The 72089-nt window shown below is 38.4% G+C and overlaps 1 protein-coding gene, 3 long non-coding RNA genes and 1 pseudogene across 4 annotated transcripts; 1 reads left to right on the plus strand and 4 right to left on the minus strand.

Annotated features, from left to right (window-relative positions):
- Positions 1–13160: 13160 nt before the first annotated feature.
- Positions 13161–19631, minus strand: LOC143878855 (uncharacterized). The gene is made up of 3 exons (XR_013251093.1): positions 18850–19631; positions 15991–16032; positions 13161–14157 (listed from the first exon to the last, which is right to left on the minus strand). It is a non-coding gene; the product is annotated as an uncharacterized LOC143878855 (long non-coding RNA).
- Positions 19632–23429: 3798 nt separating this feature from the next.
- On the minus strand, positions 23430–28252 carry LOC143886931 (uncharacterized). Its single transcript, XR_013253949.1, has 3 exons — positions 27844–28252; positions 27209–27266; positions 23430–24014 (listed from the first exon to the last, which is right to left on the minus strand). It is a non-coding gene; the product is annotated as an uncharacterized LOC143886931 (long non-coding RNA).
- Positions 28253–30731: 2479 nt separating this feature from the next.
- Positions 30732–37696, minus strand: LOC143878860 (uncharacterized). Its single transcript, XR_013251094.1, has 3 exons — positions 36903–37696; positions 34053–34094; positions 30732–31726 (listed from the first exon to the last, which is right to left on the minus strand). It is a non-coding gene; the product is annotated as an uncharacterized LOC143878860 (long non-coding RNA).
- A 15378-nt stretch (positions 37697–53074) lies between these two features.
- On the plus strand, positions 53075–55250 carry LOC143886937 (pentatricopeptide repeat-containing protein At3g29230 pseudogene; annotated as a pseudogene).
- A 3863-nt stretch (positions 55251–59113) lies between these two features.
- On the minus strand, positions 59114–69527 carry LOC143878865 (phragmoplastin DRP1E-like). The gene is made up of 15 exons (XM_077381081.1): positions 69232–69527; positions 69092–69155; positions 68875–68982; positions 66752–66853; positions 65449–65499; positions 65302–65363; positions 61916–62006; positions 61760–61824; positions 61298–61492; positions 61088–61207; positions 60915–60985; positions 60464–60689; positions 60212–60262; positions 59636–60004; positions 59114–59552 (listed from the first exon to the last, which is right to left on the minus strand). The coding sequence occupies exons 1-15, from the start codon at positions 69367–69369 to the stop codon at positions 59424–59426; spliced, it is 1842 nt and encodes a 613-aa protein (XP_077237196.1). The 5' UTR covers positions 69370–69527; the 3' UTR covers positions 59114–59423.
- Between the last annotated feature and the right edge of the window lie 2562 nt (positions 69528–72089).

Below are 72089 nucleotides of genomic sequence, written 5' to 3' on the forward strand. Positions count from 1 at the left end.
TAATATTTCATCTAAGATTCTATATGATTCTTATCCAAATGCAAGTTGTTCCTTAGACTAATGCAGGTTAGCCTACATCCTAGTTTGCTAGGCTTGTCCTAGGGAAAGATTGGGTGACTAGTGTAACTAGACCTATGGCACGGTTGCTATACATAGCAAGCGTCCGTGATGAGGCTGGACTCCTAACTCTAGGACTCCCTAAAACCTAAGACTCCCTAAAACTTAGGACACGACACGACACGACACCAGTGTTCCTAAATTGGGCTCTAATGGTTCTTACGACGGAAACCATAATCCAATGGTTCCGAGAGACACGAGATGAATAGATTTCAGTTCTTGAAGTTAATTAATTTCAGATTTCAAGGATTTTCGGTTTCTGTACATTCAAGGATTACCAATGGTTCTAGGGTTCACCAATTTCGGCCCAGGATAACATCCAAGGAAGGGAATCGTGCGCTCTTTTCTTGCGCAATTTAATACTTAGGTTATAGCACCTTATTGCCTGGCATATCTCAGGATTTCCGTGGACAGTAACCTCGGAGCCAACAACGTGCTATAGCTTAAATATTCAAATTGTCAGAGATCGAGTGCAATAAGGATACGATTATGGATGCGCTGGCCGTTTTTCCAGGGAAATCTAAAGATCCTAAGATTTCTGTTTCAATGGATTAAGGAGTTAATATGTGACAGAGATTTAAGGTTCTTTAGAGATTTTCAGATGATTTTCGATTGATTTCGAATTTTCAATGAATTTTATCAATTTTAAACATATGAGTGATTTTACAAGTGAAACTGTTGCGAACGAATTCAAAATGAGTTGAAACTTCTACAGCAACAAGATATGATGAAATATAGCTTACTGAAAGACTTTTACAGATTTTTACATTAAGCTCATATTTAATTTTGATTTATCAATTAATTGATCAGATTGCCAAAATAACACAGAAACCACTAGAAATAGAAATCTCAATTCAATGAAATTTCTACAGAAATAAGATATGAGTAAATATAGCATGTTGTGAGATTTTCATGAATTTTAGAAACCATTTACTGTCAATTTCGGATTTTTCAATTTTCAGCCTAGATTATGAATTAACACTACATCCCATATGAAAAAAGATCTAAAGCACTTGAAACTTTTACAGTAACTAGAAATATGGAATATAAGGCTAATGTAAAACTTTTGGAAATTTTATCTGTGATCTGATATCAGTAAAAATTCTCCCAAAATCTGATAATTTTCAAAGAAAGCATAAAATAATATACCAAACAGATTCAATAAATTCTCAAAAATTCATGGTAGAATGTACCAGTATCATATTATTTTTCCCACGAAATTTCATTAATTTTCGAATCTTTTTAGTATATAATCTATTTTTCTTCGTCAAAAAGATATTTTTGAAGAGTTTTCTATTTTTTAAAACACGATTCTCGAGAAAATTACGACTCGGGAAAATGTCCTCCAACCTTGTTCTGATGTGATGAACACAAGAAAAATTTAAAATTCCAAAAAATAGATCATCCTGAGATGGCTATTTTTTCGAATTTCGTAATTACTCGACCCATATTTTAAATAAAATTCTACTCTTCACTCAAATTCTAAAAAACCGTTGATTCAATGTCCGATCCGATCCGATAGTTATTTTACTCTATTCAAGTAGAACATCGTATTAAATTTTGGGACGAAACGGATTTGAAACGCTCATGCAGATCATGATTTTAAGCACACACATTTAATATTCAATTAAATTCAATTAAATGTTTAAAAATCATGCAAAAATCTAGAAAAATACCAAATCATCCGAGAAAAATCTGAGAATAGTGTACTAACCTGCGATGGAGATCCTCGCCGAATCCGAGAGCCGAAAACTCTGAAAATCACGCCGACGGGCAATCCACTCGCTTTCTTTCTTTCTCTTTTTTTTTCTTTTTTCTTTCTGCTGTGGATGGGGTGGATGAGAGAGAGGCCGAGAGAGAGCAAGAGAGGCCGAGAGAGAGAGTAAGATAAAGAGTTGAGAGAGAGTTCGAGAGAGAGGGTTACAGAGAGACCGAGGGATAGAGATATATCAAGAGAGAGAGTTACAGAGAGACCGAGGGATAGAGTGAGAGATGGTGAGGAGAGATCGTGAAACAGAGGGTGGCGAGAGGTTGAGGGAGAGAACCGAGTGGGAGAGTGAGGGAGAGGTGATGGAGAGAGAGAGAGAGAGAGAGAGAGAGAGAGAGAGAGAGAGAGAGAGAGAGAGAGAGAGAGAGAGAGAGAGAGAGAGGGTGGTGTGGAAAATGAAAACCAATGGGGAGAGGTTACTCTGTTTTTTACGTACGTAGTTTTTGTCTTAACAAAGTTCTCGTTTGGACATTGTAGAGGAGATGGGAGGTGGTGGGAATATGGGAAACACAGAGGGAGGGATTGAAAGATGACCGTGAGATGAGAAACAGAGGGAGGGATGCTCTGTTTTTGTTCTTTTTTGAGCTAGGGAGAGACGAGATGGCCGTTAAACGCGAAAGAGTGGGGAGAGAGAGCAGAGAGAGCATGAGAAAGAGAGTGTGAGAAAGAAAGGAACAGAGAGACAGAGAATACCCGAATCAAGATTTTTCTCCACCTCCAATAGAGACCCGAGCTTCTTTTTTTCTTTTACGACATAGCTGCCATTTCTCAAAAAAACAGAGCCACGTTTTATTTTTTCATATTACAGAGAAACCAGAGAGAGAGAAAAAAAATTCTCCTTTTGCGTCGAGAATCCCCAGTGATTCAGATGAGAGATCGGGATCCTTTTCAAAAACAGAGAGAGGTTCCCCTTCAAAGAGTCGAAAACCCAGTTACCTCTCCTCTCTCCTTTCTTTTTTTTTTTTTTTTTTATAACAAGCCTCTCTAGAGGAAAAGTTGCCGAGAGATCTTTCCTTCTTTCTACACACTATACATCTCTTGCCTTAAAACAGATTCCCTTCCCCTCCTTTGTTTCCTTTTTTTTTCTTTTATTCCTTATGTCGCCTCCTCCCCAAAAGGAAATCTCGAGAATTACCTCACGTAAATTTTCCACTTATGGTCTTTCTTAAAGAAGAAGATAGACAAAAAAAAGCTTATAAAATATATACGCTTTCCTTTCATGCCCTCAAGATTTAATGGGAATTTATTTCCTCGGATTCGGCATCAACCCCAAGTGGGTCCCCTGTTGTATGGCTAATTTCTACATCTTGCCTTGTTATTACTATCATTTTAAGAACATGATGGGGCCCACTCCATAGGATAATCTGAACCACCCGATTAACAAGTCATTAATGGGATATGCTCAATAAATCATTTCTTATAGATCATTCATAGGATGATCCAAACCATCCATTTCAATGGGCTACCGTATAAATGATTCACTCTTCTAATTCATTGTCGCAAGCTGATCTTGGCCGTCCAATTGATAGGCTGCAATGTGGATCGGTTACACCACCTCTTAAATCACTCCATATTATTTAATTGGTGGCCCACAAATCTTTTCCGTTAGATTTCAATACGGACCCCGAAGAATAAGATTGAATTACCTTGGGTGGGCCCCACGCATATTTAGTGGGCCACTCCATTTTAAATCCCTCAACCAAATGCTAGGCCTATTCCTTGGCCGAATTTTTCATGAGATCCATTCATCGAAATTTTAGGCGGGTCCGCTTGCTTCAACTTAGTGAACTCCACTCCATGCTGGGCACACTTATTCTTATAAAATTTGATCGTTTGACATCCATGATAAACTTTACAGATAACTTGAATATTTCTTATATGGGCCCACTTTCTCGATCCAAATTTAATCCAAATGCTCAATGCGGGCCCACCAAACGGGTCCCAATTCTCTCTGGTTTGGATTTTTCCGAATAACTCTTCTCGACACTTGACGGAAAAATGCGAAACATGGTAGAAACAATTGAAAAGATCGAGAAACTATAGGAGACGGGCACAGGGATGGAAAACACCGAAGAACCGATAGAAAAACACTAACTTCTTCGCTGATTAAAGCGGAGCAAAATGGGGGTGTCTACAATACCAATCAAATCCAGGATTTGAGCATTGGAGGGGAATCCAATGGGCTCTTAGGTATCTCAAGAGAACCAAACACAGCACATTGACCTATTAGTCTGATCATTTAGATCTTGTAGGATATTCCGATTCAGATTACCAAGGTTGTCCCGACACTTCCAAATCTACTTCTGGTTTCATATTTGTTCTATGTAACGGAGCTATATCATGGAAGAGTAAGAAGCATGACTGTGTGGCACAGTCAACCATGGAAGCTGAGTATGTTGCAGTGAATTCGGCCGCTAAGGAAGCTGTTTATCTGAAGCAGTTTCTTAGTCAGTTAGCCGTTGTGGATTGCGTTGAGAGACCGATTAAGGTACCGTGTGATAATAATGCGGCCATCTCTATTTCTCTGAACCCTAAATCATTTTCTAAAGCTAAGCACATTGAGGGGAGATTCAACTACATTCGAGATGTGATCCAGAAGAAGTTTGTTGAAGTTAATTGGGTTCCTACAAAAGAGAATCTGGCTGATCCATTCACTAAGGCACTACCTGCTGGAGTATTTTATACTCACATGAACAACTTGGGACTGAGACTCATATAATGTAAGGCCAGGTGGGAGATTGTAAGATTTGGTGGCCTTACTTGCTCTTATTAATAAAATAATATTTTGGCAATTTAATTTTTGTGGCATTTAAAGAACATGTTCTAACCAAGCATGAAAATGCTTGATGACAATATAGCCATTGGTAGCAAGTGTGTATGCTACTTACCCTTGGACCACCTACCACACTAGGATAGAGATCCTAGGGCAAAGTGTGGACACACTAGGCGTGGTCCTAAATAAGCTCAGGCCTATGGGAATGATAGGGTTAACTCCCTTAGTGGATAGTGACAGGTCAGTGCAGCCTGTGTGTGAATCAGGATGCTCTCATGCTTCTGATGCACCCCTGTGCACGCTATGAGCAAGACATGATGAAGAACTTTGGGATAGGACCTGACAAGCTTGAAAAGTCCCGGGACCATGGTTATGAAAGTCGTATTTTTGAACAAATATTTGATTTTAAAAATGTTTATTTTATCCTAAGGTTGCCCTCATATAAAAGATTTTATATATATATATATATATATATATATATATATATATATATTAAGTATATAAGATTAGAACCATGGTATATATAATTATAATATTCTTAAAGTCAAACATGCTTGAATTTGTTAAAAATTAATGAAGAGGGCAAACTTGGGAATTGGAATCAAGAGAAGGTGCATAAATGACAAAAGTCAAGGGTGATAAGGTAAATGGTTGATGGTATTTATTTTGGGAGTATTGTGCACATGTGAACCACGGAATGCATTTCATGTTCAATGTATACACTTATTGCATACATGAATATGTAATGCACATGTTGGATTTTTGGTTCAACGTATGCTCTTATTGCATACATGAACAATGTGCATGGTTGATTCTCTCATTAATAAACCCACATTAAGCCATGTTAACTTAACTCATCCTTAACTAAAAAATTCAAAGTTCCTTAATAACCAAGGCACCTTTAGAACTCTATAAATAACACACCCTCAAGCCTCATTTGGCATTCTCTTATGTGCTCTCGTGGGTTCTCTTTCAAAGTTCTATTGAATGATTCCAATTAAAGTTTTTCAAAAAGGTTTCTTTTAGTTTTCTCAAGCAAGTCAGGTCCCTTGTCCATTAGAGCTTCGTAGGCAGACTTGGTGTTCAAGCTTTGGAGAGACACCTAAGTGCTGTGAAGTTGAGGATTGCATAAGACTTCTCGGCTCTGCAAGGGTTGGTCAGAATCACGTGACTTGATGAGAGGTTGGATAGAATCCTAGCCCCTATGATGATAAGACTGACTCCTAAACTGAAGGACTAACTCCTATGCTATAGACTGGCTCTTTAACTAAGGACTGACTCCAATGCTAAAGAACTGACTCCTAGACTAGTAACTCTAAGAGAGGGGTGCTAATGAGACTGGGCAAGTCTCCTAGAAGAAAGAGAGACAAACAAAGGTGCTAGCGAGACAATGCAAGTCCCCTAGACACAGAAAATGGCTCAAAGTAACCTTATCATTGCCCTAAATGGGGGTTAGGCGACTAAGAGACTAAGTTAGTCTTCTACTAGTAGGGGAGACAACTTGTTGTGAGACTTGGATAGTCTCATATGGAAGTGAATCTCTATGAGACAAAACATGTCTCTCTAAAGGGTGTGACTTTCTATGAGACAAAGCATGTATCTCTAAAGGGTGTGATATTTTTACATAAGACATAGCTTGTTTCCTAAAAGGGGTTTGATTTTTCTGTTGAGACATATCTTATCTCTCTAAATGGGGGCTCTAAATGGCTCTTTTCATTGCCCATGCTATGAATGATAAGATCAAAATATCTAAGATACATGTCTAAAAGACTTAGAGAGTCTTCTAAAGGAAAGAGAGAAATGCTATCAAGACTAGGTAAGTCTCCTAAGGATGGACTTGGGCTAACGCCTTCATCGCCCTTGCAATGATAAGGGCAATGATTGATACTTAAATGACTAAAAAAAGGTCTCTAAAGAGAGAGGAAAATGCTATTGAGACTAACTAAGTCTCCCTAAAGGATGGGCTTGGGCTAACACCTTCATCGTCCACTAGGCTAAGCATGAATCAAGCATCAAAAGCACATATTTGCATTCTGTATGGAAGCTGAACATTTGAATTTAACATTACACTATTCAAATGGCAAAACTAGCAAAAGTGATACACATAACAGTTGTAGGGGACACATCAAGACAAATTGTATCAGTCATGCACTTCAGCCGGTTCTCGCCGGAAGGGGCCGGAAAATGACCATCTCCGGGAAACTTTCATATTTCAATTCTGCAGTTTTGTTTTCAGAAGTTCTGATTTGATTTTGCAAAACAGAGTATCAAACATACATTTTCAAGAAAAGTGTTCAACTATAAAGTTGTAGAAAATTTATCAAATAAAATTTTCTCCGTTGACAATTTTGGCTGGATCTTGCCGGAAGTGTCCGGAAAACGATCATCTTTGGGCTGCTTTCATATTTCATTTATGCAGTTTTACTTTTCAAAAGTTCTGATTTGGTTTTACAAAACAAAGGATCAAACATACATTTTCAAGAAAAGTGTTCAACTGAAAATTTTTCGTAAATTGATCTGATAAACTTTTCTCTGTTGACAATTTCGTCTGGATCTTGCCGGAAGTGGCCGGAAAATGGCCATTTCTGATCAAGTCCAAATCTGGAAATGTAGGGTTTTTGGCTGATATCTTAAAAGTACAATAACTTTTTCATTTTTCATCTTTACTTGGCCCGAAAGCTGTTAAATCGAAGATCTCGGAAAAATATACAACTTCTGTGTGTATTACTTTTGCTAGATCTAACCGTATTTTAGTAAAAATTTAAAAATAAAATCTGGATATGATGTAATTCAACACAATTTCATGACATTTCACATCAAAACTTCATTCAAACATAAGATCTATGGGAATTTGACACAAATATATGATAATTCATGCTGATTAGGCTTAAATCTGACCATGTTAGTTTCAGTTTTGAAGATCTTTTAGGAATTTTCACAACAACACACATAGATTCACCATTTTGCGCCGAATTTGAGCTGAAATCTTAAAACGGCCATAACTTCTTCGTTTCTTTGCTAATTTTGGGCCTTTATACGCCAAATCGAAGATCTCAACGATTACTACACATTTCGAGTGGGAAATTACCACTAAATCCAACCAAAAATTGATAAAAGAATAGCAAAAAAGAACCTGGACAGCACTTTATTTTGTCATTTTCACATCGAAATTCAACTAGAACTCAAAATCCAAGGTGAATTGCTTTAGATTTTTCATATGAGACATGTTTTTAAACATATTTTGGTAGATTTTAGCTCTAGGTTGCTAGATCTAACAATTTTTAAGCATTTTCTACTTTGATTTCCCATTTTATGCTAGATTTTCAAAGAAAACTCAAAATCTACTAACATTGTGCTCTTATCTTGGATCTCTCATTGAAAGCTTATCTTTCTCTAGATCTCTTTTTTTTTTCTTTAGATCTATCTCCTCTCTTTCTAGATCTCCTTATTTCTCTCTCTAGAAAGCTCTCTCTCTCCCTCTCTTTAAAATTAGATTAAGAGCCCTAATTTTTTCAAATGAGAGCTCAAATGCTCTATTTATAGAGTTTTTCCTTAATTTTTGTCCCCCATTAGTTTATAGGACAACCATTTTAAAAAAAATTGCTTTGATCTTGGTTGCAAAAAGGTGGCCATTTGGAAAAAAATTTAATAAAAAATTAACTAAAAGAAATTTTTCGCCCCTTAAGTTACCTTGGACAACCCCTTATTCATGTATATGTTATATTTTAACTAAATGAGGGGTATTTTCAAATAAAACTCTTCATGGGCGACATTACAGGGATAACGCACCCCCCTTTCTGCTCTAGTGTAAAAACTGGCTGCCTTACAGGATATTTCACTCCCCTTTCGCACTACAATTCTAATTCGGCTCGTCTTATTACGCATTTTTGCTCGGATTTTGATGAAATTTTGCAAGGATATAGTTGGGACCCTAACCTATCATAGGGTGAAATTTGGGGCCCTAATTCCTTGATTTGAAGGGTTTTCTATTTACACAAAGAGGTTTAAGGCACGGTCAAAATGCGGTGTCTACAGGCCCAACTGTATTTTAAGCTAGTGTGTAGATAAGCTATCTACACCATGGTGTAGAAAATCTTTTCTCATACTCTCTCTCTCTTCTCTCTCTCTCTATATATATATATATAATGGGAAAACTGTTTCTGGTCGATCAACCAGATAAGTTATCTGGTTACTCAACCAGAAATAGAGTGGAGTACACGTTGTTTGGGTGAGGCAACCTTTCATTTGATGGGCCCTAGCATAGATAAGGTGTGCCCAAAAAATCAGCTCTAGTGGATCATCCTAACCCTTCGATTTGCGGAGGTTAAATGGACGGGAATATCCATTTAACCTCCACAAATTGAAGGGCTAGGATGATCTTATGGAGCTGATTTTTTGAGCTTACGCTATCTGTGTCAGGGCACATCAAATGAATGATTTGGATCACCCAAACAATGTGGCCCCACTGTGTTTCTGGCTGACAGACCCGATAAATAAAGTATATATATTGGATTTGGAGGCAATTTCGCCGAAAGCCATTTGGCAGCTGACTTTTGCAAGAGAGAAAAGCCTCCTCAGATTAATAAGTCAACCTGCTGAAAATTGAGCATGTGTGGCAGTTTTTTATGCATATGTCAGCCACGAAATGGCTTTCCACGAAATGGCATAGCAAATCCCCCCCCCCCCCCCCCCCCCACACACACACACAAGCACGTCCATATTTTGATATTTGCACAAACCCAGCCGTCGTCGTTTCTTTTTTAATTGGCTTGTGAGAGCCTTTTGGGGAATGTAATAACCTTTTAGCAGCCCTTTAAATACTAGAAGACAAGATGAGTTCATGAAAATATCAAAATATGGTTGTGCTGATATCATTTACCTATAGAGAGAGAGAGATTGCTGAAGGTTACAATAATCATTAACAAACATAAGAGAAGAGAAGCTGACATACCTTTTAAAGAAAAATAAGAAATGTGGAAAAGATCTTGATGTTTTAAACTGTCGAAATAACATGAAAATATTAATGAGAAAAAGATTCGACAAAAGTTACTAAAAGGTTGAAAGATCATTTACCGAGCAAGAACTTCGAAGCCCAATCAAGCAATTGTGCAAGGCAAAAGATCTAAAAATGACATTGAAACGTTTGTGGGTAAAAGATTCATGGATTCAAGAAAAAACGGCTTTTAGAGAAAAAGCAAGAACATGAACTTACATTAACAGAGAAAAGTATTCATGAAAATGATGGATTCAAAAAAAAAGATTGAATTAGCTCCAAATAGATCTCTATGTTGAACTGTCAAAATAACTTGAAAACTGAGTAAAAGATTAAAGAAGAAAGGTTTTAAGAGAAAGAGCAACAAAAATGTTAGATTCAAGGAGGTTTTAAGAAATGGAAAGAATCACCGAACATAGAAATGCATTCAAGCGATTTCAATTAATCTCAACGCGAATCTATAGTACACAGAGAGAGATTCTCATACTCACCAAGAACAACGCGTAAGAAATATGCCTTAACCACAAACGATCCATGGACAAACCTAGTTCATTCATTAACATCAAAACAACAAACATTATAAACGACTAAGTCGCAGATTAGGAAATATGCCTTAATCACAGTAACCAGAAAACCCTTAAACTAAATAGAAAAAAAAAAGATTCTAAAAAGAATGGAGAATGGAGAAAATGGACGGAGAAAAAAAAAAGAATCATACTTGAATTAGAGTAAATGAAGGGACAGTCAGGAGAGCTGAAATTTAGGTTTTCTTGGGAGAGGTTTTACAAATCGAAGGGAAACTATACACGGAAGGAAGAGAGAGGTGGGAGATAGTTTTGTTTCCTTTCTTTTAAAACTAAGGCCCTATACTATTTATTTACATGGCGAAAAAAATATTTTTGGAGGACAAAAATTTTCTTGGGAAATTTTTTTCTTTCCATAATTTAAAGGGAAATGACATGATTATGGCTAATTAACAGGGATATTATCGTGAATTGAATGCCCTTTTATATAAAAATTTATATTGGTTGGTTCGAGTAATCTTTTCCATGTCTAAAAAAAGTAGGAAATTTTAGAAATATCTTTCCAAGCTTTCCAACAAAATTTTTGGAATACAAACCCTACCCAAGTTAAATGTAATAAAAAAAGGGATTTTTTTTAAAAAATTGCAAACATTTGGTGATGTTGTCAATCAAGGGTACCTTTTGAAATTTTGTAAAAGAGGGGCGGTCAGGTACATTTAGAAAGTGCTTAGGACAAGAATACCCTCATTCCTCCTTTTCCTCCACCTTTTTAGCTCTAATCCCCATGCACTTTTCACCTACCTTTTCGCATTTTCCCTCTACCTTTTACTTTCTTCTTCCCCAAGCCTTCCCAAACGTGAGAAACTCCATGAAACTCCATGGAAGCTTGCCATTGCCACACGTTCTAAGCTCCATTTCCATTGCCTTATGGAAAAAAAACTCCACTAGTTCTCTTGAGTTTTCTTTGGGTGCTCTGGTATGTCTACTCTCCTCCACTTGCTTAGGTTCTACATGTTGTTTTCATGTTTTTTAGTGATTTGGTTTATTTTCATCATCTCTATAGTGGTGTCTTTGTTTGGTTGCATGTATGTTTTGACCTCTCTCTCTCAATGGTTGAATGGTTCTAAAGTTCTAAATGGTTTAATGGTTGTAAACATTATCAAACCCATTTGGTTACTCTATTTAGACACTAAGAACAACCCATTTATACAGTTGGAACCATTATGTAGACCTCGGACCACAATTTAGTGGTTCCAATTGATTAAATAGTGGTTTCAAGAGTGTAAATTATGGTTCTAAGATTGTAAATAGGGGCTCATAATTGTAAAAGTAATCATGAGTGTATTAATAGTGGTTTAGGTACTCATAATCAGTATGTATACACTGGGAACCATTATGTAGACATCGGAACCATAATTTAGTGGTTCCAAGAGTGTAAATAGGAGTTCATACATTGTAAAAGTGATCATGAGTGTATTGATAGTGGTTTAGGTACTCATACTCAGTATGTATACAATCAGAACCATTATCGGAATCACAATTTAGTGGTTTGGAAGGTTGCAAAAGTGATCATAAGCGTATTAATAGTGGCTTAGGTACTCATAATCAGTATGTATACAATCGGAACCATTATATAGACCTCGGAACCACAATTTAGTGGTTCTAAGAGTGTAAATTTTGGTTCCAAGAGTGTAAATAGGGGTTCATACATTGTAAAAGTGATCATGAGTGTATTAATAGTGGCTTAGGTGCTCATAATCAGTATGTATACAATCAGAACCATTATGTAGACCTCGGAACCACAATTTAACGATTCCAAGAGTGTAAATAGTGGTTCCAAGAGTGTAAATTATAGTTCTAAGAGTGTAAATAGGGGTTCATACATTGTAAAAGTGATCATGAGTGTATTGATAGTGGTTTAGGTACTCATACTCAGTATGTATACAATCAGAACCATTATCGGAACCACAATTTAATGGTTTGGCATGTTGCAAAAGTGATCATGAGTGTATTAATAGTGGCTTAGGTACTCATATGTAAACAATCGGAACAATTGTGTAGACGTGGTTCCGAGAGTATAAATAGTGGTTCCAAGAGTGTAAATTATGGTTCCAAGATTGTAAATAGGGGTTCATACGTTGTAAAAGTGATCATTAGTGTATTGATAGTGGATTAGGTACCCTAAAATAAAAGTTTAGGGTAACCATTTGCATGACCCTAATACAGTCTCTCTGAATAATTATGGCATTCAAAGAAGCAAATGAAGAAGGTCCAGAGCAACATCAACCTTCTGCAAGAGAAGATAAATGTGTAATAACTAGATCACCCATGCAAGAAAGCTCCATTAGCAAAGCTGCATTCAATAAAGTCTCCAATTTACTGGAAGATAGAAGGATAGAAAATTGACATACTGCATTACTATTGCAGGGAACCAAATCCAATATGTTAAAAATTTCCATCACCGGACATCTCTGCTCATCTGAGCCGATAAGCCAGTGGGCATATCAAGATAATGTCAAAACTAAGATCGGCCGACGATGACGCAGATAGATTAGCTTAGGCAGGGATGGGCAGAGAAACTCTAGAGATATTTGATTCTATGTTAATTTGATACTATGGTAGATGAGATCCATGAGCAATTTGCAAACTCTCGTGTTCGTTTTCATCACGTGCTAAGATGACGCGGATATATTAGCTTGGGCGGGTAGAGAAACTCGACAGATCTTTGATCCCCCTGGGCCTTTATTGTTTTTTGTTTGTATTCATTCCCTGGCCTTTATTGTTTTTGTTTGTTTTTCTGACCTTTTGTTCTCCTTCTGTTTAGACCTCCTCAGTCGCGACCTCCTATCTTTATTTTAATAAAGTTCTTCTCACCATTAAAAAAAAGGACCATGAAGGACCATAGTAAGAAATCGCATACATAACAGTAAGAACAAATGTTAGTTAAGCAAATTATCATGGCATTGCAAAAAAAAATGATGAGGCTGATGCAAAAGACAGATTTGAACCATTTAGTAACCAACATAGAAGTCACAGATATTTCTACAAAACTCAAAATTGTAGCAAAGCAAAAATGCTTGGAAGCACAACTATGATGGAAAAGAATGCAAGAAGCTGTAGTATGAAAAGAATTGTGAGGCTACAAGGAAATTTCTAATACTCTGGTTTAGTATCCATTTTCAGTTTAGGTGTCTCATTATTTGAATTACAACGACCACCCCAAAATCTTTTACTGTGTAAGGAATCAAAAGAATGAGTCAATAGAGAGAGAAAAAGGTCAACTATATTCAACGCCAAAATCAATTCCAAATGCTGCCACCAATCCTCAATCGGTTGTTGTACTGTTTCGAGTCTAAGAATTATGGCGGTATACTCCCATCCATAACACCAGGTCCTAACAGATGCCCGATATCTCCAAAATCAGCAGGTCCTAACAGATTCAAGATATCTCCAAAATCATCTTCCGCATCTTGTTGCCCTAGATCATTCTGATGGATTAGATGCTGAAAAGTTTGCGTGCCCTCATTTAACTCCTCAGCACCTACCACTTCAGGCTGACTGATTAGTTGCTGATAAGTTTGTGCGTACTCAGTTAACTCCTCAGTACCTACCACTTCAGGCTGACGATTTCCCATAAGTTCTTTGTCAGTCAACCTCAGAACTTGTCTTTGCAAGTCATGAATTTGTTGTCTCAAACCCCGATTCTCTTCTTCCAATTCCAGAATCCTCCCACAGCTGCCCCTTATTGGATCATCCATTCTTTGTTGAGCTTGTTGTTTCAAGTTATCAAAAAACTGTTGAGTTTGTTGAGGATTTGTCCCAACTACATAATCCATCTGCTTATTTATGCTGGCCAATCCATAAATTTCATGGATCGACCAAAAATCATTTCTTTTAAATGCTGAAAAAAACAAATAAAATCTACAACCCTCGCAGTGCTTCCTTTTAAGAACCTTGCAAGCTCCACAATTGGCAGCCATACCTGCAGAAAATAATAAAAACATTTAGATAAGGATGTTGTTGACCAAACTATCAATAAAAATCCATGCTAAATGTGGTATTAAAAATTTCGTATATTGTTAATATACAAAACTGGAAACAAATACAGGTATTTGAATTGTTAACCGAGCCGGTGTGGGCTGTTTAGCACTTAAACAAACAACACAATTGACAATGGTATCATTCCAAAAGATCTTATATTCTTTTATTGTGATTTAAAAAGTAACCGCAAGTGCACGGATCGCGTGTAGTTACGGGTCGAACTCAGGGAAGAGAATGTAGACTTTCTATTTTTATATTATTTAGAAATAAAAGTATAATAAGTTATTGCCTGGCATGGGTCTCAGGATTTCCGTGGATTTACCTCGGAGCCAACAACTTACTATAAATTTAATCCTTAAACAAAACAAAGATCGAAACTAACTTTAATCTGATTATTACTTTATTTCCTATATCTAGGCAAAGTGAACCAAAGATTTAATGATTCTATTAAGTACATACTAAATAAGAAAGATCGGTTCTAATTAATGAAATAAATCAGTTCTAATTAACAAACAAATTAAAACTATTATAATTAGAAAATCAAAAACTAAAATATGAATTTTAGAATCTGGAATTAAAAATACTGTTTACTAAAACAGTCATATCTTACTCATCTGAACTCGGAGATGCTTATGAATTTTGTTGCTTGCAGCTTGTTTATACCATTATTCATCAAAATCAACTATGATTATAGAAGATGTTTCATCATTTTTAAGGCACTTATGAACTTCACATGCCTCTACAATATTTATTTTGGATAGACAGTTGAGTGTAGTGAAGGATGGTAAATTCTATGTTGCATGGATTCTTTACCCCACTATGCCGAATCCGTGTCGACACGTCTCCACATGCAAATTGGACATGGATTCTCGTGAGACACATCCGGATTCTTATCGTAGCCGTGTCCCGCACGAATCCTGTTTTTTTCCGGGGCCGATTCATCGTTGTCTCTTTTCCATAAGAATCCTGTTTTTCGGGAGAATCCGATTCATTGTTTTCTCTTTTAAAATGCGAATCATGTATATTTTCCCTTTAAATGCGTTTTCTTAACTTTTTTTTTATACGAAAGCACAACGCGCACTCTTTCAATAAAAACTCCAGAGCACAACCCCTTCCTCTTTTGACTCTCTTAATACAAAACTCGCAACAACCCTCTACCCTCAAATTTTTCATGAATATATATTATATATATATATATATATATATATATATATATATATATATATATATATATATATATATATATGCACACACACACACACATATTCATATTTAAATTTTTAATTTTGAAAATTTTATTTTATTTAAAAAATACTGAATCCGAATCCTACTTTTTGGGGCTTGCCGAATCCATGCAACATAGGGTGAATTAGATCACAAAAATTCAACTCCAAAAAACAAGAAAGAAAAAGTATCTTTATTTCATTTAATTTGGTGTTTAAGTGGCTATAATATGGGAACAAGGAGGTGTAAGCGATGTCTTTATTGTCTTGGAATAAATTGTCAGTCTATTTATGTATAAATTGAAGTTACAGCCATAATCATGCCTATTGGAAGGGCGTGCATTTTGTTTTGGTTTTGATCATAGCATAGATCTGCAACATAGATTCAGCTCTGTCTCATACTTGTACATATGTTTTAATTTTTTTTTGTATGGAGCTGATTTTTTTTATATACCCTGCTTGTTATCCTTCATTGGCTGTTTCAATTCCCAAATGTGACAAGGCATTAACATTCAAAGAGGAAAAAGAAATGAAGTAAAGTATGCACATACCTTTTTTTTTCCTATATCACCTGATCCTTATAGCTAGTTAGCCTGCAACCAATAAAAAAATGTGGTTATAAGAAGGGAGATGGTATTTTAGAGATTTTATATGGTGTGAGCCCACATAGTCCGGTATTTTCCAAAAAGTATTGTACATCATACACCATTGGATGATCTAAACCGTCTATTTGATGTGCCACAATGTAAATACATTGTGCCCCCAAAATCATTTCTATAGGATGATCCCAACCCTCTGTGGGACCCTCGAAGGAAACGGCGAGATGAAACCCCGCGGCCTCTCGATCTCCACAAGAGTTGGAGGGCTCCGTGCGGCTCTTTAAATGTTGCTGCTCTCGCAATCTAAGAATAATGGCGTGCGATACCACTGGATTTGGGATCAAATGACCCGAAATCAAGTCGTACCTAAATTAATGTCCCCCATACAGATCCAAGGAATCCGATGGGAATAAAGATAAGAGTCGCCATCTAGGATTAAGGCCTAGAACCCATAAACTCTGTACTGAATGAAGGCATGTCGACGTTTCCAAAGTGAAGGGTTCGAGCCTGGTTACGAATGGGGAAGGTGTTAGGCACCCCATTCGCCCGAGAAACTCGGTCTCTAATGCCATTTTTATTAGTTTTAAGGAATTTTAGGCGAAAAGGCGTAAAATGGTAACAACCATCTCCAAACGAACGATTTATCTACAAAAAAAGTGGTCCCATTTTGATCAACTCGCGTGCAACCCCAACGTTGCATGACCCTAATACCTGTCTCCAACTACGGCTAAACAAGTATAATGCTAGGAAAGTAGTAACCAAACACATGCTGATAAAGATAAACATGCAATCAAGCAAGAGATAGTTCTGAGCAATAAGCAATCAGAGCAGTAAAGTAAGCACTCAAGCATGCATCACTAAGTAGGAGATAAGACTAAGCAGCAAATAATCAAAGAAAGTAAACACACTAACATGCACCTAACTACGCAGAAGATAATGCAAAGCAGTAAACAACCAAAGCAGTAGAATAAACACCCTAGCATGCGAGCCTATGCAAAAGATAACAGTAACCAATCACATGCTGGAAAGTAAGCAAGCTGAGAGTAAACACACAAGAAACTAAAAACAAACACACAATAAGTCAAAAGATGCAAGAAAGAAAAGAAATTGGGAAATAGACTGTGTGCAAGGACCAGAAATGCCAGGGAAAAGAAAAGGGGACATACGATAGGCTCAGGGGGCGATTCTAAAATAATCAAGCCCAGTGATTCTTATCCTCTAAAGATGGAAAAAATCTCAGTCTCGCGATCGTTATAGCCTATCATTGGGCTCAACGAGGACAATCCCTGCGAAGGGGCCACGCTACGTCATCCCCTAAGGGCTCACGAGGACAATCCCTAGGAGGGGATCACGCTACGTCATCGCTCGTCCCAAAACCAGATAAAACATCGGAAAACCGATGCAAGACGGAAACCGCGATAAAAATCGGAAATGGAATGAAAATAGGGCTCTGAGTGACCTTGCAATCACCATCCTTGGCCCATTTTTTTTGTTTTTGTATTTTTCGTGTTTTTCTTGTTTTTGTTATTTTTATTGTTTTTGTTGTTTTTGGAAAAAGGGAATCGACGCGACATGAAAGGGGATTCAACCAAAAAAAGGGGACTGCTACTTTTCTATATGCCTAAGACAGACACGCTATTCTAAAAACTCGCAAACTCAACTATCAAGTCCAAGGGGAGTGTCGATAAGCAGGGTTGTCCCATAAGTTTGTGATCAAAATGCCTATGTGTGATCATTCCGAAAGATATTGGTACCGAAAGATATTGGTAAGGTTAACCTTACCAAGAAACTCCGATAAAGTGGGTCATATAAGCCATGCAAGCCCCGAGGAACTTACAAGTGAAATTATATCATCCCCTGATATAGGCCTTTCTACCACAAACGAACGGAAAGGACCTAATCACAACGCCCTCCCAAACTCAATAATTGCTTTACAAACCAAGGAGTCTTTTCATTAAGGCAGACACTACCCTCTTCTGAAATTGCCCATCAAAATGAGGCTAATCCAGATACCTTGCAAGAGGAGGTTGTTTTCATAAACAAAACAGCTATGTGATTAACCTAAAACAGAAAGATATACTATACTACCACCATTGATCACTGTCTAGACCTATAAACACCATTTCTCAAGGAAGGTAAATGGATGGCAGAGATAGCAGAAATCAAAAGTACAAGGAAAAAGTGCAACTCAAATAAGCTACTAATGTGTACATGGTACCATGTTTTTACACTGGCCTGAATTAAGCTAGTCTTCTCTTCCCTAATCAGCTATTGAGCTTTCTCAAAATTGCAATAGCCTTTGACAGCTTGCCGTATAGAGAGAAGACGAGCGGATTTACTCCATTATTAAAACATGGTGGTAAAGATACCGACCTTCTGAGAATGGAACTGAGTCTTCCAAGACTACATTAAACCCTCTGGTCTCTTATTGCCGAGATGGCCTTCCCAAAATTATTAACAGTTCCAAGAAGAACCTTAATAATCTGGTCATAAAAAGAGACATAATGGCCTAGTGTAATTATGATGACTGGGCAATGTTGATATTGGAAATCAATAGGAAAATCAACCTAAATGGGTAAGGTAAACTAAGATTAGGCCTCCCATAGGAACCAAAAAAGAAAAAAATAAATAAAGTTTAGATCCTCGGTGGAGCAACCAGAGATGGGAGTAAAATGGCGAATTAAAAATCAAACTCTCAGAGAGAGAAATAAATCAAAAGCTTGCAGATGTGATCACAAACAAAATGAGGAAAAAGGAACAGCACATCACATTTTGGAGGTAATAAAAAGTAATAGAGAGAAGTTGATGTACCTAGCTTTTGTTGCGACAAGAACTGACCGTGAGATTGGCCAGAATTGATAGGGAATTTGCGGCCGCGCTCTCTTTTCGACAACATCCGGGTGACCCGCAAGCTTCCGTTTCTTCTCAAATTAACCACAACGAGGATAGGGACTTTGAAATGGTAGGGCTTCAGCAGAAATAAGATAGAGGTGTTGAAGGCAAGGTTTGTAAGAAATTGGTAAATAGATCTTGGGTTTTGGAGATGAATGTTGGGGAAGACGATGGCTGAAATTAATGGAGATTTGGATGGAGAAACAGGGTCATGGCTAAGGATCCAGGGCCAAAGCAAAAGGGGTTTGGTTTCAATGGAATTGGAGAAGAGGGTCTGATGAGGTAATGAGGGTGATAGAGGAGGAAGTGGGTTTGATGGTGATGAAAATGGGAGGGGTAGAGATGATGGAGATTGGTGGTCTCTTCCCGGATTCCGGCTAGGTCGGCCGGAGAAGATGACTGAAATGGGTTAATGGAAATGGAAAAGGGGTGAGTGAAGAGGTGGTGGCTGTTGAGGGGGGTCGGATTTGCAGAGGTGGTGATGGAAGGGGTAGGTTGGCCAGAGAAAATGGAGCCTTCGGCCTCCTCCCTCCCTCTCTCTCTCTCTCTCTCTCTCTGGCTGTTGAGGTGGGTCGGATTTGCAGAGGTGTGATGGAAGGGGTAGGTTGGCCAGAGAAAATGGAGCCTTCGGCCTCCTCCCTCTCCCTCTCTCTCTCTCTCTCTCTCTCTCTCTCTCTCTCTCTCTGTATATCTTTTAGAAAATGAGAGCCCCCTCTCCCTTTTTCTCTATTCGGCTCTCTGTTGCGGCTTAGCAAACCCTAGTTCGGTTTCTTTTATGGCGTGAGGGGGATTGTGCTGATATTAGCACCCCTAAGCTTTGATAATTACACACACCCATTCATTTCATCCTTTCCCCTTTGGTTAGATGTGCATGATAATTGGTATGACCACACCCATGATTTGATAAACCACCCTTCTTTTATATGGGAAATGATATATTTCGCCCATTCTATTCCATGGACAGCCCCTATGGTGCATTTATGACTACTCTTTTAACCTATAGGGGGGTTCAAGTAAAAGGCAGGGAAGTGAACAAAAGATAATGATATATTTGCCTCCTCTTTCTTCCTTGGACAGCCCTCTTTAGCGTATTTTCTACAGGGTGGTCTAAGCAAGAAAAGGGGAAGAGTGAATTACTTTTCCCTTATATCTTTTCGTAGGGAAATGAAACTGGCACATCCATATTTTGATAATTACACTCTCTCTGCTTATCTTTTCTCATTTGTGGAGTGCTTTGGGAAAATGTAAAAGCTATTTGATAATTCTTTAAATCCCAAGACAAATTGGGTTAGTGAAAATATCAAAATAGGACCGTATCGATATACATTGGGGCCCCGGGGGATCGAATAGAGGAGTGCCAATACCAAAAACTCAGGAGTACTTTGTCATTTTTGCAAATTTTGGAAACATGAGAGAGAGATTTGAGGCGATTAAATGAAGGGTCCTTCAGAGAACCTGGGGGATCATTTGAGCTTCCAAAGACTTCAACAATAATCAGCAAATGAGGATTTTTCGGGTTCTTCTACATTTTGGGATCGGTTCTTCGATTTTTAAAGTTAGGGCTCGGTTTTAGGACATTAGGGAATTGGTTTTCGGATCCAGGGGTTCGGGAACTTTACTCGATTTTGGGATCTTTATTCGACTTTGAGAAATTGAGTCGGGTCAAAATGGGGTGTCTACAACCTCTGATCTACATAGCTTCTAAATATGCAATTCCTCTATAGATCATAGAGCTAGGATCATCCTATGGATATCATACAGCTAGGATCATCCTATGAAAATGGTTTACTGAGTCAAATCGGCAATGAAAATATTAGAAGCAAAATGACGTGGATCCAAGGGTCGTGTCACTGATGTCTGCAAGGGCGCTTGTGAGTTTAGCATCCCTCTTAAAAAAGATTTTTTTTGTAAAAAAAATTGGAAAAGAAAGAGAGATGCTCCCCCATTGACTGCAGAGAAATCTTTTTACATTTTCTGGTTTGTCGAAATTTCTGATGATTTTATAGTACGTGGAACTGTTTTTGACTTTTTTCCACGGAAGTTTTTTGGAATTACTTATTTTTACACTGTTTTATTACACTTGAAACCACGTCACTTCAATTTTTATTTAGAGTTATATTCAATTTAACATAAAATGTTAGCCCTTTAAGGAGCTGTTCGTTTGAGACTGGCAACAAATAATTGTGAGCCCCAGACCAATTATTGGACTCAAAATTAGTTTCAATTTTGGGTCCAATAATTTGGATTGGGCCTGATAATTGGTTACTAAAATCTAAAACGAACACGGCATAAGTCTGCCTGAACCAGCCAATCTGACTGCCAAGTCCAAAGGCTAAAGCCCGCCGAGGCCCTCACGACCCTCGGCCAGCAAGGAGCACTTATTAGGCTTTGTTTGGATGCCAATTGCAAGGAATCCTTAAACAATCCCAAGCAAAAAAAAAGCACTTTTTCCTCTCCGTTGAAACGACTGAGAAACAACCAGTTGCTCTAAAAGCTTAAGTTGTTGTAGAAGGTGTTATTTAATCTTTTATACTTTAACACTTCCCCTCACGTGTGGCTTTGGCCTGCACATGGCACATGTGGCCCTTCTTTTTTGGGCTGACCATTTCATGTGCACTTTTTAATAAGCTTGACCGGTTAGAGAAAGCGTTATTTAATCTTTTATACATTAACATTCTCTCCCGTCTCTTAGTTAGCAAAACTCCGTTTTAAAAATCGTTCTCTGTTTTTTTCTTTTCTCTCTTTTTTTTTTTTTTGAGGTTGTCCGTTTAAAACTTTTACAGTGAAAGAAAAGAAAAAACTCCATTTTTTTCTTTTTGAGGAAAACGTTCTAAACACGTTTAAAACACATTTTAGACGTATTAAACACATTTTTTGGCCAATTTTCCAGCTTTACGCTCGCTATATTTTGTTAATGACAAAAGTTTAAAGGCATTTATTTATGTTTCCGTTTTCTTGAACAAATACCGTATAAAACTCGAATTTTTCCCTTCCCTTTTTCTGCCGAATCACATTTTGCTGACTATGTCCCGTCTACGTGGTATATGATGACTGTTTTTACTATAGTTAAGAAGTTCATCTTGATAGATCAGTTCTGAAGCAGTCTATAGATCTTATATTTTTTTTGAGATGCACCAAGTACACACGATTGGCTCCCTACGCACTCTGAAAACCCTACGAATTTCCTTTCCTTTATTTCCTATTTCTCCTCTCTTCCCTTGAAGTTAGCTCATTCTCCAAACTTCCTTCTTCAATTTTTATTTTTTTTTAAATTTTAACATTTTGAAAGAAAAAATAGACAGAATACATTGTTCCTATAGAGGGTCAAAGACTCTGTTATGTAACAAAGAAAACAAAAAAAAAGTGAAATTGGAAAAATATGCTGGCAAAAAAAAGAAGAGATGAGTGCCCCTTTTAAAAACAAAGAGTGCAGATATCATCTCCCGAAAATGAAATTCAAAGAAAGAACATGCTTTTTGAAACATTAGAACTCACAATCATATGCTAAAAATCCCAAGGGAATCAGATAAAGAAAGTTCCGCAAAGCCACTAAGGCAGTTCTCTGACCAGAGGGATCAGCAGGAGAGAACATCCTAAATCTGGATATAGCAACCATTGAAACAATGTGAGAACAAATCATATTCATTAGTCCCGGCAGTCATCTATTAAATTGAACGTCTAGAATGCAGAAGCTTACCCCATCCCCCCCTCAACAGCATAATCATTGCGGCACAAGTACGCAAGAGCCATAAAATGTGGTATTTGCCAAAAATATAGGGCATCAGGTAAAATCATCCCATTGAGCGAAACCTGACCGAATTTGGTATTAAATTTCGGTTTCAGTCGTCACGGAAGCAGAAATGTTTCGGTTTCGGTTGGAAATTTTGTAAAATAATGGAAACATATCCAAATGATAGAATTTAAAGATGAAACTTAGGGAAATACTAGAATAAGCACAAATACACACTTAGAAACCATCACATAAACAAGATAACGATGCGTAATGGTTTAAAACATCGAACACCTAGTGACATGTACTGTTGCGCACATGTATGATAATTTACTACATACCAAATTCCATGTGTAATTCATATAAATATTTATGCATAATACATGCATCACATTTCGCTTGGAAATCATATAAATATAATTACGTAATACATATTGATATAGTATACTGCTAGTACACTTACGATTTTGGTTTATTTATTTTCGTTGTTTCGGTTTCTATTTCGGTGGAGATGGAAACGGAAACATTTTGGTTGTTTCATGTTGGTTTTGATGGAAATTTAAAACCACGGGGATAATGTAATACCTGTGCTTGAGTTGCTTTGTTGACTTGATAATTTGTTGAGATTGTGTTGTATGGTTGGGCTTCTATTTGGTTGCCTCGGGCCTTTTCCCTTGAGTGAGGTGCTGGCCTTATGGTGTGATCAGTTCAATGCCAAGTGAGGTCTTGTCTGCATTAATGGAGGCCCAAGACGAGCCCAGATTCTTAATGCAAGAAGCAAGAGGATTTTGCTGATGTTCAATGTATCATTGTTTAATCTTAACAAGTTATTCTAAACATGTCTATAGCTGCAGTTGCACTTAATTATTCCTTACACGGTGCAATCTGAATCATATTTTGTTCAATTCTATACCACACCGTCTATACATAATACACATTTGATACCAATATTTGATTCCAATTTGAATCACGTTTTGCTAACAATGGTTGAGACAGATTAGAAGGAAGATAGGTTTGGATTTTAGTGTTGTCACATGCATTATGCCGCACGGCATGCCAAGTGTTCTTGTAACATGCCAAGAAAGAGTGAGACTTGTGGACCAAAGGAAAAGGCTTTGATGTATGTGTCATTGGTCATGGTATATTATTTAAATGAAGTGCCCATTTTTCTTTCCCACGTGACATGCATCCCTAACGGAAATAATAATCTTCTAAGAAAGAGTTCCCTCTTCTGGTATTCATTCAGACAAATAATTACAAAGCCTTTCTAAAAAATGAATGGAAAGGAAAAGGCTTTCCTAGGAAGTCCCTATCTTGGGCGAGGGAGAGACCTCTCCTGCGAGCCAAACACGCCCTAAAAAAGAAACGATATAAAAGTGGATGTTTTCTGATAAAATTTGCAGAATTGTTGGATTCAGGTCTTGAATTATAGGAAAACACTTGAAAAAAGGCTCTTAAAATGACAATAATATCCCTATATAAAGGTTAAATTCCCAAAGAAATATCATTCAGTGGTGACTGCATGCAAGCATCATCAACTTAGATCTGTCTTACCCTTGCAAATAGTCCCTCAATGCGGTGGTGTGAGTGTCTAAGTCTTTCGGCTTAGTAAAGCGGAGTGTGACATTTGGAGGAGTCTTTGTATTAGATTTTTGTATCCATTGTTTTGCGGGATACCTTTTGCCAGATGTGCTCTGATCCAACATTGTATTGCCTGGTGGAGAAATCCATCCAACCAGTTGAGACAGTTGACGGTTAAATAACAATTGACCAGTTGTCCACATTCAACTGATAAAATCTTCTTATTTCTTAACCCGGTTTGGTTAACCCGACCCGAACCCGAACCTGATTTCCTAAGTCGGGTTGGGTCGGGTGGGTTGACCTGCTGAGACAGGCTCCACTATTTTAGTGTTTTACAACACACGTGATGAGAGGCAGGAATGGTGGAGCATTTGGCATATAAAATGGTGTTCAAGAACTCCAAAAAAATCATTTTCATATAAATCTCACTGGGGAAACATTTGGCATTTAATTCTAATCTAATAATCAGTTTTCCACTCAAAACCAAATCAAACAGGGCCTTAATTCTGAATTCAACAATCTATTTTAAACTCAAAATTAATTCTCAAACATGGGGAATGACCATGAAAGAACCACATTAAGTCGGGCTACGGGTTGGGTCGGGCTGCCCAGTACCCAACCCAAGTTGCACCCCTAGTTTTTCTACACATTGTCCTAGCCCCTTGATACAACTTTCCCAACAAGGGAAAGCAATCCAGAGCTCCCAAACTGATTCACTAGACAGTTGCAACAAAACGGAGAAGGATTCAGCTCACATCACAACTTATACCCCTAAAGGATTCAAACCATCCATATATGGAATGGAAGGCCCTGGTGGATGGTGGTTCAAAAATCAAATTAATCACTAATCAGATGATCCTAATGCAACCATCTACAGACCATTTCAGTTTCAATCATCCATTCAAAATCCCAACAATCAGGCTTCATATCATGGCCCAATTCACAGTAAGGATCACGGTCCAGATAGAGTAGATCCTCAAACTAAACAGACACAAGCTCCTAAAATGGCTTCGAGGAGAAGGATGAGACCCTACCACAGATGGCCAAATGTACAAAGATTACACTGAACTTAAGCATCGGATTAATGAAATTTTGTTCAGTTGGATGGGAACCATTAGCTATTTATGTCTAACTATCCATTGGTAAGCCACTAAAATGGTTAGGAACATCCTACTGGGAAGACTTTTCTGTGAAGCCCCACCATTGGTGGATCCTAACAGGTGATTTCTTTCAATCAAAATAAAGATACCCATGTGAACAATGGAGAGATTGGGGGCAAAATACCAACTTGGGTGCCATTCAAAAATTTAAAATAAAATAAAATAATTATATATATATATATATATATATATATATATATATATATATATATATATATATATATATATATATATATATATATATATATAGGGAAAAGTGAGCGTACTCGGTCGAGTAGATAAGCTTATCTACTCGGTCGGCTAAAAACAATGGGGGCCCACATTTTTTGGGTGATCCAAACCATTCATTTGAAAGGTCCTTACCTAGATAGGGTATCCACAAAAAATCAGCCTCATAGGATCATCCTAACCCATCCAACAATGGAGGGAAAATGGGTAGTTTTGTGGACAAATTGTGTCTATCCATTTTTCCTCATATTTTCCTCCACATTTGAATCGGTTATGATGATCCTATGGATCTGATTTTCTGTGGGCACCCTATGTAGGTAAGGGCCTTTCAAATGAATGGTTTGGATCACCCAAACAGTGTGGGCCCCCACTGTTTTTAACCCGACCGAGTAGATAAGCTTATCTAATCGGTCGAGTAGGAACACTTTTCCGATATATATATATATATATATATATATATATATATATATATATATATATATACCTACTTGAGTAATCCTTATTCTACTGCACCAGGTTTCATAAAACGGTGGAGAATGATAATGGTGCGTAAAGTTGCTTATGCTTGTTCACCCACATGACATTTGCATGATTTGGACCATTCATCCAAAAGGCCCAGCAATGAAGATGGTGATCAAAGCCACATCTGCAGTGGCAAAAGTAGAAGCCCCTACTTTAGACTAAAATGGAGGCATAAAATGGGCCAAAAAAAAGGGTCAAAGAATTAAAAAAAATAGAGAGGACTCTGATGTCCTGGAGCATGATACTAACAGAACCCGCTCCAAAACTTCTTCAAAACAAAAACTCCAAATCCACAGACCATCAAAGCTCTCTGAAACTACAAAGCATCTGAAACCCTACGATTTCACCTCGAATGCAAGACTCAATCATCTACATCAAGATAAAACCTAAAAAGATTGAACTTTGAAAACCTGCATATACACTAAATTCCTGTAAGTGAACCTCAGCTTCTCTGAAGATTCAGGGAAGCTTTCATTAGGTCAGAAAATATCCATCTCAAACCACAAATATCATCTATATTGTTAGAAATAGAGAAATTTCAGAACATGTTCGCAATCGGATATTTATTGCAGCCCATCATTGTCATATCAACAAAATGAACTGCTACCTAAACAGAGAAAAGAAAAATACCCAACTTCAGTGAAAACAATAAAACTTCTCCTAATCTGTAAATCATCAGCAATCCAAAGATGTTGAGATCACATCTCACACGTAATCTCAGCATAGAAACACAAGTCTTGATTTGTTCGGTCTGGGAAGGGACACTGATGATTACGAAGCAATGTCTAGATTGTTTATATGCTACGGCCATTGAGGGTGCCTCTCAATAAAAATGAAAGAGGGTAACAGATTTACCTTTACTGTTTTAAAGCTGAGTTTTGAAAAGGAGAATCAACAATAGTACAAAACGGATTGGAAAGAAAGGGGGAAAACACGAGGGTGTATCCAAGTTGAAAGGACTTCTGTAATTATTATTTTCATTAGCAACCAGATAGATACAGGAGAATGTAAATGAGTTTTTGAATTGTACAAATCCAGGCGAAGCAATGATATTTACCAATCCCGCTTCAGCGTGGTGTTTCCAAATGTTCATTTTCGCTTGTTTCCACAGCTTCCTAAAGGTAAAAATAACAATAACAATTTAGGGGAGAGAGAGAGAGAGAGAGAGAGAGAGAGAGAGAGAGAGAGAGAGAGAGCACATTCAAACAAATCACGCATCACTACACTGCAAAAAATGAAATAAATAACTAAACTTGCCATATGACCCTTATATTTCCAACACACTTATGGTATAGATTACACTTATCGTATAAATTTCCTAAGAACCCACCTGATGAGCAAACTGAACTTTGGCTTTTCAGAAAAGATAGCGAAGTAGAAATTAATTGTCCTTGAAATCTCTTCCAAACACATGAGAAAGATGGGAAAACTAGAAATTGAAAACAAAACAAGTTGGAACCAGAATAGATTTGAAACGCCTAAACTTAGTGGAGAGCAGCTAGAATTGTAGAAAGTTAATTTGTAGAGGGTGATCTTAGAGAATTTCACAACGTATAGGGTATTTTCAAAAATTTCAAAAACTTGAAAGGATTTTAAGACTTCTAAAACATAAAACAGTGGGCATGAAAAGAATTGTGACAAGGAAACAACAATTCTGCAGTACAGTAGATTAGATATCGATCAAAGTGCTACCTCTTGGGAACGAGCTTGAGAAGCAGAGTGAAGCTGGCAACTTTCCATGTTTGAAAGCAACTGGACTACAGGCTTTAGATGAGGAACACTGTGAGAATCAAAATTATATTAGCCAACCGAAAAGACTGAGACCAAACCTTCCCTACTTCTAAAAGAAGAGAACTCCTAGTAGCTCGTAAATGGGCAAATGTGTCATTTTAGTGTCCTAAAAACCAGTGTATGGATGAAACAGACAAATGGAAAGCACGCCTTCATTAATACATGCTGGTGAAATATGCATTGCTTTTACAAGCTTTATTGCATTTCAAAAAATGATGAGGGAAACTAAGGTTCCTTTGATTTGGGAGTGCAACTTTAGTCTAAAATTGTGTTAGGAGAAAATCCAGCATACCTTATAAGTAAAATTGGTTTGCCATATGGTAGAGACTTTAAGAAGAGAGAGAGAGGAACATCAGGTGTTTTTTTTTTTTGCAATGGTTTCACTGAGCAGACCCGGCCTGGGGTGTGAGCTTGGCTTGGCATCCACATGTGAATTGCATGCACATGTGCTTCTCATGTGGGCCCTATCCATGGCACTCTCTATGTTTCCATTTTCTTTTCCCAATTTAACCCTTTAGCATTTGTAGAGGGTTTTTCTCAAGTTGTTTTGATGTAATACAACCCATAGTTGCCGGAAACTCCTTGGGCGGGTGGGAAACCTGTTTCCCCTAAAACGCGTTTATCGCGGCTCGTTTCCCCTAAAATGAGGGAAACACGTTTCGGAAACGTTTCCAAAATATGATACAAAATTGGAGAAATGTTTCTGAAACACATGGGGAAAATATGGAAAGCATATGTAAAACATGTGTAAACGCGTGACAAATGTATGCAACACTCGTATAAAACGCATATGAAACATCTAGAAAACATGCGTGGAACTTACAAAAATCATTTTAGAAAAAACAAAAAACACATCATTTCCTAAGATGTTTCTCGTACGATTTTCTATTGTTTCTCATTTCTCGTTTCCCCTGTTTTTTTCATGCGTTTCCCGTTTCCCGTTTCCATTTCACGTTTCGTTTCCCGAATCCGTTTCCCACCCTGGTAACTATGGTACAACCTCAAATTGACGTTGAGGATATGATGGATCATGAAAGTTAGAGCATCTAAAGGTTGTTATAACTTATAACCATGGTTTTAAATATTGGTTTCAGTTTCGGACTGAGCCGAAACCGAAATTTCGGCCTTCCTCGAGTTGCTCTTCATGAAGTTTTCATGTTTCACATTGTGAGCAACACTTCATGAGGTTCGTGTGGTCAACGGTTCGTGAGTCCACACTCTGTCAATGAGAACATTTCATCAAGGAGACATCTTTCCAGAAAGCCCTTTCACCAAGATATTGATCTAGAGGGGGACAATCTTTGCCTCAAGGAAAAAATGTCAAATCCTCGACTCGATCCAGAACGATATGTCACTCTTTCTGGGTTTTTTTTGCTTCTACACAACATTAAGGAATAACATGTGGTTCTATTTAGATTCTCCAACTACATCTACAGTGTGTGTTGTTCGATGCCTGTTAAATGCTTATGTTGCCATTATCAACGTCTAACTGTATGGAATATCATCCTTGACATCAACATACACCGAACTGAACATTTTTAAGGGAAGAGACATTTTAAAAAAACATTTTTAAGGGAATAAAACACCTATTGGTTAAAACATTTTTTGAAGATCTCTACAATAATTTTCTACAAGATTTTTGTGGGGTTTGGCCTCCAGTTGTAGTCTATCTAGATCAAATCGATTAAGATTCTCAATCTTTTATTTGATTCTAGATTTGAGGTATAATGCTGACAATTTTAACGAAAAGCTACATATCAATGTGAACTATGAAAACTTTAAGACGAGCAACTTGAGGAAGGAACATAAAGATGATGTTCGGGCTTTCTTGTGCATTTTGGGGGGAGGGAGAGGACTCCCTCTTTCAGTACACAAACGCTAAGCCGCCTATCCCTCTATCCATTGACTCTTTGTTTTAAGATCCTTCCTCGAGTTTCTCTTCATGAAGTTTTCATGTTTCACATTGTGAGCAACACTTCATGAGGTTCGTGTGGTCAACGGTTCGTGAGTCCACACTCTGTCAATGAGAACATTTCATCATGGAGACATCTTTCAAAGAAGCAAATGAAGAAGGTCCAGAGCAACATCAACCTTCTGCAAGAGAAGATAAATGTGTAATAACTAGATCACCCATGCAAGAAAGCTCCATTAGCAAAGCTGCATTCAATTAAGTCTCCAATTTACTGGAAGATAGAAGGATAGAAAATTGACATACTGCATTACTATTGCAGGGAACCAAATCCAATATGTTAAAAATTTCCATCACCGGACATCTCTGCTCATCTGAGCCGATAAGCCAGTGGGCATATCAAGATAATGTCAAAACTAAGATCGGCCGACGATGACGCAGATAGATTAGCTTAGGCAGGGATGGGCAGAGAAACTCTAGAGATCTTTGATTCTATGTTAATTTGATACTATGGTAGATGAGATCCATGAGCAATTTGCAAACTCTCGTGTTCGTTTTCATCACGTGCTAAGATGACGCGGATATATTAGCTTGGGCGGGTAGAGAAACTCGACAGATCTTTGATCCCCCTGGGCCTTTATTGTTTTTTGTTTGTATTCATTCCCTGGCCTTTATTGTTTTTGTTTGTTTTTCTGACTTTTTGTTCTCCTTCTGTTTAGACCTCCTCAGTCGCGACCTCCTATCTTTATTTTAATAAAGTTCTTCTCACCATTAAAAAAAAGGACCATGAAGGACCATAGTAAGAAATCGCATACATAACAGTAAGAACAAATGTTAGTTAAGCAAATTATCATGGCATTGCAAAAAAAAATGATGAGGCTGATGCAAAAGACAGATTTGAACCATTTAGTAACCAACATAGAAGTCACAGATATTTCTACAAAACTCAAAATTGTAGCAAAGCAAAAATGCTTGGAAGCACAACTATGATGGAAAAGAATGCAAGAAGCTGTAGTATGAAAAGAGTTGTGAGGCTACAAGGAAATTTCTAATACTCTGGTTTAGTATCCATTTTCAGTTTAGGTGTCTCATTATTTGAATTACAACGACCACCCCAAAATCTTTTACTGTGTAAGGAATCAAAAGAATGAGTCAATAGAGAGAGAAAAGGTCAACTATATTCAACGCCAAAATCAATTCCAAATGCTGCCACCAATCCTCAATCGGTTGTTGTACTGTTTCGAGTCTAAGAATTATGGCGGTATACTCCCATCCATAACACCAGGTCCTAACAGATGCCCGATATCTCCAAAATCAGCAGGTCCTAACAGATTCAAGATATCTCCAAAATCATCTTCCGCATCTTGTTGCCCTAGATCATTCTGATGGATTAGATGCTGAAAAGTTTGCGTGCCCTCATTTAACTCCTCAGCACCTACCACTTCAGGCTGACGGATTAATTGCTGATAAGTTTGTGCGTACTCAGTTAACTCCTCAGTACCTACCACTTCAGGCTGACGATTTCCCATAAGTTCTTTGTCAGTCAACCTCAGAACTTGTCTTTGCAAGTCATGAATTTGTTGTCTCAAACCCCGATTCTCTTCTTCCAATTCCAGAATCCTCCCACAGCTGCCCCTTATTGGATCATCCATTCTTTGTTGAGCTTGTTGTTTCAAGTTATCAAAAAACTGTTGAGTTTGTTGAGGATTTGTCCCAACTACATAATCCATCTGCTTATTTATGCTGGCCAATCCATAAATTTCATGGATCGACCAAAAATCATTTCTTTTAAATGTTGAAAAAACAAATAAAGACTACAACCCTCGCAGTGCTTCCTTTTAAGAACCTTGCAAGCTCCACAATTGGCAGCCATACCTGCAGAAAATAATAAAAACATTTAGATAAGGATGTTGTTGACCAAACTATCAATAAAAATCCATGCTAAATGTGGTATTAAAAATTTCGTATATTGTTAATATACAAAACTGGAAACAAATACAGGTATTTGAATTGTTAACCGAGCCGGTGTGGGCTGTTTAGCACTTAAACAAACAACACAATTGACAATGGTATCATTCCAAAAGATCTTATATTCTTTTATTGTGATTTAAAAAGTAACCGCAAGTGCACGGATCGCGTGTAGTTACGGGTCGAACTCAGGGAAGAGAATGTAGACTTTCTATTTTTATATTATTTAGAAATAAAAGTATAATAAGTTATTGCCTGGCATGGGTCTCAGGATTTCCGTGGATTTACCTCGGAGCCAACAACTTACTATAAATTTAATCCTTAAACAAAACAAAGATCGAAACTAACTTTAATCTGATTATTACTTTATTTCCTATATCTAGGCAAAGTGAACCAAAGATTTAATGATTCTATTAAGTACATACTAAATAAGAAAGATCGGTTCTAATTAATGAAATAAATCAGTTCTAATTAACAAACAAATTAAAACTATTATAATTAGAAAATCAAAAACTAAAATATAAATTTTAGAATCTGGAATTAAAAATACTGTTTACTAAAACAGTCATATCTTACTCATCTGAACTCGGAGATGCTTATGAATTTTGTTGCTTGCAGCTTGTTTATACCATTATTCATCAAAATCAACTATGATTATAGAAGATGTTTCATCATTTTTAAGGCACTTATGAACTTCACATGCCTCTACAATATTTGTTTTGGATAGACAGTTGAGTGTAGTGAAGGATGGTAAATTCTATGTTGCATGGATTCTTTACCCCACTATGCCGAATCCGTGTCGACACGTCTCCACATGCAAATTGGACATGGATTCTCGTGAGACACATCCGGATTCTTATCGTAGCCGTGTCCCGCACGAATCCTGTTTTTTTCCGGGGCCGATTCATCGTTGTCTCTTTTCCATAAGAATCCTGTTTTTCGGGAGAATCCGATTCATTGTTTTCTCTTTTAAAATGCGAATCATGTATATTTTCCCTTTAAATGTGTTTTCTTAACTTTTTTTTTATACGAAAGCACAACGCGCACTCTTTCAATAAAAACTCCAGAGCACAACCCCTTCCTCTTTTGACTCTCTTAATACAAAACTCGCAACAACCCTCTACCCTCAAATTTTTCATGAATATATATATATATATATGAGAAAACGGTTCCTACACATATGTGTAGAGAGTTCTCTACACACTAGCTTAAAATACAGTGGGGGCCCACATTGTTTGGGTGATCCAAGCCATCCATTTTAAAGGCCCTCTCATAGATAGGGTGTCTACAAAAAATCAGATCCATAGGATCATCCCAACCCTACGATTTGTGGAGGTAAAATGGATGTCTTTAAACCTTTACAAATTAGTCCATTTTTTGCCTCCACAGTTCGAATGGTTAGGATGATCCTATGGATCTGATTTTTTGTGGACACCCTATCTATGTGAGGGCCTTTAAAATGGATGGCTTGGATCACCCAAACAATGTGGCCCCCACTGTATTTTAAGCTAGTGTGTAGATAACTTATCTACACATATGTGTAGGAACCGTTTTCTCTCTCTCTCTCTCTCTCTCTCTCTCTCTCTCTCTCTCTCTCTCTCTCTCTCTATATATATATATATATATATATATATATATATATATATATATATATATATATGCACACACACACACACATATTCATATTTAAATTTTTAATTTTGAAAATTTTATTTTATTTAAAAAATACTGAATCCGAATCCTACTTTTTGGGGCTTGCCGAATCCAAGACCTCGAATCCGTGTCGGATCCCGACACGCGAATCCGAATCCATGCAACATAGGGTGAATTAGATCACAAAAATTCAACTCCAAAAAACAAGAAAGAAAAAGTATCTTTATTCCATTTAATTTGGTGTTTAAGTGGCTATAATATGGGAACAAGGAGGTGTAAGCGATGTCTTTATTGTCTTGGAATAAATTGTCAGTCTATTTATGTATAAATTGAAGTTACAGCCATAATCATGCCTATTGGAAGGGCGTGCATTTTGTTTTGGTTTTGATCATAGCATAGATCTGCAACATAGATTCAGCTCTCTCTCATACTTGTACATATGTTTTAATTTTTTTTTGTATGGAGCTGATTTTTTTTATATACCCTGCTTGTTATCCTTCATTGGCTGTTTCAATTCCCAAATGTGACAAGGCATTAACATTCAAAGAGGAAAAAGAAATGAAGTAAAGTATGCACATACCTTTTTTTTTCCTATATCACCTGATCCTTATAGCTAGTTAGCCTGCAACCAATAAAAAAATGTGGTTATAAGAAGGGAGATGGTATTTTAGAGATTTTATATGGTGTGAGCCCACATAGTCCGGTATTTTCCAAAAAGTATTGTACATCATACACCATTGGATGATCTAAACCGTCTATTTGATGTGCCACAATGTAAATACATTGTGCCCCCAAAATCATTTCTATAGGATGATCCCAACCCTCTGTGGGACCCTCGAAGGAAACGGCGAGATGAAACCCCGCGGCCTCTCGATCTCCACAAGAGTTGGAGGGCTCCGTGCGGCTCTTTAAATGTTGCTGCTCTCGCAATCTAAGAATAATGGCGTGCGATACCACTGGATTTGGGATCAAATGACCCGAAATCAAGTCGTACCTAAATTAATGTCCCCCATACAGATCCAAGGAATCCGATGGGAATAAAGATAAGAGTCGCCATCTAGGATTAAGGCCTAGAACCCATAAACTCTGTACTGAATGAAGGCATGTCGACGTTTCCAAAGTGAAGGGTTCGAGCCTGGTTACGAATGGGGAAGGTGTTAGGCACCCCATTCGCCTGAGAAACTCGGTCTCTAATGCCATTTTTATTAGTTTTAAGGAATTTTAGGCGAAAAGGCGTAAAATGGTAACAACCATCTCCAAACGAACGATTTATCTACAAAAAAAGTGGTCCCATTTTGATCAACTCGCGTGCAACCCCAACGTTGCATGACCCTAATACCTGTCTCCAACTACGGCTAAACAAGTATAATGCTAGGAAAGTAGTAACCAAACACATGCTGATAAAGATAAACATGCAATCAGGCAAGAGATAGTTCTGAGCAATAAGCAATCAGAGCAGTAAAGTAAGCACACAAGCATGCATCACTAAGTAGGAGATAAGACTAAGCAGCAAATAATCAAAGAAAGTAAACACACTAACATGCACCTAACTACGCAGAAGATAGTGCAAAGCAGTAAACAACCAAAGCAGTAGAATAAACACCCTAGCATGCGAGCCTATGCAAAAGATAACAGTAACCAATCACATGCTGGAAAGTAAGCAAGCTGAGAGTAAACACACAAGAAACTAAAAACAAACACACAATAAGTCAAAAGATGCAAGAAAGAAAAGAAATTGGGAAATAGACTGTGTGCAAGGACCAGAAATGCCAGGGAAAAGAAAAGGGGACATACGATAGGCTCAGGGGGCGATTCTAAAATAATCAAGCCCAGTGATTCTTATCCTCTAAAGATGGAAAAAATCTCAGTCTCGCGATCGTTATAGCCTATCATTGGGCTCAACGAGGACAATCCCTGCGAAGGGGCCACGCTACGTCATCCCCTAAGGGCTCACGAGGACAATCCCTAGGAGGGGATCACGCTACGTCATCGCTCGTCCCAAAACCAGATAAAACATCGGAAAACCGATGCAAGACGGAAACCGCGATAAAAATCGGAAATGGAATGAAAATAGGGCTCTGAGTGACCTTGCAATCACCATCCTTGGCCCATTTTTTTTGTTTTTGTATTTTTCGTGTTTTTGTTATTTTTATTGTTTTTGTTGTTTTTGGAAAAAGGGAATCGACGCGACATGAAAGGGGATTCAACCAAAAAAAGGGGACTGCTACTTTTCTATATGCCTAAGACAGACACGCTATTCTAAAAACTCGCAAACTCAACTATCAAGTCCAAGGGGAGTGTCGATAAGCAGGGTTGTCCCATAAGTTTGTGATCAAAATGCCTATGTGTGATCATTCCGAAAGATATTGGTACCGAAAGATATTGGTAAGGTTAACCTTACCAAGAAACTCCGATAAAGTGGGTCATATAAGCCATGCAAGCCCCGAGGAACTTACAAGTGAAATTATATCATCCCCTAATATAGGCCTTTCTACCACAAACGAACGGAAAGGACCTAATCACAACGCCCTCCCAAACTCAATAATTGCTTTACAAACCAAGGAGTCTTTTCATTAAGGCAGACACTACCCTCTTCTGAAATTGCCCATCAAAATGAGGCTAATCCAGATACCTTGCAAGAGGAGGTTGTTTTCATAAACAAAACAGCTATGTGATTAACCTAAAACAGAAAGATATACTATACTACCACCATTGATCACTGTCTAGACCTATAAACACCATTTCTCAAGGAAGGTAAATGGATGGCAGAGATAGCAGAAATCAAAAGTACAAGGAAAAAGTGCAACTCAAATAAGCTACTAATGTGTACATGGTACCATGTTTTTACACTGGCCTGAATTAAGCTAGTCTTCTCTTCCCTAATCAGCTATTGAGCTTTCTCAAAATTGCAATAGCCTTTGACAGCTTGCCTTATAGAGAGAAGACGAGCGGATTTACTCCATTATTAAAACATGGTGGTAAAGATACCGACCTTCTGAGAATGGAACTGAGTCTTCCAAGACTACATTAAACCCTCTGGTCTCTTATTGCCGAGATGGCCTTCCCAAAATTATTAACAGTTCCAAGAAGAACCTTAATAATCTGGTCATAAAAAGAGACATAATGGCCTAGTGTAATTATGATGACTGGGCAATGTTGATATTGGAAATCAATAGGAAAATCAACCTAAATGGGTAAGGTAAACTAAGATTAGGCCTCCCATAGGAACCAAAAAAGAAAAAAATAAATAAAGTTTAGATCCTCGGTGGAGCAACCAGAGATGGGAGTAAAATGGCGAATTAAAAATCAAACTCTCAGAGAGAGAAATAAATCAAAAGCTTGCAGATGTGATCACAAACAAAATGAGGAAAAAGGAACAGCACATCACATTTTGGAGGTAATAAAAAGTAATAGAGAGAAGTTGATGTACCTAGCTTTTGTTGCGACAAGAACTGACCGTGAGATTGGCCAGAATTGATAGGGAATTTGCGGCCGCGCTCTCTTTTCGACAACATCCGGGTGACCCGCAAGCTTCCGTTTCTTCTCAAATTAACCACAACGAGGATAGGGACTTTGAAATGGTAGGGCTTCAGCAGAAATAAGATAGAGGTGTTGAAGGCAAGGTTTGTAAGAAATTGGTAAATAGATCTTGGGTTTTGGAGATGTATGTTGGGGAAGACGATGGCTGAAATTAATGGAGATTTGGATGGAGAAACAGGGTCATGGCTAAGGATCCAGGGCCAAAGCAAAAGGGGTTTGGTTTCAATGGAATTGGAGAAGAGGGTCTGATGAGGTAATGAGGGTGATAGAGGAGGAAGTGGGTTTGATGGTGATGAAAATGGGAGGGGTAGAGATGATGGAGATTGGTGGTCTCTTCCCGGATTCCGGCTAGGTCGGCCGGAGAAGATGACTGAAATGGGTTAATGGAAATGGAAAAGGGGTGAGTGAAGAGGTGGTGGCTGTTGAGGGGGGTCGGATTTGCAGAGGTGGTGATGGAAGGGGTAGGTTGGCCAGAGAAAATGGAGCCTTCGGCCTCCTCCCTCCCTCTCTCTCTCTCTCTCTCTCTGGCTGTTGAGGTGGGTCGGATTTGCAGAGGTGTGATGGAAGGGGTAGGTTGGCCAGAGAAAATGGAGCCTTCGGCCTCCTCCCTCTCCCTCTCTCTCTCTCTCTCTCTCTCTCTCTCTCTCTCTGTATATCTTTTAGAAAATGAGAGCCCCCTCTCCCTTTTTCTCTATTCGGCTCTCTGTTGCAGCTTAGCAAACCCTAGTTCGGTTTCTTTTATGGCGTGAGGGGGATTGTGCTGATATTAGCACCCCTAAGCTTTGATAATTACACACACCCATTCATTTCATCCTTTCCCCTTTGGTTAGATGTGCATGATAATTGGTATGACCACACCCATGATTTGATAAACCACCCTTCTTTTATATGGGAAATGATACATTTCGCCCATTCTATTCCATGGACAGCCCCTATGGTGCATTTATGACTACTCTTTTAACCTATAGGGGGGTTCAAGTAAAAGGCAGGGAAGTGAACAAAAGATAATGATATATTTGCCTCCTCTTTCTTCCTTGGACAGCCCTCTTTAGAGTATTTTCTACAGGGTGGTCTAAGCAAGAAAAGGGGAAGAGTGAATTACTTTTCCCTTATATCTTTTCGTAGGGAAATGAAACTGGCACATCCATATTTTGATAATTACACTCTCTCTGCTTATCTTTTCTCATTTGTGGAGTGCTTTGGGAAAATGTAAAAGCTATTTGATAATTCTTTAAATCCCAAGACAAATTGGGTTAGTGAAAATATCAAAATAGGACCGTATCGATATACATTGGGGCCCCGGGGATCGAATAGAGGAGTGCCAATACCAAAAACTCAGGAGTACTTTGTCATTTTTGCAAATTTTGGAAACATGAGAGAGAGATTTGAGGCGATTAAATGAAGGGTCCTTCAGAGAACCTGGGGATCATTTGAGCTTCCAAAGACTTCAACAATAATCAGCAAATGAGGATTTTTCGGGTTCTTCTACATTTTGGGATCGGTTCTTCGATTTTTAAAGTTAGGGCTCGGTTTTAGGACATTAGGGAATTGGTTTTTGGATCCAGGGGTTCGGGAACTTTACTCGATTTTGGGATCTTTATTCGACTTTGAGAAATTGAGTCGGGTCAAAATGGGGTGTCTACAACCTCTGATCTACATAGCTTCTAAATATGCAATTCCTCTATAGATCATAGAGCTAGGATCATCCTATGGATATCATACAGCTAGGATCATCCTATGAAAATGGTTTACTGAGTCAAATCGGCAATGAAAATATTAGAAGCAAAATGACGTGGATCCAAGGGTCGTGTCACTGATGTCTGCAAGGGCGCTTGTGAGTTTAGCATCCCTCTTAAAAAAGATTTTTTTTGTAAAAAAAATTGGAAAAGAAAGAGAGATGCTCCCCCATTGACTGCAGAGAAATCTTTTTACATTTTCTGGTTTGTCGAAATTTCTGATGATTTTATAGTACGTGGAACTGTTTTTGACTTTTTTCCACGGAAGTTTTTTGGAATTACTTATTTTTACACTGTTTTATTACACTTGAAACCACGTCACTTCAATTTTTATTTAGAGTTATATTCAATTTAACATAAAATGTTAGCCCTTTAAGGAGCTGTTCGTTTGAGACTGGCAACAAATAATTGTGAGCCCCAGACCAATTATTGGACTCAAAATTAGTTTCAATTTTGGGTCCAATAATTTGGATTGGGCCTGATAATTGGTTACTAAAATCTAAAACGAACACGGCATAAGTCAGTTACACCTGTTGGTAGTAAAACTGAGTCCGCCAATTGCATGTCGACATGTGACAGGAGGATCCCATGCCTGAACCAGCCAATCTGACTGCCAAGTCCAAAGGCTAAAGCCCGCCGAGGCCCTCACGACCCTCGGCCAGCAAGGAGCACTTATTAGGCTTTGTTTGGATGCCAATTGCAAGGAATCCTTAAACAATCCCAAGCAAAAAAAAAGCACTTTTTCCTCTCCGTTGAAACGAAACGACTGAGAAACAACCAGTTGCTCTAAAAGCTTAAGTTGTTGTAGAAGGTGTTATTTAATCTTTTATACTTTAACACTTCCCCTCACGTGTGGCTTTGGCCTGCACATGGCACATGTGGCCCTTCTTTTTTGGGCTGACCATTTCATGTGCACTTTTTAATAAGCTTGACCGGTTAGAGAAAGCGTTATTTAATCTTTTATACATTAACATTCTCTCCCGTCTCTTAGTTAGCAAAACTCCGTTTTAAAAATCGTTCTCTGTTTTTTTCTTTTCTCTCTTTTTTTTTTTTTTTGAGGTTGTCCGTTTAAAACTTTTACAGTGAAAGAAAAGAAAAAACTCCATTTTTTTCTTTTTGAGGAAAACGTTCTAAACACGTTTAAAACACATTTTAGACGTATTAAACACATTTTTTGGCCAATTTTCCAGCTTTACGCTCACTATATTTTGTTAATGACAAAAGTTTAAAGGCATTTATTTATGTTTCCGTTTTCTTGAACAAATACCGTATAAAACTCGAATTTTTCCCTTCCCTTTTTCTGCCGAATCACATTTTGCTGACTATGTCCCGTCTACGTGGTATATGATGACTGTTTTTACTATAGTTAAGAAGTTCATCTTGATAGATCAGTTCTGAAGCAGTCTATAGATCTTATATTTTTTTTGAGATGCACCAAGTACACACGATTGGCTCCCTACGCACTCTGAAAACCCTACGAATTTCCTTTCCTTTATTTCCTATTTCTCCTCTCTTCCCTTGAAGTTAGCTCATTCTCCAAACTTCCTTCTTCAATTTTTATTTTTTTTTAAATTTTAACATTTTGAAAGAAAAAATAGACAGAATACATTGTTCCTATAGAGGGTCAAAGACTCTGTTATGTAACAAAGAAAACAAAAAAAAAGTGAAATTGGAAAAATATGCTGGCAAAAAAAAGAAGAGATGAGTGCCCCTTTTAAAAACAAAGAGTGCAGATATCATCTCCCGAAAATGAAATTCAAAGAAAGAACATGCTTTTTGAAACATTAGAACTCACAATCATATGCTAAAAATCCCAAGGGAATCAGATAAAGAAAGTTCCGCAAAGCCACTAAGGCAGTTCTCTGACCAGAGGGATCAGCAGGAGAGAACATCCTAAATCTGGATATAGCAACCATTGAAACAATGTGAGAACAAATCATATTCATTAGTCCCGGCAGTCATCTATTAAATTGAACGTCTAGAATGCAGAAGCTTACCCCCTCCCCCCCTCAACAGCATAATCATTGCGGCACAAGTACGTAAGAGCCATAAAATGTGGTATTTGCCAAAAATATAGGGCATCAGGTAAAATCATCCCATTGAGCGAAACCTGACCGAATTTGGTATTAAATTTCGGTTTCAGTCGTCACGGAAGCAGAAATGTTTCGGTTTCGGTTGGAAATTTTGTAAAATAATGGAAACATATCCAAATGATAGAATTTAAAGATGAAACTTAGGGAAATACTAGAATAAGCACAAATACACACTTAGAAACCATCACATAAACAAGATAACGATGCGTAATGGTTTAAAACATCGAACACCTAGTGACATGTACTGTTGCGCACATGTATGATAATTTACTACATACCAAATTCCATGTGTAATTCATATAAATATTTATGCATAATACATGCATCACATTTCGCTTGGAAATCATATAAATATAATTACGTAATACATATTGATATAGTATACTGCTAGTACACTTACGATTTTGGTTTATTTATTTTCGTTGTTTCGGTTTCTATTTCGGTGGAGATGGAAACGGAAACATTTTGGTTGTTTCATGTTGGTTTTGATGGAAATTTAAAACCACGGGGATAATGTAATACCTGTGCTTGAGTTGCTTTGTTGACTTGATAATTTGTTGAGATTGTGTGGTTGGGCTTCTATTTGGTTGCCTCGGGCCTTTTCCCTTGAGTGAGGTGCTGGCCTTATGGTGTGATCAGTTCAATGCCAAGTGAGGTCTTGTCTGCATTAATGGAGGCCCAAGACGAGCCCAGATTCTTAATGCAAGAAGCAAGAGGATTTTGCTGATGTTCAATGTATCATTGTTTAATCTTAACAAGTTATTCTAAACATGTCTATAGCTGCAGTTGCACTTAATTATTCCTTACACGGTGCAATCTGAATCATATTTTGTTCAATTCTATACCACACCGTCTATACATAATACACATTTGATACCAATATTTGATTCCAATTTGAATCACGTTTTGCTAACAATGGTTGAGACAGATTAGAAGGAAGATAGGTTTGGATTTTAGTGTTGTCACATGCATTATGCCGCACGGCATGCCAAGTTGATACGTATCACGGCAAGGGTGAGGATGGGACCACTGGGACAGATGAGCTGGCAAGAGAGTCTCCTGGCATAAGAACCATACGAAAGAGCATGAGGCAAAAAAAACGACCCATCGCATTAGAGGATTACACGTGAGCCCAAAAAGAAAAACAGAATTAATTAGGGCTGCTCTTAAAAGGTGGAATGGACAGGAGGAAGGCAGAAAAATATATACTCTGTTTTTTCTTTCTCCTTCTTCTACTTCTTCTTCTAGGAGGCCACTACCCTCGAAGTAGTCTATCTTTTCTTTTCTTTTATGAGAATCTTCTTTGTATTGGATTACCAGAAGCTTATCAGTTGTGTAGAAGGGTATAATCCCAGTGAAATCGAGTTTACTTGTTGTTTGGGTTGTGATTTGCAATCTCTCAGTGCTTGATCCCACATCATTGGTGGTTTCATTGACCTTCCGCCATGGCCGACGGCACTCGATTCCGACAACTCGATGAGTCCGTCAAGCTCCTAAGCGAAACCTCGGTGGGTTACGGGCAACGTCTGGACTCTCTTCAATCCATCGTCGTCGACCAACAAAAATCCATGTCCGAGTTGGTTCTCTGGCTCACGGCAATGGATGGCCGATTGGAACAAGCCCTCCGTTTCACCTCCCCTTCTTCACCTGAATTTCACGTGAGTGCCCCCGTCAGCCCCCAGATTTCTGGATCTCACAGTAATCCCCCAAATCATCAAATCCAGACTCGCACAATGCGGCTGGATTTCCCTCGTTTTGATGGCTTTGATCTCTTAGGTTGGATCTTCAAGGCATTAACCCTATCTATGATAAAGGGCCTTGCAAATGAATGGTTTGGATCACCACAAAAAATGTGGGACCCATGAGTTTGGGAACTCGGGCCCATATAAGCTTATATGAGCTTGAGCTCACGAACAGTGAAACTCCATTTCCTATATATATATATATATATATATATATATATATATATATATATATATATATATATATATATATATATATAACAAAACAAAAAAAGAAGAAAAACCTCACAACTCCTGCTACTTTAATCCACCGAATTTCATTCTGGACTACTTTCAAGCGGTCTTGGTCCCTCGTACTCTTAGCACCACTGCCTTCGCGTCCATCAAGTGTAAAATACGCGGCCTTTGTTATTGTTCTGATCCATCTCAGTTATCTTCAGAGCTGCCTTCTTTCCACAATAACAATACTTGGAATGAAGTCTTAACCCAGATGTATCAGCATTACTATTGCTTGACAAAGCCATTAATTAATCTCGTCTCTCTGCAAAATAAAAACAAAATTTGATCTTAGACAAGAGTTACACATTTCATTATGAATCTCTAGGGAATGAGATTCTATATCCAACTGCTCTCAACAATTCTTATCTGATACATGTCCATAATTTCCAAGCAAAAAATAAGTGAGGAAAGGCGCGTGTTAAATAATCCAAATTTACTATCTATGTACCAAAATGATGCACATTAAATTACACTAACCCATTTGATCTGTTGAGTTTTTCTTGATGAATCTAGACAGTTACTTATTCTCTAACCATTTACCTAGAGGCTATTCTTGCAGGGTTAGAATTGTTCAATGGGGGAGCATTTTAGCATGTTCCATACATAGCAAGGCCTGTCAAAAGTGGTTTGGATCATTGAACAAGTGCCCCACTGATACTAAAAATAGATAATGGTAAGAGAAGATAATAGGTACACTCCAACACCCAAATCTCAATGAACTACAAAACAAGAAAGATTTGATTCGGTGGCAAAGCAAGCGATCATAGCACTAGAGAAACTACTTCTTAAACATGAAGCATATATAGATGTTCACATAGTTTCTCCCTGAAACTCGTACGTACTACACAAAAACCACAACCACCTCCCTACATGCATCTTCTTAAGACAAAAGCATCCTATCTTCCTAAAGCAAACTAAGAACTGCAACAATGAGTTCAAAAATAAAAACAAAACAAATTTCAGTTGAACATTGAGTCCAAAAAAAAATGCCAGTGTCCTCTACTGAAGCATGGCTTGCATTGTTCGCACAGCAAAATCTACAAAGTGCACACACAAACTGATAAAAAAAAAAAAAGACTGAAAACATTGGTTAGTAGGAAATGCTAAATGGCAATGATATTAGTTTTAGCCAAGGTTGCTAGAGCGGGAATCGAAGGCTCCCAGGGAAGAATCCTGCTTCCTTGGTTTTAGCAGTAGAACACAACAAATTTCAAATGCATTTACCCACAGTTGGCCTATAAAAGGGATGGTTGTTAAAAAAAAGTAAAATATACAGAGCCAATATGACAATTAACCTCTAGTGTTGCATCTTAAGGGAATCCACCTTCAAAAGCTTGTTCAAGAACATCCTTCATTTGCGAAACAAGTAATATCTGTTTTTCAAATACATTGAGACAATGAGAAGGCATAGGGCCATCCTAATAAATAAAGAACCGGCAAACTATTCAAAAGACGTAACATACCTCCATTTGATCAAGAACATCATCTGGCACTTCATTTAAGTCTTTAAATTTCGAGTTAGGCACTATCATTCTTTTGATGCCTGCTGCCAGTATCTACAAATTCAAATACATAATGTTAGGACACTCCATCTTCCAATATTTGCCTTGATTTGTATTAAAACAAAATTATAAAATGGCTAAGGAGACATAAAAGACGGTAGACAAACCTTTTCTTTCACATGGCCAACAGGTAATACTTCTCCACTCAGTGATAATTCTCCACTAAGTGATAATTCCCTCGGCATTTCTGTATCACGTACATTTCTTTTACTGAACAATAAAATTAATGCTACTGCTACAGTGACTCCAGCAGAGAAAACAAAGAGATGTCATTCCTGATTTAGTCGTTTACCTGTCCAAAATTAGCTTCGAAAATTGACTAACAACATTAAAATGGAAAGACCAGATTTGAAATCAAACTTGAAACAGAGAATTAAAAGACAACTAAAACCAATATTTGTTTAAAAGACAATTAAAAGATAATTAAATACAACTCTAATGCAAACACAACCGCTAAAAATTCTTTTTCCGTAGTGGTGTAGTTGAGTTGTGTATCATTGAGAGTCCTACTTGCATAATAAATTACATGCGATAATTTATTAAATCTTTGACCCAACACGAGCCTATTGTAAAGACGGAAGCATCACACATAGTTTCAAATGATTCGGTCCAATTGGGTGCTTGAATGATAGGCAACATCAACCTTCTGCAAGAGAAGATAAATGTGTAATAACTAGATCACCCATGCAAGAAAGCTCCATTAGCAAAGCTGCATTCAATAAAGCCTCCAATTTACTGGAAGATAGAAGGATAGAAAATTGACATACTGCATTACTATTGCAGGGAACCAAATCCAATATGTTAAAAATTTCCATCACCGGACATCTCTGCTCATCTGAGCCGATAAGCCAGTGGGCATATCAAGATAATGTCAAAACTAAGATCGGCCGACGATGACGCAGATAGATTAGCTTAGGCAGGGATGGGCAGAGAAACTCTAGAGATCTTTGATTCTATGTTAATTTGATACTATGGTAGATGAGATCCATGAGCAATTTGCAAACTCTCGTGTTCGTTTTCATCACGTGCTAAGATGACGCGGATATATTAGCTTGGGCGGGTAGAGAAACTCGACAGATCTTTGATCCCCCTGGGCCTTTATTGTTTTTTGTTTGTATTCATTCCCTGGCCTTTATTGTTTTCGTTTGTTTTTCTGACTTTTTGTTCTCCTTCTGTTTAGACCTCCTCAGTCGCGACCTCCTATCTTTATTTTAATAAAGTTCTTCTCACCATTAAAAAAAAGGACCATGAAGGACCATAGTAAGAAATCGCATACATAACAGTAAGAACAAATGTTAGTTAAGCAAATTATCATGGCATTGCAAAAAAAAATGATGAGGCTGATGCAAAAGACAGATTTGAACCATTTAGTAACCAACATAAAAGTCACAGATATTTCTACAAAACTCAAAATTGTAGCAAAGCAAAAATGCTTGGAAGCACAACTATGATGGAAAAGAATGCAAGAAGCTGTAGTATGAAAAGAGTTGTGAGGCTACAAGGAAATTTCTAATACTCTGGTTTAGTATCCATTTTCAGTTTAGGTGTCTCATTATTTGAATTACAACGACCACCCCAAAATCTTTTACTGTGTAAGGAATCAAAAGAATGAGTCAATAGAGAGAGAAAAGGTCAACTATATTCAACGCCAAAATCAATTCCAAATGCTGCCACCAATCCTCAATCGGTTGTTGTACTGTTTCGAGTCTAAGAATTATGGCGGTATACTCCCATCCATAACACCAGGTCCTAACAGATGCCCGATATCTCCAAAATCAGCAGGTCCTAACAGATTCAAGATATCTCCAAAATCATCTTCCGCATCTTGTTGCCCTAGATCATTCTGATGGATTAGATGCTGAAAAGTTTGCGTGCCCTCATTTAACTCCTCAGCACCTACCACTTCAGGCTGACGGATTAGTTGCTGATAAGTTTGTGCATACTCAGTTAACTCCTCAGTACCTACCACTTCAGGCTGACGATTTCCCATAAGTTCTTTGTCAGTCAACCTCAGAACTTGTCTTTGCAAGTCATGAATTTGTTGTCTCAAACCCCGATTCTCTTCTTCCAATTCCAGAATCCTCCCACAGCTGCCCCTTATTGGATCATCCATTCTTTGTTGAGCTTGTTGTTTCAAGTTATCAAAAAACTGTTGAGTTTGTTGAGGATTTGTCCCAACTACATAATCCATCTGCTTATTTATGCTGGCCAATCCATAAATTTCATGGATCGACCAAAAATCATTTCTTTTAAATGTTGAAAAAACAAATAAAATCTACAACCCTCGCAGTGCTTCCTTTTAAGAACCTTGCAAGCTCCACAATTGGCAGCCATACCTGCAGAAAATAATAAAAACATTTAGATAAGGATGTTGTTGACCAAACTATCAATAAAAATCCATGCTAAATGTGGTATTAAAAATTTCGTATATTGTTAATATACAAAACTGGAAATAAATACAGGTATTTGAATTGTTAACCGAGCCGGTGTGGGCTGTTTAGCACTTAAACAAACAACACAATTGACAATGGTCTCATTCCAAAAGATCTTATATTCTTTTATTGTGATTTAAAAAGTAACCGCAAGTGCACGGATCGCGTGTAGTTACGGGTCGAACTCAGGGAAGAGAATGTAGACTTTCTATTTTTATATTATTTAGAAATAAAAGTATAATAAGTTATTGCCTGGCATGGGTCTCAGGATTTCCGTGGATTTACCTCGGAGCCAACAACTTACTATAAATTTAATCCTTAAACAAAACAAAGATCGAAACTAACTTTAATCTGATTATTACTTTATTTCCTATATCTAGGCAAAGTGAACCAAAGATTTAATGATTCTATTAAGTACATACTAAATAAGAAAGATCGGTTCTAATTAATGAAATAAATCAGTTCTAATTAACAAACAAATTAAAACTATTATAATTAGAAAATCAAAAACTAAAATATGAATTTTAGAATCTGGAATTAAAAATACTGTTTACTAAAACAATCATATCTTACTCATCTGAACTCGGATTTTAAGCCATAAGTACTCATTTCGAAAGATTTTGAAAGATCTACAACTTTTATGTTTATCCTTTGTCCTGATTTAGTCGTTTACCTGTCCAAAATTAGCTTCGAAAATTGACTAACAGCATTAAAATGGAAAGACCAGATTTGAAATCAAACTTGAAACAGAGAATTAAAAGACAACTAAAACCAATATTTGTTTAAAAGATAATTAAAAGATAATCAAATACAACTCTAATGCAAACACAACAGCTAAGAATTCTTTTTTCCGTAGTGGTGTAGTTGAGTTGTGTATCATTGAGAGTCCTACTTGCATAATAGATTACTGTAGACACCCCATTTTGACCTGACCCAAATTTCCCAAAAAGTTTTGAATAAATCCCGAAATCCGAGCCCGAAGCCGAGCAAATAAGAGCTAAATGTTCCACCCCCATTTTCTACCCAGACCACCCCTCGTAGTTAAAAATAGTAGTCATAAATACACTTGAAGGGGGGTGTCCATGGAACGAGTAGGGGCAAAAATGCCATTTCCCCTTTAAAGAGGGTCGATTAGGGCTTAAAAGGGGAGAGCCCCATTTTCTAAAAAAAAGAAAGGAGCAGAGAAGAGAGAAGAGAGGGAGCCAAGGCAACAACACCACCGTCATCCACCACCAATCTCCACCATCAGAACCCACCACCATCTCCTCCACCGTTCCCATCATCAAAACCCTCTTCGTTATCCCCTTCTGCAAGCCCACCTCCATTGATTCCGGCAAGCTTGCCGGAATCCGACCACCCAAACCTCCATTGAAACCAACCTCCACCGAACCACCACCACCACCCCCATCGTCCACCACCTCCATCTCCACCGCACTAGCCACCATCCTCAATCCCCAAAACCCAAACCCATTTCCTCCACTCCAACAGCCGAAACCCACCTCCACCGAACCACCACCACCACCACCCATTCGAAAACCCTCTCCCACCCTCATCTCCTCCAACCCTCACCTCCAAAATCGAAACCCATCTCCACCCCAAACCCTTCTTCAAAACCCAAAACCCAAACCCATTTTCTCCACTCCAACAACCGAAACCCACCTCCACCGAACCACCACCACCACCACCCATTCGAAAACCCTCTCCCACCCTCATCTCCTCCAACCCTCACCTCCAAAATCGAAACCCATCTCCACCCCAAACCCTTCTTCAAAACCCAAAACCGAAACCCATTTTCTCCACCATCCTCCTCCACAACCCACGGCCATCATCCACCACCTCCATCTCCACCCCAACACCACCCTTCGAAAACCCTCTTCCATCTTCATCATCACCATCCCCAACCTCATTCCTGCCAACCGTTTGCTCCGGCCACTCCCCCCACCACCATTTTCTTTTATCCATTAAACCCACGTGGGTTTTCTTCCATTTACAGCCACTCCTCCCTTCATCTACCAAAACCCAAAACCATTTCTCATTTCTAACACTACTGATTCCGGCAATCTTGCCGGAATCCGGCTGTGTCGCGCCACCATTTCAGGCCATCACCTCTATCCCACTAATTCCCCTCTTCAATTTCAATTTCTTAATCCCAATTGGTCCCATTTTGGCCTCGTTAATACCCACGTCAAATACCCCATCAAAACCCATTTCAATTCCTATTATTTCAGCTTTCATCTCCGGCCTCTTAATTCAAGCTTCACCATCAGCTCCTCTTCCGGCATTTCCGGTACCGGCACCGATACTCCAATGAGCATTTGGTGACACCGATACTCCAATGGGCCTTTGGTGACTGCGATTTCGTCCAGCACAGGTATGTGGAATTGCTATGTGTTAAGGGGTTTCATGGTTAGGGATACCCTTTATTATTTTCCATCATTCTCTTGAGAATATTATCAGTATAACTATGTTGGGTTAGTGTATAATCTCAGCTGGTCTTCAATATTTAGTTGCATGTCTTGGGCTTGCAAATCTGCAACCTCTTTGTTTTCCTGGGATACTCTTTGTGCTTCGGGATCCCCATCGATTTTGGGAACGCTTTGTCGGGTTTAGGTGATGACGGACGGCAACCTCTTGAGCCATAGCCCCTTTCAATCAAAAGGGATAAAAAAACTCATAAAAATCAAATAACAAAAAAACAACAAAAACATCAAAAAACAACAAAAGCGTATTTCGAAAAGCTGTTTCGAACTACGTTGGCTTGATCCCTTTTCACAGGGTACGTAGGCAGCTTGGGATCGTCATCCCAAGTTCAGTCAAACCTTTTCAATAAAATCGTTCAAACTTTTCAATAAAATCCTTTAAACCCTTCAAAAAAATCATTTCAGCATCTGAAAATATCTTTCAAGCTTTTCTCAAAAATACAAAAAACCAAAATGGGCAAGGATGGTGATTGCCAGGTCACTCGGAGCCTTCTTTTCATTTCATTTCCGATTTTCATCGTGGTTTGCCGGTCTTATCGGTTTTTCGACGTTTTATCGGGTTTTGAGACGGGCGATGACGTAGCGTGGCCCCTTCACAGGGATTGTCCTCGCTGAGCCCAACGATAGGCTATGACGATCGTGAGACTTATCCGATCTTTAGCGGATCAGGATCACTGAGCTCGATTCCTTTAGAATCGCTCCCTGAGTCTATCGTATGTCCCATTTTCTTTTCCCTGGCATCCTGGGTTGGCGCATACCGTCTATTTTCTGATTCCTTTCTTTCCTCGCATCTTTTAGCTTATCATGTGTTTGTCTTTGGTTCCGTGTGTGTTTACTTTCAGCTTGCTTGTTCCTTGTGCGTTTAGTTTCACCTGCTTATTTACTTGCTTAGCTGTGACATTTATTGGCTTACTTATCATGATCATATGCTTAGCTGTAGATATTTACCGCTTTTCTGCTTATCATATCTGCTATTACTTGCTTAGCTGTAGTTGTGCATGCGGATGTTATTGCTTTCCTAGATGTGATGGGTTAGGAGTAGATGCGGTGAGTTAGGATTTGGATGTTTATCTTCTTTTACCTATCCTCGGGTCATGCATGCTTAGATAGACGTTTCTTCGGGGGTGCTCGTTCCCATTTCACATGATTTTAGCCCAAAACTTTTCAAAATTAATTAAAAATGGCATAAGAGACCAGGTGCTCGCACTTGGGCGAATTGGGGGCGCTTAACACCTTCCCCATTCGTCATCAGGCACGGACTTTTGTATCTCTGGTTATCCGTTGCAACAGAGTATTTCATGGGATCCAAGGCCTACTTCCTTGGATGGCGACTCTTTTTTGTTATAGGTACATCTTGGTTCCGGACTAGTCCTTAAAATCGAGAGGTATCTCATTTGTATCGCCACCCATGCTGTGAGTGGCATCATTTCGAGAGTTCCTTGGTAGAGCTCTCCTGCACATTGTGGAGATCTTGGAGGATCGGCGCGGGATCTCGCGTCCCTCGTCGCCCAATTCGTCCTTGGGATTAGGTCCACAATTACATACGGTAATTTATTGAATCTTTGACCCAACACGAGCCTATTGTAAAGTCGGAAGCATCACACATAATTTCAAATGGTTCGGTCCAATTGGGTGCTTGAATGATAGGAGCCGTAATTAACTCATTTTTCAAACACTCAAAAAAATCGAAGCATTCTTTAGAAAACTCAAAATTTTGATCTTTTGCTAACAAGTTTGTTAGAGGCGTAGCAATTTTAGAAAAATCTTTTATAAAACGCAGGAAAAAGTAGGATGGTTGAATTATGGATTCCAATAGGGGGTCCGAAGGAACCTTCGGACTTCCGTGTCGGACTTCCGATTAGACTCCAGTAGCATGGTTCAAATCAGGATTCCAATCGAAAGTCTGGAAGTCCGAAGGTTCCTTCGGACTTCCGATTGGAGAACAACCATTAAAAACATCGTGTGAGGAATTGTAATCAATGGCACTGACTTATACAAACATTCTTCCACAACGACAAACATATACAAACATGAAATTAGAACATTACTCTACTTTATAATCAACAGTGACACCAAGAACATGAGTTGTTGTTGTCACCCCCATTTTGCTTCGCTTTGATCAACAAAGAGGTTAGTGTTTTTTCATCAAATTTTTTAGTGTTTTCCAGTTTCGGGTCCATTTTACATCTTGCCAGAGTATTTCCCTAGTCTCTTAATCTTGAGAACATTCAAGGGCATTCCAACGATTTTTCCTAGATATTTTACCATGATCCTTTCATTCCCATATCTTCTCTGACTTTCCTGGTATGTTCCCTCACCTTCTATCCATTCTCTCTAGGGGGTTTTTTTTATGAAAAATTCAGCGCCAAAAAAGGATTTTCGGTCAAATTAGAGTGGGGCTCACCATATTTTACCAAAATTCTTGATTACATATATAGGATTTCGGTCAATATTGTGATTAGGTCCCCTACTGTTAAATTTCTATCTGGCCAACATTGGTGGGGGCACTAAGAGAATCTATTTTACCCAAATTCGTTTAGCTTGGAGTAGGTCCCATACTTAGAAGCTCTAAATTTATTTCAAAGGATTCGGATTCCATCCTTTTGAGTTTATCCAATGCTTGAAAAAGAGGATCGAGTGGATGAATTCCAGTGGAATTGGAATTCCACTATGAGTGGGATCTACTTTTAGCCACATAAATCAAGTTTTTAAAAAGAGAAAACAAGGCACAACCCATTCAGGTTGTGGCCCATCGAACGAACAGTTAGGATCATTCTACGGAGGTAATTTTGGGAGCATGCCCAATTTATGCCGTGGCCCATCAAATGGACAATCCGGATCATCCTATGGCAGTGGGTGCTGGGACACAACCAATTCACATTGAAGCCCAACAAACGGACAGTTTGGATCATGCTATGGAGATGATTTGCGAGGCACGACCAATTCAAGTGGTGGCCAATCAATTGGACGGTTAGATCATCCCATGGAGGTGATTTAGGGAGGACGACCAATTTACATTGTATTGGACCGTTTGGATCATCCTAGGGGAATGATTTAGGAGGCGCAACCAATTCACGTCGTGGCCCGCCAAATGGACAGTTCTGATCATCCCATGGAATGATTAAAAGGGGTGCAACCAATTCACATTAAGGCTCATCAATTGGACAGTTCAGATCATGGCATAGAAATAATTTGGTGCACGGCCCAATTTATGCTGCGGCCCAATCAATAGGATGGCTCAGATCAGCCTAGGGAAATGATTTGGAGGGTGCGCCTGATTTCGGTTGCAGCCCGTCAATTGGACGATTTGGGTCAGCCTATGGGAATTATTTAAGTGGTGTAACCAATTTACATTGTAGCCCATCCAATGGACCGTTCTGATCATCTCTGATCATCCCATGTAGATGATCCAGGGGGAACAAATATATCACTTCCGAAAGGAGGAAAAATCCCACGAGTTGCATACAGTGGGCCCCATCAGATTTGGCTCTCTCTCTCTCTCACCAAAAATGTGCATGGGAAATAGAGCTAAATGGAGGAGGGAAAAAAAAAGGAAGAAAGGAGGGTATTCTTGTCCCAAGCTCTTTCTAAAAGTACCTGACAGCCCTCTTTCGTAATAAAACAAAAGGCACCCTTGATTGAAAATATCACCAAATGTTTGCATTTTTTTGTGCATGTTCCCTTTTTCAAAAACTTGAACAATCTCACTAACGTTAAATACTAAGTTCAAAACAAAGACCAGATGGTGAAATGAGCTTTGCACCAAAACCTTCTATCTCCCTCATCTCCTCCTGCTTTCAAAACATTTTCAAAACAAGCCAATACCACAAAACCCACCTCACCAAAGCCCCGAGACTAAGAATCTGGAAGCAAGAAGAAAGCGAAGACGAATACGAGCAGGGGGTGCGCACCTTAAAACTCAGTCACCCCATCCTGCGCATTTTAGAATCATCCAATGGTACGCTCCATGAATTCAACCAAATACACACTCAACTCCTCATCTCAGGCCTCTCCCAACACAATCTCGCCGCAGGCCGAGCTATCAAAAAACTCTGTCATTCTCCGACTACTCTCCGGCGAGCAATTTACCTTTTTGCCCATCTCGAAAAACCTGATGCTTTCATATGTAACACTATCCTTCGGGCCCACCTCAATTTCAACAACCCAGAATTCGCATTCGAATTCTACCGGCAAATGCTCGAAAAAAACATTCCATTCAATCACTATACATTCCCCCTTTTGGGAAAGATTTTTGCCGAGCTGGGTTTGATTCGAGAAGGGGAGAAAACCCATGCTCGGATCGTGAAATTCGGGCTCGAATTGGATCTTTTCGTGCAGAATTCTTTGATTCATATGTATTTTTCGGGTGGGGGAGGGGGTGTTGAGTCTGCACGTAGGGTGTTTGATGAAAGGTTTGAATCAGATTTGGTTACATGGAATTCAATGATTGATGGGTATGCTAAAAATGGGATGGTTTGTTCTGCTCGTAAAGTGTTTGATGAAATGGGTGAGAGAGATTTTGTGAGTTGGAATGCGATGATTGCAGGGTATATGGGAATTGGAGATTTGGAGGGTGCAGAGGAATTGTTTGTGAAAATGCCTGTGAGAGATGTTGTGTCTTGGAACTGCATGCTTGATGGGTATGCAAAGGCTGGAAATGTTCAAGTTGCGCGGGAGGTTTTCAATCGGATTCCGGGTCGGAATGTGGTGTCTTGGAATGCTATGTTGGCAGTTTACGTGCGGGGAAAGGACTACGAAGAGTGTTTGAAACTGTTTGATGCTTTGATGAATGAGGGAGAGGTGAAGCCGAATGAAGCAACTCTTGTTAGTGTGCTTAGTGCTTGTGCAAATTTAGGGTTACTTGATAGAGGCCAATGGGTGCATTCTTATATAAGAGATAATAGAAGGATAGAGAAGGATGTGTTGCTTTTGACTGCTCTCTTGACTATGTATGCGAAATGCGGGGACCTGGATTCAGCAAGGGAAGTGTTTGATGAAATGCCTCAAAAGAGTGTTGTGTCATGGAATTCTATGATTATGGGGTATGCCATGGATGGGCAAAGTGAGAAGTCCCTTGAGATGTTTTTAGAGATGGAGAAGAGAGGGCCAAAGCCAAACGAGACTACTTTCATATGTGTTTTGTGTGCTTGTACTCATGGAGGAATGGTGTTGGAAGGGTGGTGGTATTTCGATATGATGTGTCGAGTCTACAATATAGAACCTAAGGTTGAGCATTATGGTTGTATGGTTGATCTCCTCGGGCGTGCCGGATTGTTGAAGGACTCGGAGGAGCTTATAAAGAAGATGCCGATGGAGCCGGCCCCGGCCTTGTGGGGGGCACTACTGTCTGCTTGTAGGACTCATTCAAATTGCGAGCTTGGAGAGATTGTGGCCAAGAGGCTTGTGGAGTTGGAGCCTAGAGATATTGGGCCTTACGTGCTGCTATCAAATGTATATGCTGCGGAGGATAGGTGGGATGATGTTGAGAATGTGAGGAAGATGATGAGGGAGAAGGGGTTGCAGAAAACTGCAGGGTTTAGCTTTATTGATCTTAATGAGAATGAGGCTAAATTTCTTGTTGAAGATAGCTCAGCACATAGGAAGAGAATGGTGTACACTATGTTGAGTGAGATGGGGGCTCAGATGAAGTTGTCTTGTAGAAATTTTGGTGACAGATGCAGAAGTCCTTCAGCCTAGACACTGTAATGGCTTTGTAGGAACTGAAATCTGAAAGAGTCCGACTGGGCGGACAATCACCGTTGGGATCAATCCTAACTATCAATTTTTGGGTCATGGAAGGGGATCTGCGTGTTTAATTAAGATTGTTAATCTTGTAGGCCATCATTAGGCGGCCGATATGATCTTAAGATTAAAGGCCTATAAAAAATAGACAATTTAAGTTTTCTGGGCAGAACACTAAAGAGGGCTTGATGGATAAAGGGCCTAGGATCATCCGATCAATGTTTTATCGATGACAGCAGGCTTGACGTGTGGTCGCTTGTTGGACAGAAGGATCTGTTAGCTGCTGGGAATTACTGATTTGGAGATAACCGGCAGAACAGGCTGGGTCAGGCGAAAACTTTTTTCCGGTTTTCATCAACTTTTCATCCTCCGCAATGAAAAAAGTGCATAAGTGCTGCTGAGAAGGGTTAAAGAACAAAAATCTTAATTGCTTTGAAAGGGGTCATAATGTCCCATTTGAAAATAAGATTAACTTCAATAATGCTATTTGCAAATAAAATCTGATTTTGATAGGCACCCAAAGAAGCCCTAAAATTGTCAGATCACAACTAATTAGGCAATTAAAATCGTAAACAAGATAGTCAATGTCATGCAGATGTCTTATATTCCAATGGACAGTTGTGCAAACGCACACGCAGGCATGGTTGTAGTGACATTAATATATAAGCCACATATTAGGGCTATGAGTAGAGAGGTTTCCTGTGAGTTTTCTTGGCCGAGAAGGAAAGTTTTTATAACCCTAGACCGAAATATTGAGATTCTTCTCCCAAGTACATAGGCACACTGCTGAACCACGTTTGTGCATTGTGTTCATCCTTTGTTGACGTTGGTTTTTTTCTTGACGTTTGTCACACATGTGTTTAATCCTATCATGTTTAATACTATTTGAGAAGCTATTTCTGATAGTGAGGTTCTTCCCTTAGGCTCTGTTTCTTTAGACAGAAATTTTGTTTTATGTAGGAGAAATTATATGGTCTAGCTGCACATACTGGGGATATCAAGGGCGACATCTTAATTACGCACATATAAACATGTATGCCGTATAAAATCCCCTTACATGTACGCATTGACACCATATAAAATTTGCATAGGCACCTTTCAAATAGGCTCAGCTCTTAGTTGCGTAAGTAAAATGGTGAGGAGCCTGTTTTTTTCCTTCGTATGTTAGTATCAAAAGGAGAGCCATTGGTTCCGTTGGAATCCATTGTATTTTCATATAATCTGTTCATTTTGATGTTCATAATCAATCATCAAATTTTCTTTTAGAATTTTTTGTTACTAGTTAGATGATTTGACGGGTTGAACAATCCAATTCCATTCTCTTGGTTTTCATTTGACCGGTTTTGAGGGTGCCACAAGTAGTGCTTGGCTACATGTTGACATTCAAGTTAGAAGGAGACCACTTGGCCCGTCTCATTCACGTCTACCCATGTGCCATATTAGCAACAGGTAGTTTTTTGCTTGTTTAGTCTTAGAATCTTAGCATTTAATCCCTCTTTTCCTCACTATCTTCTCTCTCTCTTTACATTGTTCATGACACCCCTAATGCCCCCTTATTTTATTTTGGTAACGAGACTTTACGCCAGGAATTTAATTCAGTTGACAACCAAACACCTACTCTAGAAGAAGACTACGACACTGCTCAAATTGTTTGGTTGCAGGCATTTACCTCATACATTAGTGGTTTAAGTAGTCAAGAGGGAGGAGACGAGCATTGGATTTACCTGGAACTTACCTCATATAATAGTGGTAAGTAGTGTTTGGTTGTCAACCTCGAACTTACCTCATATAATAGTGGTAAGTACTGTTTGGTTGTGAACCTCGTAGCGTAGTGTTAGGTAGGGGTGTAAACAGATCGAATTCGGAGCGGATATGGCTATATCCGAATTCGATTACAGTATACACTATTCGGATTCGACAGATATTTAATATCTATTACCGAATTCGTATCCGCCGGATATTGTTCGAATTCGGATATTATCCGTATCCGTTTATTCGGTAAATTCGAACATTTTATTGCGGCACTTTATCTTTTTTCTCCTTCTTACTCGAATGAATTTTCTAAACCCTAAAACTAGACCTCTACATTCCCTTCACAAAATTAACTTTCAAACCCTAAAATATATGAGATCCTCTTCTTCCTTTTAAAACAAAGGCAGAGAGAGAGAGGGAGGCGGTGGGGATGGATGATGGTGTTGGTAGTGGTTTTTGGGTTTTTCCTTTTTTTTTGTATATGATGGAATGGGTTTGGGCTATTTTGATGGAATGAGTTTGGGCCATTTTTGTTTTTTCTAAAAAGAAAATTCACTTTTCTTTTAGAAACAAAAGATAGTGTGTCATTACTAAAAATAAATATTAATGATATTATTAATAATAAATAAAAAGGATTTACTTCTCGGATTCGGATGTTAAACGGATCGGATATACCATTTACCAGATTCGCATCCGCTAAGAGCCGGATATCTCACAAACGGATTCGGATAATATCCGCTTGAGACGGATTCAGATAATATTCGCTTTAAACGGATTCGGATGCGGACGGTAATCGAATTTCCGAATATCCATTTACACCCCTAGTGTTAGGGAGTGTCAGTACTAATATATATATATATATATGAGGAAACTGTTGGTGAGCTTAAGCTCACCAAACTTTTGGTGAGCTAGCTTGCCCAATCACATGGGGGCCCACTTTGTTAGGATGATCCAAACCATTCATTTTAAAGGCCTTATGATAGATAGGGGGTGTACAAAAAATCAGCTCCATAGGATCATCCTAACCCCTTCATTTGTGGAGGACAAAAATGGGCAGATTTGTGTCTATCCATTTTTGTCCTCCACAAATGGAGGGGTTAGGATGATCCTATGGAGCTGATTTTTGGTACACCCCCTATCTATGATAAGGCCTTTAAAATGAATGGTTTCGATCACTCCCCAAAATGTGGGACCCATGTGATTGGGCAAGCTAGCTCACCAAAAGTTTGGTGAGCTTAAGCTCACCAACAGTTTCCTCTATATATATATATATATATATATATATATATATATATACTAGTACTGACACTAGGAAGAGTAGGAAGATCAAGATCAAGAATAGGAAGAGCCCTACTGTTGGTAGTGTAAGTTGTTAAGCTATACAATAAATAAATTCAAAGACATCAGACCTATGGTTCATAACAATAGCAAGGGAAGAGAAGTGCCTGCATTACATTCTGCTACAGGTTACATCAACGGAACACAAAAAACCCAACAGAACGAAGAGAGGCAGAAATCCAAAGCGCCAAATTACCTGTAGGAACCAAGAATCGCCTTCTTCTTCTTCTGATGACCCTAGAGTTGGAGATGGCAAGAACCAAAGAATCACACTCTTGTGACGTTTGAGCTGAGGCGGTAAGGGGTAAGGCTGGCAGTGATTGAGAAAGGAATTAATGTGATGAGATTGATAGGGCACGTGGGCAGGAAAAGCCTTGAGAAGTTTTAAGTCACGAACGAGATTTTCCCAGCTGAGATTTTCTTCAAATGGAACGGCGAGAAACTCTCTCTATTGATACGGCGATAACATGGATTTCAAAATATAGCCGGGGAAAGTTTTTCTCTAACCGAGATTTTCTCTTTACATGGTTTTAGCCTTTTTTTCAAAATAGCCTTGAGGAGGAAGGGGAGGCTGACATGTGGCATGAACAGTAAAACCCCCCTTCCTATATATATATAGAGAGAGAGAGCATCATTCCCAAGGAAGCCAAGCAAAATTCCACCTTTATGTGGTTTTTGGCTTGGATTTCATAGGGAGGAGGCAAGGGTGACACATCAGCATACAATGATTAACCAAGAGACACCCCAAGGATTTCAATGCTATATTGGCAACCAAACAAGGAGCTTTGCTGACGTGGCATCCAAATGCCAAGCAAAACCCAAATTCACCCCGGTCTTCTGCAACCAAACACAGCAGCGATTTTGGCAGCCCATAGAGCAAGTCAAATGGATAGACTATCCCAGCACTCGTAAGACACAACAATAGGAAGACCATAAAAGTTCAAGAGCTCGAAAACACAATAGATGAATAGATCCAGAGTCGTCTCTGATGGCTCATTAGGCAAAACCTGCCGCCAAAGCAAGAATTGCAAATCCAGCACACGAAAGAATTTCTTCATATGATTCACCAGAACTTAATAATATACAAAAAACCCATATCGAAAACCACGAACGAATAGCAAACCCGGCCCAGAGATCAACTATGAATTCAAAACAAAGAAGAAAGAAACCAAATAAGCAAGTGCCGGACACCAGCAAAATCAGTGTCAGGGTCAATAACAGTAAGTTCGAATCCAAATCTTCTGTAGTTTAACCTTTACCTGATCCAGGACACTGAATCAATTTCATCCCTTGCTGACTTATACAATTCAAGCCTCTTTGAACATTGTAATCGGCGCTCCATCAATGCGGGGTCCTCATCCAGCAATAGTGCAAGCTGCTTGCCCTGTACAAAAGAAGATACCCAGACAGGGTCAGTTGCCAAACTGGAAGGCAGAAAAACCAAGGATCAGGGCAAGAATCAAGCACCTCTCTCTTTCCCACTTGCATATAAAAGTGATCCAGTAAAGATCGTTTGGCCTCCCGAACTTGACAATGAACCACTGCCTTTGGAACTGTGTTCCTCAGAGTATCTGAAACCATACCCACATAAGATGACACGTTCGACCCTATCCTCCTGAAGTGACCCTCCGCGTACCGATCAATGGTAGTGGCAGCAGGATTTCCACCCTTCTCCACCTCCTGTGGAAGCTTCCGGAAGAAATCCACGGTTAGATACGAAGCTTCCATGTCCACCAATCGCAGTGCTGTCTTACGACTATCCTCACGAAATCTTTCCAAAGCTTCATTGGAAGCCGCTGCTAATTCAGCTTGTAGTGTAGGAAAGCGCTTCAATTCCTGTACTCCATTCAAAAGATCAGTACATGCTTTTATTTAGGCCCTGTTCGTTTGAGATTGTGACAACCGATGGTAAGGGCCCCAACTGAATATTGGCCGCCAATATTCGGTTCGGGCCCTCACCATCGGTTGTCACAATCTCAAACGAGCAGAGCCTTAGCGGGAAAAAAGGAGATGAGATCTCAATTGCTAGGCTGAATCTGTAACCTGAGTTTCTCCTATTGATATCCGAACAAGGTCCTTCAAAACGAAGTGAACCTGCAAGACAGTCGCCAAATCACACATACAAATTAAATGAATTGATCTTCTCTAAAGACCTCTTTGTTTTGGGGGTTAAAGCAGGGATTGGAACTAGAGCTGTCTTATCAAGCTTATGAGTCTTACTGCCGTAAGGCTAAAGACCGATCAATTAGGAATACTAAGAAGGGATTAGACTTAGTAAGAAATTAGATTACATACAGTATCCACTGAAGCTTCTGCTGGGCCTCTGAAATAATTGAGAGAACTCTCAATGAGACGACGATACCCTTGTTCAGGAGCAATCAGATGGGGCTGATAACCATCTGCTTCGGAAACAACCTTCCTCACGTTCTGCAGAGAGAGGTGACGATCAAATGGAAGCTTTCTCAGGGCAGCAGGCAGCTGGTTATCAAAAACCCCATATATCCGATCACCACCGGGTCGCCTATGCTCCAAAAGAAAATTTTCAAAACAAATCAATAGAGAGTATGCACAATGCAACAGCAACAATTTCACAGATCCACTTCAAATCAAAAGCAGAAAACAAGATATGTATTGCTTGGATCTGCACGGAGTTTCACATAATCTACAGAACAGACTATATATGTGTATTGCCTAAAAGTGCTTCAGATAAGTAGAAAGGATAAATAACAAAGTTGATGCACTTAACCCTCCTTCAAGATGCTCTTTGAATATCCTGTCAAATGCGCGGCAGAGTTCTAAAATGGTATACAATTGAGCCTGAGGACACACCAAAAAAAAGAAACCAGTATAAATTATGAAATCCAAATCCAAATACTCCCTCATTTCCTGAATAATTGAATTGAGAAATATGAAACTCACCCCTGCATCAACAGCAATGGGCCTACCAAGATGATCCATCTCAGATTCAAGCTCATCAATGCTTTTGTTTATCAAGGAAGTGATACTTGGTATGCGTGCCTTAATTACGGACTCCAAATGCTACAACCATGATCAATCATTAGAACAACTGTCCACCCATACAATCATGTAACCAAGCACATTCGTGTACGTGAATAAGTTGAAATTTACCCTGGAGAGAAGTTTAGCAAGATATTCAGAACCCATTTTACTTGCCAAGTGTCCATAGTCAGGACTCGATCCAAAGTACTCTCGTTCCCTCCTCCTGGCAGCAATCATGTCAACATTCTTATTGATATCAGCTTGTGAACGGTTAACTACTCCAACCCAAGGATGTTGCAACCGATAAGATCTTCCTTCAAGTACCTTGAAAAATATGCCAAAAAAAAAGGGAAAAGTAATTAGATACAGGAAAATGGAAGAACCTCAAACAGGCCAAAGAGAAACTTCCATCCTCAGTGTGAGTGCTCAAAGGAAGCTAAAATGATAACGTGTTTTGTGAGATATTTTGAAATGATAGATATGGAATGTCATTATTTAAATGGAAGAGAAGAAAAATGATAAAAATAAAAGGTCAGATAAAATTATTTTGTCCCCATGACTAGAGCTAAAACCATAAAGACGGTAACTTACATCCAATGCATTTGTTCCCTTGTCCATCAAATCTAGTTTTGTCAAGACTCCGAATGTCCTTTCACCTAAGTACAATTCAAATAAATTCAAAAATATGTCAGGGAAACCATAGTGGCGAGATCAGCCTAAGACAAATGCACTTGGCCAGGAGATTACCTGATGGATCAACTTCCCTAGCAAGCTTGATAGCATCTGAAGTTGCTATATCCTGATTGGCTGGAGATATTGCTAGGATAATAGAGTTGGGCTATCAAAACAATATAAAGTAATTAAGTGGTAATGATAGAGAAAGCACAGCTATATACATGAAGTACAATAGGAAGGCATCTAAAACGAAAATAGATAGCAGATCAAAGCCACAAACAATATATTGTCACAGAGACATTATATGCAGAGCAATAAAAGAACAAAAAAACACATACAAATTCAACAATTAATTGTCGACATCAACCAACATCTAAAAGAGAGACTTGGTATGTGATGGAACAAGCAGCAAGTTATTGGAGTGAATACGCACAGAGCAGACAAGCCAGAAAACAACCAGCTGAATAGAGAGTTTACCAGGGCTTTACTAATATCTAGCAGCCACCTCAGAAACTCACATGGATACTAGGGCCCATCTTGAAGACATGGATTTAGAATTCCTTGGCTTCATTGTAAGCCAGGAGAGCAAAAAATTGTGCACTGTTCAATACCGATCCATATCAATACGTATTGGATTTTTATGATTACTGTCACATGATACGGGACTGTATCATATAGACTCCCATACTGTTAGTATTCATAATATATCATCCAAAAGGACCAAAACACATGCCATATCGGACAAGTGTCTGAGACGGGATAAATATAAGAGAATTGGGTTTCTTTTTTTTCTATTATTTTTTAATGGCAAGAGAATTGCCGACCCCAACTAGTTTGGGCAAAGGCTTAGTTGAGTTGATGGCATGAGAATTGGGTTTCTAAAACATCACATTTTTTCATTTTCTTTCTTTCCAACACTCAGGTAAGGTTCATAGAGAGATTTTACACCATTTTCTCAATTTTTTTTAGAAAAACACTATCTGACCATCCAATAGACAAATCAAAGCATTGAACCATGCATTTTTGTTAGATCTTAAAATTCCATTATTTTTTATTTATTTGTATTTTCTACGATTTTTAGGATTTATCCTTTCAATGTGCATTATCCATCATAAAATACATGATTTATGCTTGATGCATGCATTTAAGCTTTATGCGCAGTTTTTTCTCTCTGGAATTGTTTTTTGCTGCTTTCCCTACTTTTGACATGTTTACTTAGCTTCAGTTCACAAAATTAGTCATTTAAAATTACTATATAATATAGATGCATCATTTTCATTATTCTGTTGTAACATATATATATATATATATATATATATATATATATATTTGCTGTTTATATGTTGAATATGCAATCATAACTCATTTACCCTAAAAAAGATACTCTAGAATAGAAAATATAAGTACCCATGTATGTGAAGTCTAATGCATCTGTTTCTCCATTGCAAAATTGCGACATCAATTAGGCAAAAAGTGTTTGGCTTGTTTAACGTTAATTGCATCATGTTGTATTATGTTCCGACTTCCGAGTCATTTGGAAAGTTGGAGGATTTCTAGGATTGGCTCATTTGGACAGGTTGCTCTAGGAGATGATTCTCTCTGCAGTGTTATGGGAGATTTGGGTTGAGAGAAATCAGTGCATCTTAGAGGGGACGCACTCTTCAATTACAACAATACCATAGAAAGTACGGTTTAGACTTTAGTGTTTCTAGTTTAAAATGTCGTTTCAGTTGAGGGAAGTGCAACTCTACCATTCCTTCTATTTTGAGACATTCAGCATCAGATCCAAGAGATCGAGCGATTCCAGAGCTTAATCAATAGCTTGCTGCCATTAAATCTATCATTAGCCGCCCTCAATCCAAGTATGAGCCTTCAAATCCATCAGTTTATGCTTCTACTCACCACTTCTACCCAAACTCATTGCCCCGCCACCTAGATTATCGAATCCGGACCTTCTGGTAATCTGTGTGGTTAGCAAAATAATTTTTTATCTATTTTTCCTATCTTTGGTGGGGTCAAACTTATGGATCACTCTATAGTACCTCTGGAAAGGGTATATGACGTGTTTCTTTCACCTTGTCACTACCATGAAATATTCTTGTTCTTGCTTTCCCTTTATTTTGTTGTCTTTTAGTTACCTTACGAAACAACTTCCTTTGAAGTCTCTCCAGTTATTGCTTCCTAGTAAAGTTAGTTTGCATAGAGTCCAGGTTTAGTTGTGAGAATTGTCATTTGCTGAACACTATAGAACTAATTATTCTCCTAGTTTAAAAAAAAGTTCATCACTTTTTTCAGTTAGTTCATTCTGATGTGAAAGAGCCTGCCCCCGTTACTTCTGCTTTTGAAATTCAGTTAGTTTCATTTATTGAGGATTATTCTCGTGTTTCATGGATATATTTGATGAGAAATGAAGATAAAGTAACTAACATTATTAAAAAAATCTTAAAATGGCTCATACTCAATTTTATGCTCAAATCAAAGTTTTTTGTTCTGATCAAGGAGGGGAGTATCAATGTCATGACTTAAAGGAATAATTTCTTGAACATGGCATTGAAGCCCAATTCCCTTGTGCATATGCACAAAACAAAATGGTGTTGTTGAAAGTTACTAGATCTTTGCTTATTGGGAAGAAAGTTCTAAAGACCTATATGAGGCAGAGTCATTAATATATAAGCCATTTATCAGGATTAGAAGTTGAGAGGTTTTGTGAGATTACTTGGACAAGAGGAAAAAATGAGAATTTTGTAACCCAAAGCCGAAATAGTGAAACTCTTCCCCGTGGACATAGGCAAAATGCCGAACTACATAAATCTTGTGTCCTTGTTTTGTGTGATTATGTTTCTTCATCTCTTTAGGATATTTGTTGCATAACATGTTATATCCTATTTTGAGATATTAGAGATCTCTTGGTTTTTTACAATATTGTTGCTCCTACCGAAGATAACTTAGGTCATTGGCCTGTTTAAATATGTGTTATTTTGGATATTTCAGTTCTCAAAAGGGCTACAAGTGCTACCATCTCATTCCTCATAAGAATATCTCTAAGGATGTAACATTCTTTGAAAATCTTTCCAGCCAGTAGAGTGAGTAAAGCAATGGTTTCCTTATACCCATCTTAACTTTAAAATTAAGATAAAAGAATCCTCATTATCTTGAACTTGAAAGGTTGAACTCAACCACTAGAATCTTATGCACATAAAAAATAGTTCTCATTGAACTCAAGTATTAAAAAGAAATAAGATAACCAATGAAATATGGCATCACCAAATGAAGCACTAAGAAAAAAAAAGTTCAATATTAAAAAAACGGGTACAAGAATTTGTGCTCGGGATTCCTTAAGTGCATTCTAAAAACTTATGACCATTATTTTTAACCATAGAACTGTTTATGGCATCACACTAATGAATTTCCATTTAAAAGGGGAATGACCCCACTTTATTAAAATATATCGTCATTACCTTTTCAACATAGGAGCGGACCATGTTCTCAATATCTTCGACAATACTATCGGGCTGTCCCTCTACATGAAACATCATTGCTTAGTTTATAAATTAAGTGAAGACATTTATAAAAAGAAAGAAATTACAAGTTAAAAGAAACATTACCAACAGCAACCTTCGTCAAGCCAGGTAGATCTATCAATGTTAAGTTGACAACTGACAAATGAAGTAAAGCATTTCATTAGAAATAACTCGCAGAATATACAATAATACAAATACATTGATTAAACAGAACAAAGTCCAACCATTCAAAGAAGAAGAAGACGAAGAAGAAAAAGAGCATCCTACATCGTTCCTCTCTTTCCATACCGACGAAAGGGAAAGGGAAAGGAAAACAACCACTATAGCATATGGAAAAAATGTGTTCAGCAGGAGTTAGCAAAAAAGTCCCATTTGCAACAAGAAACATTAAAACGATGACCATGAGATAAAAATGTTTGTTTTTGAAGAACAAGGGCAATTCTGCAGACAATTTTTTTTTAAAAAGGGCAATTCTGCAGACAAGCCTACATGCTGAATTTATGATCAATCAACCCATATCATCCATGCACTTTTGCAACATGCCTGACTAGTTCTAGAATTGCATGAATTATCAGGTTCCAGCCAAAGACCGGATCCATGAAAGCATCCTTCAGGCTTCAGCACCAAGGTTTACAATTTCGGTTTCGGTATCGCTTTCGGCCGAAATTCGGTAAAAAGATTTGGAAAAATCCGGATTTTTAACCAAAATTTCAGATGAAAATTGGAATTCTTGAAAAAAATTAAAATTAAATTTGCCGAAATTACCAAAATTTCAGCCAAAATCTGGGACCGACACCGATTCAAGTTACTTCCGGAGTTGGTCCCGCCGAAATCTAAAATTTCGGATTTCGTCCGAAATTTTAAACCATGTCACCTTGTATGAAGTTGAACTTCTAACAGAATAGCAAGGAAAGTTATTGGACTGTTGGGTGGGAGTATGGAAAACTGCTGTTTTGCTGCGAGCTTTCTGGCAAGTCAAATTGCTTATGGACGGCCAAGCAGTTGTTGAACTGTTAAAAGTGTGCATTTGGCAGTACACATTTTATTGGTAGTTCACCTTGTTTCTATCTTCATTTTTAATAAGCACGTTATGATGTACTATTGGAGAAACATCAATAAAATGTTGAACAATCAAAAAAAAAAAAATCAAAGCCTAGAGTGTTTGTTCAGAAGTAAAAGTAAACAGTCCATAACATACATACACAAACACAAAAAAAAAAAAAAAAAAAATGGTCACCAAACAATAAGATATGTACAATACGACTAGAGGAAGTAAAAAATGCTGCCGTGTCTCAATTGAGCAATATAACTTAGATCATGTAAGCTGATCATTAATAAACAACACAGGCTGGAAAAAACCACTGGGATAGTTCAGATATATACACACCATTTGGAGAGTATATGCTGAGATGAATAGGAATCGGAGATATCTGTTTTGACCTTCCAGTCATTCTATCAGTCTCATCTTGAATTTCTTTGCGCACAATGGCTGTACAATCATATGAGATGGTCAAAAAAATACAATTCAACTTCTATAATTCTATCCAAAAAGACAAACCGAATGAGGCAACATTCACAAAAATGCAATTATTATTAAAAAGAAATTGTTACCATTCAAAAAAAAGTGTTAAACATATCAGGAAACAATAAAAAGCATTATGGCATTCTCGTAAGTAACACAGTAAAGCAAGCACCTTGTATCAAAGTTAACATTACTGCCAACAAGTACATGCAAAAACCATACAGAAGCATGAATAGACTAGCAAAGCAACACTCGTAAAGAAAAATTATAACTAGAGATAAAAACAGCACAATGTTACAAAAAGCAGTGCAACCCACATAGGTATACAAAGAGGAAAAGGAAGGCCATCCCCATTCCTAAAAGATAGGGCAATATCAAATAAGCATATTCAGTAATTTGGGAGAAATATGACATAAAGCCAACCCAGTTTCAAAGGAAAAGTTACACACCATGAAACATATTAATTTAATATGGAAAATGCTAAAAAAGAAAGCCTTTGTCATGCTTTACGACAGGAATTTTATAGCTACTAAGAAGAAGTAAAAATCGTATTTCTATAAAAACAGGGTGTAAATATCATTTATCATTTTCATCCAAAACTGTGAATTTGTCGGACATTATAGACATGTTTTTATGCATAATTCTAAATTATTTTAAAATTTGAAGTTAGCATTTAATCTAGTTGGTTCTTTATTTCAGATTTTCCCGGAGATTAGATCTCCGAAAAAAACTAACCAAACTACATAAAAATGGCAAAATCACTAAGAGTATAAAGAACACCGAATACGATGGCAAACTTTTGAATACTAGATATGACCCCAAATTAACAAGGTCAAGGTTGGCCAGTGAGACGATAGGGAATAAGCTTCATTGTTGAGAGGGAAACAACCCAGATCACCAGCTAAAACCCCTAAATAACCGCTAAGTTACAATGGAGGTAGGGGTACAGAGATAGCCAGGATGTTTGCCTAGAAGCAGCCACCATTGAAAGAGTGCGTAATAGCTTATTGATAGAGCACTCGTGTGCCGAAGATGAATAGGGCCAAGCGATCTATCGAAGCTGTGGGATGTAAAAATGCATCGGTAGGGAAGTGTTCCGCTTAGATGGAACGTGTGGGCGAAGCAGAAGCGAGAATGTCGGCTTGAGTGACACAATCATTGGTGAGAATCCAATGCCACGAAAACCTCAGGGTTCCTCCGCAAGTTTTGTACATGGAGGGTGAGTCAGGCCCTAAGATCAGGATGAAAGGCGTAGTTGATGGATAACAGGTGAATATTCATGTACTACCCCTTGTTGGTCCTGAGGGGCGGTGGAGGCTAGCTTTGCTGAAAGACAGTTATCAGTTCAAGGACGCAAGGTGACATAAGAAGGAATAGAGAAAATGTCTCGAGCCAATGCCTGAGTATCATGAGCTACAACACCGAAGTAACCCATGCCATACTCCCAGGAAAACCTTGAACGACCTTCATCAAAAGGGTACCTATACCGGAAACCGACAAAGGTGGGTTGGAAGAGAATACCTAGGGGCACGAGACAACTATCTCTAGCCTCGTAACTTCGGGAGACGGGGTGCCTCTTCACAAAGGGGTTCACAAGGATTAGGCATGGGTGACTATTTACCAAAAACATAGGTCTCCGTAAAAGCATAAGGCTTTCTTGCATTTCTCTGTTAATTTATACAGCTGCGTTCCTTTCTGAGGAGAACATAAATATTAGGCAGAACACATAGAGCTTAATGGCTATAAGTCTAATGTCTAACAATGTACACAACTTAAAGCCAAAATTCCTAAATAGCTGTCACCAATTCTAACTCATCTATTTTTCCAAATTTTCATGCGCTCGGATAAAACAGAGTAAAACAGAGTGAAATCTGCCAGTTTCGTTTTGAAGAACGAATTACACAAAAAAAAAAAACGATAGCTTAATCAATTACAACGACATCCATCAAATGAAACAACCTCAACTCCAGAATAACAAAAACACATACCAAAATCAGTAAATTTCCTCTTTGGCAAGTGAAGAAACTCGGCGTACTCTGTTTGTCCTTCCTCTGTCTTGTGCAGCTGTAAAACCAGCGGCCGCCTCGTCACAATCCCTACAAAAATAAAAATAAAAAAGGTAAAAAAACACATATGCCAGTCCTATAAAAGAAAAACACGAAATCATAAAAGCAATCAAAAGAATCACAAGTTTGGAGCCCTAACCAGATCCTCTAGGAAGAAAATCTCGCCCTACAATGCTCTCCAAAACCGATGATTTTCCAGAGCTCTGCACAAAAATCAAATCAAATCATATAAAACGAAGAAAGATCGAGAGATCTAGAGAGAGAGAGAGAGAGAGAAACCTGTCCTCCTACAACGGCCACTGAAGGAAGAGCTTCCCAAAGAGTAGGCAAAGCGCTATCGCCTCCATAGTCGCCGAGGACTGTGCAGGCTCTCTGTATTCTGTTCACGAGTCCGATCAAGCTCTCCATAGTCGTCATCTTCAAAACCCTAACCCTAATCTCTGGTCTGTAAACCCTAGATTTCAAATTAGATGAACGAAGAGAGAAAGAGAAATGATATAAGAGGAAAGCGGCTCTGGTGTTGTCCGTTGGACAGCTCGTCTCTCGTTTTCTCTTTCTTTTCTTTTTCTCTATTTTTCTTCGTTTTTAAGTTTTGTTTTGGCTACTGATATTGGCACTACTTTGTTTTAATACTTGCACGAACTGAGCTTGTCTTTTCTTCCTTAATCGGCTTTTGAGAGCTTTCTGGGAGGTTAATAACCTTTTGGAGCTCTTTAAATAATAAAAGACATGATGAATTTGTGTGATTATCAAAACTCGGTAGTGACAACATCCGTAGCCTTTGTTTTTTCCTTTAAACGCCCTTTTTTTGCGGGAAATGATTTATTTACCCTCTTTTCTTCCCCGTCCAGCCTTGTAGCGTAAAATGTGTAGTTCAATATAAACGCTAGAGGGGTTGGCCCAGTAAAAAGCGAATGAATATAAGTTTTGCGGGGAGAAATGTTGTGCGCCACGTGGGTACTATTTGGACCCGCTTCTGCAGATTTTATCTCTCTTCAATTTGTCCTTTTTCGCTTGAGTCGAAATTTGAATGTTCAAAAGTTCGAAATTGAAATTTGTGTGGGCGGAAATTCGCCCTTATTACAAAAATAGAAAAAATTGGCAAAACCATTCATTTGTTTGATTTTAGAAGATGATTTTAAAGACGGGATTTCGAGTCTCTGTTTGACTTTGCGGGTTACTTTGAAACAAGGTTTTAAATTTCGGTTTCGGTACCTATTTTGGAACCCACCGAATTCAGAAATTTCTGTCCGAAATTTGGTATTAAGCTTGGAATTTTGGGACTGAAATTTCGAACCAAAATTTTGTAACATTTTTTATTTTTTAAATGCCATTTTCTAGTCGGTTCGAATTCGCGAAATATCAAATTTCGGGAAATTTCGGTTTCGGTCCCCACCAAAATCCAAAATTTCGAATTTCGGTCGAAATTTAAAACCAAGCTTTGAAGAATGTCTAAGGCTCTTCCGTAGATACTAGATACTCAAGCGCTGCTTAGTTGTGAAGAAATTACTCTAACGTCAAAAATAAAAAATTGCCCAAGGCCATACATTTGTTTGATTAGAAGAAGATGATATTAAAGACACCCATGAGACCTTAGACGCAGGGGATTTTGAATCCTCGTTGGATTCCTCCATGGGACTTCGTGGTCCATGGTTACTATGGGGATGTGGAGCGGACTCGATTACTTTGAAGAATATTTAGGACTCTTCAGTATGTACTTACGAATGACTGGGTCCATAGAACCTGGCATTAGTCGTGTAGAAATGAGAGGCTTTAATGTCCCGAACAAACAAAAAATCATTATAATTTTGACCATTCCCCCAAGAAATTTGTGGGCCAGGTCCAAATATACAAATGTTGTAGGTAGACCTGGCAAAAAGTGACCCGGACCTGCGGGTCCACCCGGAATTTACAGGTCCGGTCAATAATTATTGACCCGTTTGAAAGTGACCAACGGGTCCTCCTGGCCCGTCAAAAGTGGGACGGGATGGGTTGATGTGGGTGCCTGGAAATATAGGAGTCGTCGTCTGAAATAAGCTTATTGTAGGGGTTCCGTTATCAAAATAGGAGGGGTTCGTATTATCTGCTTTTATGTACTATAAAGCTTTCTTTTGGGGCAGTGATAAATCAACTCCCCAATTGGATAAATCGACTCCACATGTGTCTATCTCTCTCCTCTTTCTCTCTCTAACCAAGAGGAGAGAGAAAGACACATGGGGAGTCGATTTATCACTCCCCTTCTTTTGGGTTGCCCACTTGTCGTAGTTATGGCAGTAATGGTCCCCCGAGTGCCCAAACTACCCTTCTCTTAGTTGATAATTGATTAAATTCTTTGATGGTGGTTCGAGGACAATTTCGTCACTGTGAATTTTCCTCTTTAAAATTTGGGGGATCTTTTTGAGGGACTAATATATTCGCCCTCTTTTCCATCACATGTCTAACGCACGTCTAAGCATATGGCACGTGGCAGAGAGGTTTTTTCTTTTTTTTTTAAATATACTATTTATAATAAAACGGGTGACCCGCGGGTACTCCCGGCCCATGCGGGTGGGGTCCGGGTCCACCAACGAGTGACCCGTAAAATTCCAGATCATTTTTTTACTCGGCCCGTGTAATTCGGACCTGTACGGGTCAGGGCAAACCCGGACCGGTCCGCCCACCCGTTTGCCAGGTCTAGTTGTAGGCTTATCTATGGCAGGGACCGAAAATATAAACAGTTGAGATTATGCATATAGGTGGGCCCAGTGTACATATTTTGGTCACCATCCATGAGACAAAGGCATTTTGGTCATTTCCTTATGAGATAAGTGTATTTGTCATTTTCATGAGATAGTCATTTTTGTAACTTTTCGAGTGGAATTGCAATGTTATGACCGACTATAGATGGTGGCAACCCAAGAGGGGAGGTTAATTGGGTGTCTCAAAAACAATAAGTTTAAAACCAAATTGATGCAAAAAGATCAATTAACCAATTTTAACAAAGAAAGATAAATCAAACAATTTTTACACAAGAAAGATAGATCAAAGTGCTATAAAGGTAAAATAAAAGATTAGGGAAGAGTGCGCCAAAAATTTATAATGGTTAGGTCCTTTAACCTCTAAGGCCTACTCCACTCCCACCAACAAATCAATTGATG

This window comes from Tasmannia lanceolata, unplaced genomic scaffold (assembly GCF_043159265.1).
Source record: "Tasmannia lanceolata isolate RefF3 unplaced genomic scaffold, GAP_Taslan_0.1 ptg000002l, whole genome shotgun sequence".
Lineage (NCBI taxonomy): Eukaryota > Viridiplantae > Streptophyta > Magnoliopsida > Canellales > Winteraceae > Tasmannia > Tasmannia lanceolata.

What these genes read in the sequence shown, in the direction of transcription:
- LOC143878865 (XM_077381081.1), bottom strand. Translation starts at nt 69,369, where the DNA reads ATGACGACTATGGAGAGCTTGATCGGACTCGTGAACAGAATACAGAGA. An exon ending in AGGGAACAAATGCATTGGAT is followed by an intron (nt 61,493 to 61,759) that starts GTAAGTTACCGT and finishes ATATTTTTCAAG; the next exon opens with GTACTTGAAGGAAGATCTTA. An exon ending in TGCAAGTGGGAAAGAGAGAG is followed by an intron (nt 59,553 to 59,635) that starts GTGCTTGATTCT and finishes TCTTTTGTACAG; the next exon opens with GGCAAGCAGCTTGCACTATT.